Here is a 72,089-nt window from a genome sequence, read left to right as displayed (position 1 = left end):
TTTTTTAGTAATAATTTTGTAAGTTTTGATGGTATATTATTTTTCAACTCAGTATATATATTTTATGGTATGGTATATCATTCAACAACTCATAAAAAACGAAAAAAAATCAAAATAATTTTAAAATAAAAATTAATTAAACAAAACTAATATACATATACCATAATATTTAGAATAAAATAGTAATTTGTTAAAGGGTATATTTGGTAATATGTGATATTAAATAAATGATTATGCTATTTTACTACAAAATTAAAAATATGGACATTTACTTACTTTCACACAACATTAAGGGTCATTTTGCTTCATGCCCCATAAATTTATTTTATACAGAATGCATAATATAGGGAGTACAAATTAGGAGAGAGATTTCTTTTAGCCAACAAAACTCATTGTCTAGCTACAAAATATGCATAGATACTTTTAGAAATTAGACAAAATAATTTTTATATCAAAATGACTAATACCCAAATAATTCAATAGGTTGAACTATTGTTTTAAACCAAAAACAATTGAAGAAAAATTAAAGAAACTGCCGCAAGAAGAATATTAAATCTTGAGCATAGAAAAGTCTTTTTTAGTGTCACCAGAACTTATGCTTGAAAAGTTGATAAGTAAACATGCAACACAAACCAACAAATATAAGTAACTTCTTAAAAGTAAAATAAAAGAAAATATTTTAAAATATAAGAAATCAAGCCAAAGTTCCATCTTTGGTTTTCCCTCGATTGAAATTTTAGAAATAAAATTAATTTTTAAGTTTAGGGGTCTAATCAAAGGCTACTCTTTGGTTAGAACCTATTTAATTTTGTCTAGTGAGATTGAGAGTAATAAAGTAACAAAACAACCACATCCAATAATTAAAAATAATCAATTAAGATAGCTAAAATTTATTTTGACCCAAAGTGAATTGAAGGAAGTCACTAGCAACCTGATTACAGTTTTATAATAGTCAATCTTGTGTGTTGACTACCAATTCATCTAGCATACAATTAGGCACAACAAGCCTACAAGTAGACACAAAAAACAAGCCTACAAACAAACACAAACAAACCTATAAACAAGCACAAACAAACAAGCCTAAAAGACACAAGATATGTGAGAGATAGCATATACTCAATTTAGGACTTAAGGAGATACATATCCTTTGGCTTTAGCAATATCCAAGAGAAAAACTAATATTTTTGTGCATTGTACCTATATAATTGAAATAAAGAAACTACATAAAACATAATTGTAATATAATCACTCTTAATAATAAAAATAATAAAACAATATTTGGTTAATTATAAAATACCATTTACCTTCCAAATATAAAAACAAAATATTGTAATAAAAATATTAATATGTTAAAATAATTTTAATTATATATTACCATTTAATTAATATAAAGGAGCAATTAAAATTTTAATTATAAAATTCATTTAATTTCCATATTATACGTTTTTCAACTAAAATTGGAAAAATCTCTCAATTAATTAACCATATTAATTGTAATAAATGGAAAATGCCAACTATTGAATTAAATTCCTTGATAGAAAAAATGAATTAATATTAAAAAGTAATAAATGTTATAAAATAAATATCATTTACTATTAGAAAAAATTATAAACAATTATGCCAAAACTGATTACAATCAGTTCTATGAAAGATATGATATGTCAAAATTGATTTCATTAAACTCAAGTAGCAAGAAAATAAAATAATATATATAATCAAATGATAAATCGACACAAAATCTTACCAATTTACAGAATTTCACACATCTGCGATCTCCCACAGTTCAAATACCAATGAGAAATAACCATAGATCTAGTCTACCAAAAAATCTAACTTTAACAACACACTAAAGAAAATAAGAGAACAGATCTAATACAGTAGAACTTGTATATTGCACTTGGCTATAGGGGCTCTCTTGTTGAAATTAAAAGATAATATGTTAGTTAGTAAATGAAACATAATAAAATATCATGTAAATGTAGAAAAAATGGGAAATTGCCATATTTGGGGTAAATTCCCTAATAAAAACCTCTAATTTGTAAATTAGGGGAAAAAAACGTTTTACATTTTATTTAAGGGATTCCAAAATAGAGAAGAAAAATCCTCTTAATTATACAGTAAAGATCCTTAATTAGTAAAATAGGAAAAAATGACATTAAGGATATGTTTATTAGGTAATAAAAGTATTCTTTAAAAAATGTCATTAAAAGGCCAATCACTGTCCCTCAACTGACAATTTAATGTCCAAGGCTAATCTAATAGTCTAAATATTATTTATGGTAGAAAAAAATAAAATAAATCCCCATAGACATAATTTAATTATATTGAAATCCAAAAGTTTAAAAACACATAAACAATATTTGGTTGTTTTTTCTAACGTTTTTACTAGAATAGTTAAGTGAAATAAAATTTGACACACATTTTTAATAGAAGAATTAGGTGAAAATATCACACAAAGATGGAGAAATTGAAAAAGTATACCAAAAACCCAAAAGGTGAGTGAGTGAACCTCTTGTGCGATGGGTACATGAAGAAGTCCTTGGTGTGTTTTTTTTTTTTTGTGAGGAACTTTATCACAAGGCATTGTAGCTAGAGTCGATGATTTTCTGTTGAGTTGGAGGTTTTATTTCTTTTGTGTTGGTGGAGGTAAATTGTTTGTTTAATTTTGAGTTACAATTTTGAGAATGTTTCAGAGGTATAGGTTGGAGGGTTTTTGATTCATTGGATTGTATATATTTCTGAGCCCAACAAGTGGATATGTTGCAGAAATGGATGTGGAGGCGGGCAGGTTTGTAACGCTCAGTTCCTTTAGGGTCGTCACGTGTGTTTAATCATGTAAACTTAATAAACCATGATGAAATTCGATATAATTTAAACAAATTTCATTTACCAAAAATATATACACTGGGATCCCAAGTTTTGAAACCTAAAAGTGTTTGGACAAACATTATATTCAAAAGTCGACCTAAACATTATATTCTATAAAAAATAAAAATAAAAATAAAAATCATCCACGTGGCACAACCCCATAAGTCAAGCAGACCGAACATGTACGTTTTCCCACCAAAGCTGTCCACCTCATTGATTATCAGCCTTAGCATTACCTTTACCTGCACCATAGGACACCCGTGAGCCAAGGCCCAGGAAGAAAAGCTATCTCAAACATAATAAATGATTTTATAATTGATAACATACCAAGATCAATTATCAATAATCAATATGAATAATAAATCATGTCAAACACTCAATATAATACACAAATTATACCCTCAAGTAAGTTCAATACGGCATTACCTAGCATAGTGCATACCCTAGCACTATAAACACCCTAGCCAAATATAGTGCATAACCGAGCACTATTGAGGATATCATAACATTGGTCCTCGGGGCATATCTCGCAGACCTAGAGGACTTGGATGGAGAAAATTGAGGTTATCATAACATTGGTCCTCGGGGCATATCTCGCTTGATGACAACCTTCTCCGGGTACAGTGCACGAAGATGGGAAATGGCTTAACTTCCGAGGAACTCTGGCCGAGTTCACTAGGGATTTCTTAGATTCCACGGAGCTTAATTACTCTCTAATGACTACCACGTGTCAGTTGGTGAAAGCACAGACAACATTTGCCCCCCAATACTTCACTTGTCATCAGATAGTGGAGACATAGATTGAGGAGTAATTTCAAGAGACATACTCGGGGGGAGAGGCTTGGGCTTTCGAGGCATCAAACCTACCGAAAGGCGATGCCACGTGTCGACTCCACATTGTTGGGCCCATCAATTGGTGCTAATTAATGAGGGGTCTCATCCACGCCCAAATTGTCTATTCTGTACCCGAAGTGTCCTTTCACGTTGTCCTCGAGTTGTCCTTTTCCCATATTTTGATCATGATCCGCGCCTTAATAAGCATGACCATTGGATCTCCTTTGAGTGCCTACTCCCTAGGTGATCAACGGTCGAGAATTGATAACTTCCTGTCCATGTTCGGGGGTATAAGTTCAAAATTTGGCTCTTTGTATCCATTTATGTCCATTCAAAATTTACACCAGAGCTCAAAACTCCCTTGCCAAAAAACGATTCCCTTGCCAAGATCTTATCTTTCAAATCCAGGAATTCTCTGTTTACGATCCTGAATGGCTAGAGAGAAGCTACGTATTTTTGGGTAAACGACACCAAATACCTTCACATTCAGACCAGACACATCACATGCCAGAGTTACATATCGAGCAAGTCATATTTCTTAACTTTTGTTTATTTTAACATCTGGATTTGTGCTTCGCTTCTTAGGGAATGTCGAAACCAACGAGAATGTCGAAAAGAGGCAAAGTGGGTCCCACTGATCTTGATTCCAAAGGAATAATCGACCCAACATGAGGTGTTCTGTCATAATAGCAACCTTGAGCTCCGTGCTTTCTGAACAAACTCGTAGAAACACCCCACCTGCTAATAATCGCAGGAATGAACAAGCGGCTCACACCCCCAGAAATTAACCTAGTCAGACAGGGTGAGTTGGGACCGCATCGGGAAGGGCGATGGTCCCTGAAAATCCAACAGCACTCAACCAGCAGCTCAGGTGCAAAGAAACGAATCTGTGTTACCACAAACTCGGGAAATCGGAGTAGACAATGGGCGAGCTAATCTAGTGCGTCCTGACGGGAGACGAATTGCCTCACCAATAAGGCACCCTCCATCGTCTATATGTCATCCAATACCTCCTCGCCCATAGAGAAATTCTATACCCGTATGTCCTGCGATCTCATAGGAACAATCAAGCCCCGCGACCTCAATCGCGAGAAGTAAGCTTCGTGGATGGTTAACTCAAGGGGGATCGAGGCAAACCTTGAAAAAACTAGATCGTTGTTATTAATGCCATCGCTCAGGTCATGAAAAGAATTATAGAGCCTAACTGGAAAAGTCGCGGCCTTCAATCGATTCATATCCAAGTCCACGAACAAATGTCTTCCCTTCTATAATCTGCTCAGGGGAAATAGACGATTTGAGTGGATAGAAGAATGTGAATAGGCATTTCATTATCTAAAGAAGCATTTGGCTGAACCCCCTGTTTATCAAAACCAGTTGCTGGGGAATGTCCATACCTGTACTTTGAAATAACGGAGAATGTAGTTAGCATTGTGTTAGTTCAAGAAGAAAATTGGGCACACAAACCAGTGTACTACATATGTAAGAGGCTTTTGGGAGCTAAGTCCCAATATCCTTTGATTGAGAAGCTCGTGTTCTACCTGATTTTGGCCTCGAGGAAGCTCAGGCCGTATTTTCAATCCCACACTATACACGTCTTAACTAATCAACCTTTAAGGTAGGTCTTGCAAAATCCTAAAGTGTCGGGACGTCCGTTGAAGTGGGCTATTGAGCTCAGCTAGTTCGAGATATTTTACAAGCCACAAATAACAATAATTGTGGAAACTCTTCGTTGATGGATCATCCAACAAAAATGGATCCGGACATGGAATAATCCTAATTACACCTGAAAACATCACTTCCATACGACTCTCAAATACGGTTTTCAGACATCCAACAATGAAGTAGAATATGAGTCTCTGTTTGGCTGGAGTTTGGGTAGCAAAGGAGCTGAAAGCAAAAGCAATTCAATGCTTTAATGACTCTCAGCCTGTGGTTAATTAAGTGTTAGGGGAATATCAAGCTCGAGGAATCAAAATGGCAGCTAACCTAGCTAAGATAAAAAGCGAGCTATTAGAATTTGAGTTCTACTCCATCGAAGAAGTAGAATACCTATGTTAATGCTTTAGCCTAACTCGCCACCACCAAAGAAGGGGATTGTAACGCCCTGGATAGCCAAGACCGTTACATTGCGTACTTATAAAAGTGCAGGACTCGCTAATCAAGTCATTAATTTGAAAACGTGTCACTAAACATATAAGATCTATGGTTAAAAAGGTTTTGGTCTTAAAAGACTCATTTCATACATTCAAACTGTAGTAACATGGGATCCCATACAAAACGGAGTTAAAGAAAGTTTACAGACTCCCAAAAGTACATAAGTAACCACTAGCCATACTAAGGCAAAACAGACAGTCGTTAGGTTCCACGTCCTTGCCTAGACCTCAACCGTGGCAGCTGAGCACCTGGCTATGTACATTCTGCTCGCTGAGCTCTCCAGTCAGGGCTGATCTAGCTTGCCCTTGCCTTTACCTGCACCACGTAGCACCTGTGAGCCAAGGCCCAGCAAGAAAACATCATAGATAACTCAAACAATATCAACAGACAAATAGTTCAATAAGCATGTATACTTATCAGATAATCCAGCATATACAATCCAATACAAGATACATTCTATCGCACATAACGTTCATATCACATAGTATTTAGGGTCGACGACTTAGGCCGCACCCTCTGTTTAACCCACTGACTCTGGCCCGCTTAAACCAAGCTCAGTGCATAATAAACTGTCCTCGGCTACCAGTGGTCGAGCCGCGCCCTGTGTGCTAGTGAGACCCTTGGCACCCTTAGGCCGTTGGTTCACTAAATGGCTTGCATGGCATAACACCATCTTTTCAAGCTTCTACAATAGGGAGCCCTTAGTCCCGTCACATATATTCAACCAGGTGCAGTTTTCTTACCTTTAGTCTGTACGGTTATCGAATTACGAGCAACGCCCCTCAAGCACGATCCGTTCCCGAGCCTAAGCTTTTATCACCTAGCCACAACCAAAGTATAGGGTTTCATAAATACTCAAATATAGGTTTCCAGTTACAAAACTAACTCCCGGGACTCCTAATTCCACAAAGCACGGTGATGAAACCAAACCCGAGCACACTAGACCACTTTCCCATGCCTAAAACCCTAAAAATCCCAAGTGTGCAACCAAGGATTGCGGCCCTTCCCCAAAACAGAGCCTACTCCCTCACTGAACCACACACGCGCCGCAACCCTTGCCTTGGGCGCCACGGCGCGCCTCCTTGGCCGAGCCCCCTTGGCTTCTTTGCATGCTAGGGCCGCAGCGCTCTAGAACAGAGCCGCGACCCTCCTCTTCGAACCCAGATTTTTCACCATTTCAAAGCTCAAAACCTTACCTTAAACCATCCCAAAAATTCCCAACTCTTAACCAATTAATTCCCAACTTCTTTAGCATGATCTAAACAACATAATTCCCAAGAAAACACAGCCTAACACACTCTAATCTCCTCCTTTCAATTTCTGAAACCCAAGTGCTATGAACACTCAAACCAGCCACTTAAACCCAGTTTAAAGCCTCTAACCAGGAGTTGAAACTTACCTTGGCTGTAGTATCACCTCTCCAAGCTGTGACCAAGCTAAGCTCCCAAGTTCCCCTCTTAATTCTGCTTTAGAACATCACAACCAAACTTGTTTCAGCACTTAACTAAAACCTAACTAAAACTCATAATTCAACCATAGAAAAGATGTTTAGATGCTTACCTTAATCCTTGTTTAAGTGCTTGATAAATCCCTGAGCTAGACCTTCAATTCCTCACTACAAATCCCAGAATTTCCAGCTAGTTCCCCTTAATTCTCTGTGTTTTTCTTAAGCGTGAGAGAGAGAGAGAGAGAGCCTAAGTGTTTAGTCGGTTTATTTTCTTCTAAAAGCTTCCTAAGGTCTATCTCACATACTAAATCAATCCCGAGGCTCGGGGTGCCGGAACCGTCCCCGAGGCCAAACTGGTAAAATCCCCCAATATTCCCGCCTAGACATTCTAACCTCAAATATATCTCCATATATTTATTTTCATGTCCCGATAGTCCAAATCACTACCCGCTATCTAAAAGTATCCCCGAATTCTCCAAATTCATAACTTAAATCCCATTGTGACTTTTCCCACTATCTGACCCTAGAATCGCCTTGAGTCGTGCTCAACGAACCTGTCCACATAATAATGTGGTTCTCACATATATAACATATCATATCACCACAAAACATAATCAATTATCATATAAACATCATTAGACACATAATTACTCACTAAATCACAATTATTCCATTAATGCCATCCTGGCACACTAATCAAGGCCCTTAAGCCTTATTAGCGAATGTGGGTCGTTACAGGGACACATTGAGTGTGATCCCCGTAGAATTCTTAGAAAAGTCGAGCATAGAAGAGGAGTTTAGAGAGGGTTGGCCTTGAAGGTTCTAAGACAGGGTTACTTTTTGCCCACACTAAGAAAGGTCTCGACCTCATATGTCCTCAAGTGTAACAAGTGCCAATGCTTTGCCTCCATTAACCGAGCTACACCCATGGAGTTAATTATTATTTCCTCGCCCTAGCCATTTGCTATATGGGGGATTGACCTAATTGGTTCATTGCCTACTAGCAAAGGAGGATTTCTCTATGCGGTCATCACAATCAACTACTTTACAAAGTGGGTTGAGGCCAAACCTCTGGCGAGTATAACCTCGAAGAGTAATTACTAGACTTTGTAGTGAAGAACATAATATGTCGTTTTGGACTCCAAAAGAAGATCGTGTTTGGCAACGGAACTCAGTTTAATAGCGATTTGTTCACGAAATTCTGCGAGAAATACGACATACTTAAGAGTTTCTCTTCAATGGCATACTTGTAGGCCAATGGCAGGTCGAAGTATTAAATAAAACTCTTAAGGCAAGTCTAAAGAAATGATTAGAGGATGCTATGGGGCTATGGCTTGAACAACTCCCACAAGTGCTCTGGGCCTACAAGACCTCACATCGCACCTCCACTGGGCATACTCTATTCTTTCTAATTTTTGGAAGCGAAGCTATGCTCCCAGTTGAGGCTATGGTGACGACACACAGGCAGAGAACCTTTGACCAAGAACAGAATCATGATCTGCTTAATGCATCCCTGGATCTAGTTGAAGAACGAAGAGAAGAATCTCAGTTCCAACTCACTCATTATAAACAAAGGGTGACACATTATTTCAACTCGAAGGTCAAGGAGCGGAGACTCGAGCTAGGAGATTTAGTGCTTCGAAAGATATTCCTAGCTAGCAAAGACCCTAAAGACTATGTACTCAAACCGAACTGGGAATGACCCTATCAGATCATGGGAAGGAACCTTCAGACTAGCTCGGTTAAATGGAGAGATGGTTCCACGAACTTGGAACACCTTGCCTCTCAAGAAGTATTACCAGTGATAAAGAAATATGTGTTAGTCTCTATTTATTTAATCTTTTGTCAGGCTTAAGTACAAAAGCCAAGTTTTGTGTTAAATAGTATAAGGTTGTTGTGTAATTTAAAAATGGTGCTAGGATCTTTCAATTTATTCTCATTGTTTAGCACAAATTGATTATGTAAAAGTGATCTAGAATATTTCTAAATTCTGATCGCTTGGGGGGCATATAACCCTCGGTAGTCTTTGAAATATCCTGCAAACTTAAGATAAATTTTTGTGACTTAGAATTTGGAAATTTGGAAAGACTGCGACCTTTTAAAGCTCATGTTTTCAAAGCAATTCTAAATGCAAACTAAGTTAAGAAAATTCAAAGCCAAAACAAAAATCCTAGAATTTACCTAGGTACAAAATTCTTGGAGCTAAACCAGGTCTGAGGCCTGAATTATAATAGGTATGTGAAAATAGGCGATCCATACTCATGGATATAACTAGGTCAACGACTAGAAATTAACTGGTCAAGCCATCAAAGCACATGTCTCAATCTAAAAAGCACTCCCAACAACTATGCAAGTGTGTAAAAGCTTCAAGGTCTATAAACACAATAATAATTAACAGAATGGGGGAGATGAAAGATCGAACATAAAAAAATCAACATTTATAAGGAAAATGTGTATAAATTAGACGAGGATAGTTAACCTCGAGTAGTATCCTAATGCAATTTTCTCGGCCTAAAAAGCCCAATTACAAGGGATGGAAGCATCCCCAAAAATAAAAACAAATAGAGCATAAATGGATGAGGCTTTTAACTCTGAGCTCTGACAATGTGCTCATGAGAAGAAATCTCATCCAACCCTTCATTTCCTCTGGCCGTGAGGTCATGTCCACTGTCTCGGCCGATTCTTTCGCCAACTGATCTTGGAATCTGGCGAGGTATCACCCCCATTGCTTGGCGTCCAAAACGGAGAAGTCACCTTCCTAGTTAAAGCACTAGACTTTGTAAACCATTTGTTCCAAGGACTCTGCCAACTGTACATCAACTCCCGTAATCTTCACCTGGAGTTCCTCAACTTGTGCATCAACTTTCTTGACCTTCAACTAGAGCTCTTTGACTTTCCCTTGAAGCTAGTCGCGGCTTTTGATCACTCCCATGGCCTGCGTCTTGGAAATATTTTCATTGTTCTGGGATGTTTCCAGATCTGCCTCAAGCTATCAAATCATATCACGAGCTTGCTCCAATTCCTTAGAAGTTGCATCCTCGATCCACTTGCACTTGTCCTTGACCTCGTCAAGCCCTTTTGCGGATTTTTCTGCCACGGCGAGGGCAGAACAGATGCGTTCTCCAACCCGGATTTGGGATAAATTCTAAGAAAGAAGCAATGAAAATCATGGTCAAACACATCCCTAGAGTAGAGCTCAAAACCAATGAGGCGAGCTTTCCCTCAATCGCTTGCATCTCTTTAACAGAGAGCTGATTTAAATGTGTGACCACTTGAGTGGTAAGGTCCTTTAATGGAGCTTTGAGGGGCAGGGATGGAAACCAGAGGAACTGCTTGGATAACTTAGGGAACTATAGAATCAGTCACCTAGGGAGCTGGGGGAGGAGCATCCTTAATCATTACTGTTGAAGCTTGTGGTTGCGAGGATGTGGTCTCCTTGACCTGGGTTTGAGTTCCCGTTGAAGCTCCAGCCCCAGAGGTGGCCTACTTCAAGACTTGCTGATGCTTAATGATGGAATCGAAACTGGTCTTAAAGGCGCTTTTGAGGTCCATGTCGTCTTTTGCAAAATGATCAAAAAAGGGTTAGTAATCAATTTAACCAACTTCTAAGTTTTCGGAACCTGGTCATGTCTAGGATTATACGCCCTAAATATCCGCGCACTATTGGCGAGCTAGAAAAAGGCCTAATTCGATCTGCCACGTATAAATCGTCCACCCGGAGCTGTTTGTTATGGGCCTCCATCTATCCAGTCCGAGCTGATTAGAGAGTTAACTGCTACTCGGAGGCATCGTGTCAGCAGTATGAGTGTCACGAGCGGGCGCCACATTAAGCTCGGAATGCGGCAGAGATCTGACACCCGAATCCTTGTAAAGTCAACCACGCAATATAAACGTGCATATATCAGACATCACATGTCTGTTTTAATCCTGATTTCTCGGATGCGCAGTATAAACGTGCGCATTCGGACATCCTGTATCTAATTTAGGCCAGGAGGCCCATTACCCATCCTTACCTGTTAATTAGACCTCACTTCCCTGTAAGGTTTAGGAATTAATCATCAGTATCAAAGAGATGACGTGAAGGATAAAGAGATCACTGGATTGTTGGATTAGCTTATATAGGATCTTTATTTATTTTCATGTATATCTAATATTAAACAAATTAATACGAGATAACCTAAAACATGTTTCTAAAATTGAATTCAAAGAGAAACAAAGAATAGAATACTTACAGTATACGCAGGGAAATTAAAGAGTCATTCCTTCAGTTTCTCTAACTCTTGTATCCTCTCTGTCGCAGAGTATTATCAAGAAACTGAACCGATCTTCTATTTTCTTCACAATCTTCCAATACATCCTTAGAACCACCTAGACTAGTGTGGGCAATTCTAAACACATGAGATAGATATAGAGAGAATAAGAGAAAATAACAAAGAGGCTTAGAAAAAGACTTGTGTTTAGAGAGAATCTAAAACTATCAGAAAATCTGACTTGTGACTTATCTGTCGTCGTTGAAATCTTCTCTCTAAGTACTCCTTTTATAGACTCAATTAGGCCATTTAATTTAATTAAAAAATCAATAAAATAATAGCCATTTTGAAGCCCTAGGTCGAAATTATCATGGGCTATTGGCCCGTGAAATTTCCCATTTGATTATAAGCCCATTGGACTTAAAATCAAGGCTTGTATTATTTTATATTGATTTAATTAATTAAATCATTTATCAAATTAATTATTTATAATTTGAACCTTGATTTAAACTTATTTATTAATTTAGATACCAATTTCTCTTAATTAATAAATCTGCCATAATTTCTCTTTTCTTCTCAAAATTACACAACTCTGTGAAACTATCCAAAATTGACCTGGTCAACTTTGATAATTCTATTTGATGATTAAATCAATTAATTGAGACTGTCTAGATGATTTTATCCAAGGTACAATGGAGACCATGGGCCTATGAAGTCAAGCTCCAATAAGTTATCATAAATCTAACAAATAAATTTACTAACTTATTAATTCCTCGTGACTCCACTATAGACTAGGAATTGCACTCTTGAATTCATAGAACGCTCTATAAAAAATATAGATACGCTATTAATTATCCATTGTTACAACCATAATTGTCACTCAATCCTCTATAGGCGGTCTACAATGAGATATGACTAAAATACCGTTTTACCCCTCATTGTATTTTATCCTTAAAACACTTAGTTCCTTGTAAATGATATTTCAGTAAACTAATTTAATTACTGAAATGAGATCTCTATCATTTAACACCTTGAACCAAACTAAAAGGAAACCATCGTTTCACTTCTTCATCAGAAGCTATAGAAGTTCATATCTATGATTAACTCTCCCACTCAATTATACTACCGAGTTCCCAAGACGTAAGTATGGGCTAGTCCGTAGGGTAAGCTGGTAACGAACAAGTCAAAGAACTCAAATAATACAATCAGTTAGAATACTAACCACTCAGAATTGAGATTGAATTGACCTATGGTCAACTATATGATATGACAAGAATAGATAATAACGGTATGTTTACTTATCTTATCAACTGTCAATATCGGTCCAGTCCGATGTAACAAATACATCCGATCTTATCTACTTTGCTAATGTTCTGGAAAGAACATAACACTGTAATGTGTAAGTAGATCATATCGTAGATTGGCAAGTCAGTGTAAATCCTACGCACTGACTAATCTTAGGACTAACTTATTTTGAACATATAATCATATTTATATTCCACTTTGATTACGTCACTATAAATAAGATTAGCTATATGCTCGGGATTTAATAGAAGTTTATATTAAACAAATAATCATGAAAATAAAACATGTGAGCAAAGTGATTGACCAAGTCAAAAAATGATTTCTATTCTTTTATTGATAATAAAATGAGATTACAAAGAATTTGGGTTTTAATTAGGGCATAAATCCCCAACAGGGATGACCCCATTGCCAACCCAGATATCTTCTTCCTATAAATACCAAGACTCTGGGTAGTGCAAGGGGTTGGCATATTTTTGTAAAGAAACACTCTGTAATAAATGGCCAAGAGATATCAATAATATCGACTGGTAGACTAGAGGGATTTTTACCTTCGAACCACCTAAAAAGAAAGGAGTGACCATCTTCCCATGCTATTAGTTTCTCAAATCTAGAATATAATTATTTTCATATTACAATTCACGAATTTGCACTAATCCATCCTATTTATTCTTATAATTACCTGTTGGCGAAGAACTGTGTCGACAGTTTGGTGCTTTCGTTGAGAGGATTTAGATTGGTACTATCAAAAAAACGTGATCATGGTGGTTACTCGTTCGAGGCATGGTAACGAGGTGGATCAACATGATGGGCAGGAGGCCCACCATGCTGCCATATCCGACGAACCAAACCCCGAGGTCCGGCAGTGATTGGGAAAGCAGCTGATGGGCCAGGACGACACCGAGAGTTCGGCGCCTCGACCACCAAATTCGAACTCGGGTTTCGTGTCGGCGATAGAGATGGAGAACATACAGTTGATGGGTCAGCTATCCAGAGCAAGTAAGCAAATCGAAGAAGTCTTGGCCCGGCTACCCCCTCTTGTAACCGACGTTAACGTTGGAAAGAGGCAAAGTGGGACTCACTAGTCCCGCAGGGATAATCGGCTCAGACCTAGTCGATCGGTCAGAACCTCAACCCCAAGTTCTGCACCCATGTCACACCATAACCAGGAAGCTATGTTTGAGGAGTTTCCCAGGACCAATCAGCAATTCAGCCGATCAGTCAAAACCTCGACTCCTAGCTCGATTCCACCGTCGAACACGCCCAGAAGGGCTCGTGGCAGCTCGCGGAGGAGATCCGGGGAAGGCTCGCGTAGAAAATCTACTCCGGCTAGCCCTCCCATGCTGCGGTCAGACCGCCTGGCACAGGATGCTTGAGATGGTAAAGTAGAACGGTCACGAGCTAATTTGATCCGCCCGGATGGGACTAGGATCGAGTCGCCAGTTAGGCATCCCCCATCCCTGATAAGATACCCATCTCCTCCTTGTCTAGTTCGAGACATTCTGACACACGGGAGCAGCAGAAGAAATCCTCCTCCCACCGAGCCTTCCCATCGCAGCCGAGCACGCGGGGAGGTCCCGAATCCTCACCCCCAGCAGCGGGCTCCGAGCTTTTCCAATGGGAGCTACTAGACCGAGAGCCACCAAAGTGGCAGATCTAGTGGAGACCTGCGTGATCGCTTAAGTTCGGTGCAAAGCCCTCGGGCCACCTCGAGGGCCGACCTTCGAGATCGCCTCAACTCGCAGAGGGGGAATCCGGCCAGAAATGAAAGTCATGCTCGCCAAGAGGGTGATCATTCCGAAGTACATGACCATGGAAATGTCCCACCTAACCAAGCTCAAGCTTGGAGGGACAATAACCCGCCTAACGCATACAATGGAACCGGAGCTGTTGAACTGCCCCAGAACAACCAAGGGATTAAGGACCAGACCCTAGAACATTTAGCTTAGATGGAGGAGCTAATGAAGAAGCTCTTGTCAGAAAAGGAGAAGGACGAGTATGACTCGAGGGATGAACTTGAGCTTTTTGCCTCCAACATAGTAGCCACAGCATACCCGCCAGGTTTTCGGATGCCCCACCTGTCTAAATTCGATGGAGACGGAGACCCGTCGAATCATTTGGGTATGTTCAATACCCTGATGATGGCCCATATTATCGGCCCCGAGCTGAGGTGTTTGATATTCCCTTCCACCTTGGTCGACCAGCTAGGCAGTGGTTCAAGCAGTGTAAAAAGCATTCCATCAGCTTGTGGAAGAATTTTTCTGCCGACTTCAAGATGGCATTCCGAGCTTTTCAAGCTGCCCGGGTCAAAGCTGACACCCTGGCGAACGTTAAGCAACAGCCTGGGGAACCTTTGAAAGCTTACCTGAGCAGGTTCGCAAACGTCGCCGCTCGAGCCAGGGACGCGGACGATAGTTCCAAGCTTATGGCCTTGAGGACAGGAATCCTTGTTGGAGGCGGGCTATGGAAAGAGATACAGAGAAGAGGTGTTAGCACCGTGGATGAGTTCCTGAACAAGGCCCAAGAATGGATAAACCTGGAAGAGGCACGAGCATCGGTCGCAGGAACCATCCAAACCCTTGATCAGCCAGTAGGAGCGGAAACGGATGTCGTGAAAACGACTCAAACTGTTACCCAGAATAACCAAGGGGGTGGAGGCAGGAGAAAAGGGAGTAGCGAGGGCGGCCAGCATGGTCCAAAGAAGAACAAGCCCATGGAAAAGTTTAATCCAGTCTACGCGGCTTATACTGAGCTCACAAACACTAGGGAGCACACTTTCCTAGCAAATTCTGCCCGCCTCCCCTGGAAAAAGCCGGAGCCTTTGAAGCACCAGAAGGTTAAGAGGGACCTTTCCAAGTTTTGTCAATTCCACAATGACATCGGCCACAACAGTGACGATTGTAGGCATTTGAAGGATGAGATCGAGACACTCATTAGAGCCGGACCTTTGGCTCAATATGCGCGGAACCGGGTTCCTACTAGTCAGCCAGCCCCGGAAGCTTCGGTAAATCAGCCCGGGCCTCGGATAAGTCAGGATACCCCTCCTCCTGTAATAGGAGGAGAGATATCCACAATCTTCAGAGGCCCCCATTTGGCCGGCACGAGCAGAGGTGCCCAGAAGAGATATGTCAATGAGTTGAAGGCTCATAACGGAGTGGAATTCGTCCCGGAGTAGCATCTACCCAAACAACAACGATTGGAGAGGCAACCAATCATTTTTACCGAGGAGGATGCTGGTCACGTCCAGTTCCCCCACAACGATTCTCTAGTCATAACCGCCTAGCTCGCCAACCAGAGAGTTAGGAGGATGCTAGTCAATAATGGGAGTTCGGTGAACCTGCTGTTCCGGTCTACACTGGAGAAAATGGGATTGTCTGTCACCGAGCTGAAGGCCCCCTCCATGATGCTATATGGATTTTTCAGAGAAGGGTCGGCAGCGATAGGAACAATCGTGCTAGTAATAACCTTGGGAGAGGGGCCCCGAACTGTCTCCAAGCTCCTCGAGTTCGTGGTTATTGATTGTCCCACCGCCTACAACGCTATTCTGGGCCGACCTACGTTGATGGCATTTGAGGCCATAACTTCTATATGCCATCTTGGAGTCAAATTGCCCTCCTCTACAAGGATATGTACGGTCCGAGGTGATCATCTCGCTGCCAGGGAATGCTATATCATTTCCATGAAGGGAAAATCACGACCCGGGCAGCAGACGATGACCATTCAGAGCGGACATGAGCAATCTCAGGAAGTAGGACCTATTCCTGAGATAGAAAAACCTTAGGAAGCCAATGGGGAAGGTATCACCTTGAATGATGATATCGACCCCAGGATAGGCGAAGATAGATCCGAGCTCCGGGCCATCGAAGAGCTCGAAGAGGTGAACATCGATCCGAAAGACCCCTCGAAGGTGGTGAAGCTCGGGAAAAACCTGTGTAATGAGAGGAAGGCGGAGTTGCTGAGATTTCTACAAGAGAATCTAGATGTGTTTGCCTGGTCTCATGAAGACATGATAGGGATCAGCCTAAGCGTTATCATGCACACCCTCAACTTGGACAAAAATGTGCCTGCGAAGTCCCAGAAACAAAGGCGCCTGGGCACGACCCGAGCTGAGGCCTTAGAAGAGGAGGTAGCTCGACTCTTAAGGTGCGGCTTTATTCGCGAGGAAAAATACCCGGTCTGGGTCGACAATCTTGTTTTGGTCCCGAAGCCCAACGGGAAGTGGCGACCTGCATCGACTTTTCTGATTTGAATAAAGCCTGCCCCAAAGATTGCTTCCCTTTGCCGAGAATTGACCAATTGGTAGATGCCACTGCGGGGCATGAGCTTATGTCCTTCATTGATGCATACTCGGGCTATAACTAGATCGCCATGAATCCTGCGGACCAGGAACACACTAGCTTCATGACCCCAACTAACGTTTATTGTTACAAGGTCATGCCCTTCGGGCTGAAGAATGTAGGAGCTACATATCAGAGATTGTTCAACAGGATGTTTGCTAATCAGATCGGGAAAAACATGGAAGTATATGTTGATGACATGTTGGTTAAGTAAAAAACTGTCGATAACCATGTCCCCGATTTGAAGGAATGTATTAAGATTTTAAGATAGTACGGTATGAGGCTGAATCCCCAAAAGTGTACCTTCGGGGTTGCGTCAGGAAAATTTCTGGGTTTCATAGTCAACACCAGAGGAATAGAGGCGAACCCCAATAAAATCAGGTCGCTTCTTGAGATGCCATCACCCCGATCGCGAAAAGACGTCCAAAGTCTAACAGGAAGGGTGGCAGCCCTTAATCGGTTCATTTCCAAATCAACCGACAAGTGTTTGCCATTTTATAACTTGCTACGGGGAAATAAAAAATTTGAATGGACCGATGAGTGTGAGCATGCTTTCCTTGACCTAAAAGCACATTTAGCTGAGCCGCCCGTGTTATCTAAGCCAACAATAGGAGAGCCTCTTTTTCTTTACCTAGATGTAACGGAAGATGCAGCCAGCGCCATGCTGGTTCGTGAGGAGGACCGGTCTCAGAAGCCGGTCTACTACATTAGCAAGAGGCTTATCGGAGCCGAGTCTAGACATCCGATGATGGAAAAGATGGCGTTCTACCTTATCATGGCCTCCAGAAAGCTCAGGCCGTACTTCTAGTCCCATTCAATCCACGACATAACCGATCAACCTTTAAGGCAGGTTTTGCAGAAACCTGAGGCATTGGGGCGTCTTTTGAAGTGGGCTATCGAGCTCAGCCAATTCGAGATACTATACGTGCCATGAACTGCAATCAAAAGCCAAGCTCTGGCTGATTTTGTAGCAGAGTGCACGGGATTCCAAGAGGAACCAGTGGAAGAACCGGTACGAGCCTCGTGGAAAGTCTTTGTGGACGGTTCATCTAACGAGAACGGATCTGGAGCTAGAGTCATTTTGATATCCCCAGAGGGACATTGTTTCCACTCCGCGTTGCGGTTCAGATTCAAAGTATCCAACAATGAGGCTGAGTACGAAGCTTTATTGGCTGGGCTAAGGGTGGCCCAGGAGCTGAAGGCCAGCTCCATCCAGTGCTATAGCAATTCTCAGCTCGTGGTAAATTAGGTATCAGGAGAATACGAAGCGCGGGGAACCAAGATGGTGGCCTACCTGGCCAAGGCAAAAAAAGGGGCTGTCCGCATTTGAGCATAACCTAGTTGAACAGATACCTCGGGAGCAGAATACCAATGCTGACACCTTATCAAAGCTCGCCACGTCCGGGGAGGCTGAAATCTTGGGCCTGGTACCGGTGGAATTCTTGGAAAGGCCAAGCATAGAGGAAACCGACAGGGATGTCAAGATGATCGATGCCAGGCCGACCTGGATGACTCCCATAGTCGAGTACCTCACAACAGGAAAGTTACCTGAAGAGCGAAATGACGCGAGGAGGATACTTTACCGAGCTTCGAGGTATACAATGGTAGATGGGACGTTGTACCGGCGTGGTCTTTCTTTACCTCTTCTGCGGTGTGTCTTGCCAGGCGAAGCAAAAACTATTCTGCAGGAGATGCATGAGGGATTTTATGGAGATCACGTTGGGGGGCAAAACCTGGCCTTGAAGATATTAAGGCAAGGATATTATTGGCCCACTCTATCGAAGGACTCGATTTCTTATGTCCAAAAGTGCGACAAGTGCCAGTGATTCACCACGGTTGCCCGAGCCCCTCCAGTCGAGCTGAAGATGTTCTCGTCCCCATGGCCGTTCGTGGTCTGAGGAATTGATTTAGTTGGTGCCCTGCCCACGGGAAAAGGAGGAGTTCGCTATGCGGTGGTGGCTATTGACTACTTCACGAAATGGGCAGAAGCGGAGCCCCTGGCGATGATTACATCAAAGAGGGTCCTCGACTTTGTGGTTAAGAATATTGTCTGCCGATTCGGGCTGCCAAAGAAGATCGTGTCGGATAATGGAACCCAGTTCGATAGCGACCTCTTCACCGAATTCTGCGAGAGGCACGTCATAATTAAAAGTTTTTCCTCCGTGGCCTACCCCTAGGCTAATGGACAGGTCGAGGCTGTGAACAAGACACTAAAAGCGAGCCTTAAGAAGAGGTTGGATGAAGCCAAGGGAGTTTGGCCTGAACAGCTCCCTCAGGTGCTGTGGGCGTACCGAACCTCGCACCGAACTTCGACGAGTCAAACTCCTTTCTCCCTGACTTTCGGGAGCGAGGCCGTCCTTCTTGTCAAAACAAAGATAGCCTCGCATAGAGTCTGGGCGTTTGACCAAGACCACAACGACAATTTGCTCAGCGCGTCCCTCGACCTAATTGACAAAAAACAAGAAGCTTCGCAGCTGCAGCTCGCGCATTATCAACAAAAGATCACTCGTTATTTGAACTCAAAGGTCAAGAGACACATCTTTAACTTAGGTGACCTGATCCTCCGAAGAGTCTTCTTAGCCGGTAAGGATCCCAAGGACAGAGTTTTGGGACCAAATTGGGAAGGACCCTATCAGATAATAGAGGTTGTGAAGGAAGGGACCTTTAAACTAGCTCGACCTAATGAAGAAGCAGTCCCACAGACATGGAACGCTATACACCTAAAGAAATATTATCAATAGTCATACTTTTGTAAGGCTTAATTATGAAAGCCACCTTGTTTTATTAAAAAATGAGAAGTATTTTTGTATATCGTTGTATGTTTCTCCATGAAGGTAGTGTTAGAAGAACGTGTTCCAAGTAACCAAGAAAGATCCCTTTCTGTTTACTTGGGGGGGCATATGTCCTGGATACGACCAGGTCCTAAAACTTAGAAGTTAGTTAAATTGACTAACCAGTGTTTTTCCTAAAGAGCATGAGGTGTCGATAAAACTAATGCGAACTAAGTTGTTAAATCAATGTCCTGGATACGACCAGGTCCTAAAACTTAGAAGTTAGTTAAATTGACTAACCAGTGTTTTTCCTAAAAGAACACGAGGTGTCAATAAAACTAACGCGAACTAAGTTTTTAAAAATTAATGTCCTAGATACGACCAGGTCCCGAAACTTAGAAGTTAGTTAAATTGATGAACCAATGTTTTTCCTAAAGAGCACGGGGTGTCGATAAAACTAGCGCGAACTAAGTTTTTAAATAAATGTCATGGATGCAACCAGGTCCCGAAACTTAGAAGTTAGTTAAATTGATTCAGTGTTTTTCCTAAAGAACATGGGGTGTCGATAAAACTATCGTGAACTAAGTTTTCAAATAAATTTCCTGGAAACAACTAGGTCTTGAAACTTAGAAGTTAGTTAAATTGATTAATTCAATGTTTTTCCTAAAGAACACGGGGTGTCGATAAAACTAGCGCGAACTAAGTTTTTAAATAAATGTCCTGGAAACAACCAGGTCTAGAAGCTTAGAAGTTAGTTAAATTGATTAATTCAGTGTTTTTCCTAAAGAACACGGGATGTCAATAAAACTAACGCGAACTAAGCGTTTTAAAAATTAATGTCCTGGACTTAACCAGGTCCTAAAACTTAGAAGTTGGTTGAAATTGACTGGCAATGCTTTGTAGTTTCGAAGAAAAAGTCAATAAACTAACGCGAACTAGGTTTTTATCAATCACATCATATTAAAAAGAAAAATAAATGATGAAATTCAGGGTAAGTAAAATCAATTGTCTCGAGGAGGAAAAACCTCGTGATAAATTATTATAGGAAAATAAAAGAAAAATACAAAAATACTAGGCCCCCAGGCCGCTCCGACGAGGTCACCCCCTCGGTCTCTTGCTCGCCAGCAGTGGAAGTCTTCCCAATCTCAGAAGGCGGCTCCTATTGAAGACGGGCTTTGAACTTCTCAAGGAATGGCTCCCACACCTCGGGCGCTAAAAAAGAGAAGTCGCCATCCTGGTTGAAGGCCCAGCAATGGTAGAGCATGGCCTCCATGGAGGAGCTGGAAGACGCCCTCTCTGCCACGGTGGCGGCCTCGGCCTCCAAATGCTTAGCCTTGGCCTCCTCAAGCTCAGTCTTCGTAGTGGCCAAGGCGACCTGTGCAGCCTTTTCGCTATCTTTGGCAGCCGTCAGGGCAGCCTTGGCACTTTGCTCTTGCTGTTGGGCAGACGCGAGAGCGGCCTGAGAAGTCTGGAACTCGCCCCTGATCTCGTCAATCCTGGCTCTGGACCGAGCTATGCTGCGGTGTAGAGCCAAAGCCACCTGCAAAGACATAGATAGTAAGGCACGTGCTGAGAAGAAAGCAAAGAAGTTTAACTAAGTAAACTTACCGTGAGGGTCATCCCCAACAAAGACTCCATGACATTCTTGGGGCTCCTCGTCTCGATCTCCCTCAAGTCCCTTAGGGTGGCATTGTAATAATGCTCCACCGTATAGCTCGTAGTCTCATAGACCGTCCCTCGGAAGGCCTTGGGGATTTTCTCCAGGGCCTGGGCGTTAATTGGAATGTGCACGGTGGGAGTGGGAACTGGCGGGGTTCCAGTTGGTGCCTCCTATTCCTGAGTAGGGACTGGAGGTCGCGGGGGAGGTGGGGGCATGTTCTCTGTGGCTGCAGGGACCTGGCCCCTCCCCTTGGTGGGAGACTTGGAGGTGGTCCCGAAAGGAGGAGTCTTCTTGGTCATCTGGGGTTTCTTGACCAGTGGCCCGGACGATCAGGAGGGAGTATTCCCCCCTGGAAGATGGATCGCAGAATGTTGTCTCCAGGCTATGCCATCTCTTCGCCTGAAACAAAAAGAAGGGAACGTTAGTATACATGTAAGGTTACTTTATTATAAGAAAAATCTAAAGGTGTATTGAAAAGGTCCTATCCTTCGAGCTAGAGGAGGAATCTATTGCCACGACCTCCGGCCTTGGAGCTTCTATGGGGGAGTCTAAGTTTATTACTTCATGGATGAGAGGGGGCTCTGGGTCCAGATCCGCCTCAGGACTAGACTCCTCTACATATTACCTAAGCCCTGGAGCGACTACACCCTCCAGAAGGGAGGGCCACGACTTAAGGTTGGTCCCGTACTCCTTAAAGAAGGTCGACCTAAAGGACAGGGTGTTGTCTACTACTACGGTGCCCCTAGGACGGCCCATATCATGGGGCAACACTAGTTGATCTACACACTGGAGTAGGGTTATGTTAAGGTCTGGGTCATCTCGATGATGATGTACGAGCTGGCTTGGGTTAAACCTTGCAAGCCTTAGGTCTGCGGCAGCCCTGTCTAAGTCCCTAAACAGGTATGGGTTACCTTGGCCGGAGGGGCCGGCTGCTGCCCCGGACTGAACCCGATCCACGTCGAGGCCCTGAGCAGCCTCGGGAGCCCGCCTTCGTTGCACGAGCGGCACATTGTCTTCTTCATCCTGCTCATCACCGTCACTGTCCGCGGCATCCCCCTCGGGGATAGGCACCAACTCCTGAGCTACTGGGATAGCCTGCGACCTCCTCAAGGCCAGAGTCTGGCCCGTAGAAATTAACTTACACGCCAGCATCGTCTCATCAGATATGAGCTGGCGGTAGTCTTTTTCACTTGGTGGGAGCCCCGCCAAGGTATCGTATTGACCCCCAAGGGTCACCGATTTGGCCGTCCTTGCAAAAATGGCTGCACGATGATGTTCAAGTCAATACACGTGAAAAGAAATAAAGCAATATGGTGATTTCGTGAGCTGAGAATAGAAAGAACTTACGAGGACAGTTGAAGTAGTGGTATTCGCAGTTGCGAAACCCCGTCGACATGAAGAACTGGTCCTTGAAGTTGTTGGGGTGGCTAGGCAGATCGATGACTGCAGGAGAGTTGGGAAAACGAGTCAAATAGTAGAACCCGTCGCCTCGCCCCCGTTGATCCGGGCTATCTTTGAGGCAGAAGAAGAAAAGGATGTCCGCTAGTGTAGGGACCTCTCACTCGTGCCTCAGGAAGAGGTACCTCAGCCCCGCCAGCAGACAGTAGGAGTTAGGGGGCAGTTGGAAGGGAGCTAGCTTCACGTAATTCAGGAAATCTGCGAAGTACTGGTCCAGAGGTAGGAAGGCCCCGGCCTTGAGGTGTTCGTCGCTCCAAGCCACAAACTCCTCGTCGAGAGGCATGCAGCTCCTCTCTCCCTCGAGGGGAGGTTGGGCAACAAGAGCGCCTGTCCCAATTTCGATGTTATGGGACAGCAAGATCTTATTGACCCTCCTTTGGGTCATAATCTTTGAGACTGTCCTCTCTTCCTCGAAGAAAGCGTCAGGTCCCACCTCAACCTCTTTCTCCACCGTGGGACTGAAGTGGGGGATGGGAGAATCCACCGCAATCCCTTTCCCCTTGCTGGCCTTCTGGGATGACGAGCCAGCCGCGCTCTTCTTGGGTATGTTCTTCCTAGGTCCCATCTGGTCGCCTAACAAACAAGAATGAAGAAAATTTTAAATAGGCGACCTAAAAATAGAAAAGGGAATACAGCGCGAGAAGTGATTTTTGTACACGGGCTGAGGTAATCTCAGCCCGTGGTGTGTGAAGCCACGCGTTGCCATGGTCACGCACCCACGTTTGCAATGGATCCCCGATTGCTCGGGATCTGTGTGACAGGAGGGTCAGGATAATGCTTGCCTTGGAGGGAAAGTTTTAGAAAGCAAAACCGCCTAGGAAGCGTGACCCCTAAGCTACCCGGTTTTGCACCCTAGAAACCTCTCACCTTCCATTTTTCTTAACAGGCATTCCCTAAAGCTATCCAGAAAAATTACCCAGAATTTATCTTGTCCTAGACATCACATTCCTAGACATGTTCTCAAATAGTCGATATGCCTAGGATCAAAACCTATGCACCAAAAACCAGCCAAAAACAACCTACAGTGTGTGACTAAGAAAGAGGTTTACCTAACAGAGAAACGAAAAGATCAAAACATGCAACAGGCAGGGGACTTACAGTGTATTTTTCGTGTGAAAGTTGCAAAAAGCGTAGGAATCGGAGTCCTGGTTGAGTCTTTAAAGCTGGACTGGTGAAGAAACTCTTGTGGCGAGAGCGTAGGGATCTCTTGGATGATAACCAAAAGAAGAAAAACTTCTGAGACTAAAAAGGAGAGAAAATGAGGAAATTTTTTCAAATAAGGGTGGCTAATACGGCAGATGGCCAACCTTATATATGCGCAAGAGACATAAAGGAACGAGGACTGTTCGATCAAATTAATGCGAGATACGAGGGTCATAACTTGAGAGGCGAAACGACAGCCGAAAGCAGGCTAGGCCATTTAATGCAATTCTCAGAAACCGAATAGTCGCTAACCACGGCGCTCCACGTGTCCGATACCCACGCAGTGGGCGGGACATGAAGAGTCGAAAGGGAAACTTAAAAGCCCCCATTGTGAAGATCACAGATGACGTCATGGGTCACAAGCAGGGGCTTGGGGCGCAAATGTATGCCCTAAATATCCGCGCACTATTGGCGAGCTAGAAAAGGGCCTAATTCAATTTGCCACGTATAAATCGTCCACTCGGAGCTGTTTATTACGGGCCTCCATCTATCCAGCCCGAGCTGATTAGAGAGTTAACTGCTACTCGGAGGCATCATGTCAGCAGTATGAGTGTCACGAATTGGCGCCATATTAAGCTCGGAATGCGGCAGAGATCTGACACCCGAATCCTTGTAAAGTCAACCATGCAATATAAGCGTGCATATATCAGACATCACATGTCTGTTTTATTCCTGGTTTCTCGAATGCGCAGTATAAACGTGCGCATTCGGACATCCCGTATCTGATTTGGGCCAGGCGGCCCATTATCCATCCTTACCTGTTGATTAGACCTCTCTTCCCTGTAAGGTTTAGGAATTAATCATCAGTGTCACAGAGATTACGTGAAGGATAAAGAGATCACGGGATGACCCCATTGCCAACCCAGATATCTTCTTCCTATAAATACCAAGACTCTGGGTAGTGCAAGGGGTTGGCATATTTTTGTAAAGAAACACTCTGTAAGAAATAGCCAAGAGATATCAATAATATCGACTAGTGGACTAGAGAGATTTTAACCTTCAAATCACCTAAAAAGAAAGGAGTGACCATCTTCCCATGCTATTAGTTTCTCAAATCTATAATATAATTATTTTCATATTACGGTTCACCAATTTGTACTAATCCATCCTATTTATTCGTATAATTACCTGTTGGCGAAGAACCGCGTTGACAAGGGTATTTAATTAAAAACTTAGTTCGCGTTAGTTTTATTGACACCTTGCGTTTTTTTAGAAAAACACTGGTTAATCAACTTAACCAACTTCTAAGTTTCGGAACCTGGTCGTGTCCAGGATATTTAATTAAAAACTTAGTTCGCATTAGTTTTATTGACACCTCTCATTTTTTAGAAAAACACTAGTTAATCAATTTAACCAACTTCTAAGTTTCGGAACCTGGTCATGTCCAGGATATTTAATTAAAAACTTAGTTCGCATTAGTTTTATTGACACCTCGCGTTTTTTAGAAAAACACTGGAGCCTATGTGTGGCTACCTTTGTTTTGACAGGGAGGATGGCTTCACTTCTGAAAGTTAAGGAGAAAGGGGTATGCCCCGTGGAAGTTCGGTGGGAGGTTCGGTAAGCCCACAACACCTGCGGGAGCTGCTCGGGCCATACTCCCTTGGCCTCGTCCAACCAATTCTTAAGGCTTGCTTTGAGGGTTTTATTCACAGCCTCGACCTGCCCGTTGGCATGCGGGTAGGCCACCAAGGAGAAGCTTTTGATTATGCCGTGTATTTCACCAAATTTGGTGAAGAGATCACTATCAAACTGCGTCCCATTGTCTGATACAATCTTTCTTGGCAATCCGAATCAGCAAAAAATATTCTTGACCACGAAGTTAAGGACTCTTTTTGCGGTGATTGTAGCCAGGGGCTCCACCTCCGTCCATTTTGTAAAATAATCGATGGCCATTACTGCATAGCGAACTCCTCCCTTCCTCGTGGGCAGGGCTCCAATTAAATCGATTCCTCATACCGCGAATGGTCAGGGGATGATATCATTTTTAGCTCGACTGGAGGAGGTCGGGCAATGGTGGCAAACCGCTAGCACTTATCACACTTTTGGACATAGGAGATGGATTCCTTTGATAACGTGGGCCAAAAATACCCCTGTCGTAATATTTTCAAGGCCAGGTTTTGCCCCAAGTGTGATCCCCACAGGAGCCTTCATGCACCTCCTGCAAAATAGTTTTGGCTTCCTCTGGTAGAACAAAATGTAGTAGAGGTAAGGAGTGGCCACGTCGGTACAACGTCCTATCTATGATTATGTACCTTGGAGCTTGATAGAGTACTCTTCTCGCGTCTTTCCGCTCACCAGGCAATTTTCCTGCCGTAAGATACTCTATTAAGGGAGTCATCCAAGTCGGTCTGATATCGGGATTCTGCCCTGAGAAGTCTCTTACTGATGTAGTAGACTGGCTTCTAAATTTGATCCTCTTCTCGTACCAGCACGACACTAGCTGCATCTTCAGTGACAGCCAGGTAGAGAAAAAGAGGCTCTCCTGCCTTGGGTTTGGATAGCACGGGCGGCTCAGCCAGATGTGCCTTCAAGTCGAGGAATGTGGTTTCGCATTCTACTATCCATTCAAATTTCTTGTTTCCTTGGAGCAGGTTGTAGAAGGGCAAACACTTATCGGTGGACTTGGAAATAAACCGGTTGAGGGCTGCCACTCTTCCTGTCAGGCCTTGGACATCTTTCCGCGACCTGGGCGAAGGAAGCTCGAGCAATGACCTGATCTTGTCGGGGTTTGCTTCGATTCCTCGTGTATTGACTATGAACCCCAGGAATTTCCCTGACGCAACTCCAAAAGTGCATTTCTGTGGATTGAGCCTCATGCCATATTCCCGTAGTATCTTAAAACATTCTTCCAGGTCGGAAACATGGTTATCGGCAGTCTTTGACTTGACTAGCATGTCATCAACGTACACTTCCATGTTTTTTCCGATCTGGTCCGAGAACATTCTATTTACTAGCCTTTGGTAGGTAGCTCCGGCGTTCTTCAGACCGAACGGCATGACCTTGTAGCAGTAGACATTAGTCGGGGTCATGAAGCTGGTGTGTTCCTGGTCCGCCGGATTCATCGCGATCTGATTGTAGCCTGAGTACGCGTCCATAAAGGACATGAGCTCGTGCCCCGCTGTGGCATCCACCAACTGGTCAATCCTTGGCAATGGAAAACAATCCTTGGGGCAGGCTTTATTCAGGTTGGAGAAATCGATGCAGGTCCGCCATTTCCCGTTAGGCTTCGGAACTAGCACGGGGTTTGTGACCCAGACTGGAAACTTGGCTTCACGGATAAAGCCACATTTTTTGAGCCGGGCTACTTCTTCTTCTAGGGATTCAGCCCGGGTTATTCCTAAACGTCTTTGCTTCTGAGACTTGGCAGGAATGCTTTTATCCAGATGAAGTGTGTGCATGATAATACTCGGGCTAATCCCCACCATGTCCTCGTGCGACCATGCGAATACGTCTAAGTTATCCCGCAGAAACGTAGTCCGCTCCGCCTTCCTCTTGCCGCAGAGGTTTTTCCCGAGCTTGACCATCCGCGATGGATTCTGCGGATCAATGTTCACCTCCTCGATCTCCTCAATAGCCTGGAGCTCGGATCTGTCCTTGCCTATTCGGGGGTCAATATCCTCACTTAAGACGACATTTTCCCCCTCGGCGCTTTGACGTTTTTCAATCTTAGGATCCGTTAAGGGTTCCTGATATTCCTCTTCGCCTTGAATGGCCATTGCCAGCTGCCCGGGTTTAGATTTTCCCTTCATGGAAATGCTGTAGCATTCCCTGGAAGCGAGCTGATCGCCCTAGATAATGCAGATTCCTGTTGAAGTAGGGAACTTCATTGCGAGGTGTCGAATGGACGTGACGGCCTCGAAGGCTATGAGCGTAGGTCAGCCCAAAATGGCGTTATAGGCAGTGGAGCAGTCAATAACCACGAACTCAAGTAGTTTGGAGACTGTCGGAGGTCTTTCACCTAGGGTGATCACCAGCTCGATCGTCCCTATCACTGCTGATTCTTCTCCCGAAAAACTATACAACATCATGGAGGTTGCCTTAAGCTCGGCGACAGTCAAGCCCATCTTCTCTAAGGTGGATCGGAATAGCAGGTTCACCGAACTTTTGTTGTCTATCAGTACCCTCCTCACTCTCCGGTTGGCGAGCTGGACTGCCACAACCAAGGGATCATTGTGAGGGAACAGGACATGGCCTGCATCTTCCTCCATAAAAATGATTGGTTGCCTCTCCAATCGCTGCTGCTTTGACTGACGCTGTTCCGGGACGAACTCCACTCCGTTATGAGCCTTTAGTTCATTCACGTATCTCTTTTGGGCACCTCTGCTCGTGCCAGCCATGTGCGGACCTCCAGAGATGGTGGATATCTCTCCTCCAACCACGGGAGGAGGGACATCCTGATCTACCCGAGACCCGGGCTGACTGGCTGAGGCTTCTGGAGCAAGTCGACTCGCCGTAACCCTGTTCCGTGAGTATTGAGCCAAGGGGCTGGCTCGGATGAGAGTCTCGATCTCATCTTTTAAATGCCTACAATCGTCGATATTGTGGCCCACATCGTTATGAAAATGACAAAACTTGGAAGTATCTCTCTTTCCCTTGTGGTGCTTCAATGGCTCCGGCCTCTTCCAGGGGACTCGAGTAGAGTTGGCCAGGAAGATACTCTCCCTGGACTGGGTGAGCTCGGTATACGTCGTGAAAACGGGCTTAAATTTGTCTACGGACTTATTCTTCTTTTGGCCGTGCTGACTGTTTTCGCCATTTCCCTTTCTTTTGCCTCCACCGGGCTGGTTGTTCTGTGTGACGTTTTGGGTCGCTGCCACGACCTCCGTCCCTACTCCAGCGGGCTGATCGGGGAACCTAGCTGGTTCCCGCAGCTAAGGCTTTGGCTTCCTCCAAGTTTATCCATTCTTTGGCCCTGTTAAGGAATTCATTAACCGAGCTGACTCCCTTCCTTTGTATATCCTTCCAGAGGTCTCCTCCGACAAGGATTCCGGTTCTCATGGCCATGAGCTTGGAGCTATCATCCGCGTCTCTAGCCCACGCAGCAACGTTCGCGAATCTGCTCAGGTAGGCCTTCAGAGTCTCACCGGGCTGCTGTCTAACATTTGCCAGGGAGTCGGCTTGGACACGGGCGGCCTGGGAGGCTCAAAATGCCCTTTTGAAGTCAGCTGAGAAGGTCTTCCAGGAACTGATTGACTGTCTTTTACTTTGCTTGAACCACTGCTTGGCTGGTCCGGTCAGCGTGGAAGGGAAGATTAAGCATCGCATCTCGGGGCCAATGTTATGGGCCATCATCAGGGTGTTGAATATCCCTAAATGGTCCGATGGGTCTCCGTCCCCATTGAATTTTGACAAGTGAGGCATACGGAAACCAGATGGGTATGCTATCGCTGCTATATTGGGTGCGAAGAGTTCCTTCTCGTCCCCTGAATCATATTCGTCTTTTTCTTTTTCTGACAGGAGCTTCCTCATCAGCTCCTCCATCTGAGTCAGGCGCTCGAGGGTTTGGTCCTGATGTCCTTGGTTATTCCGGAGCTGTTGAACAGCTCCGGATCCATTGTACATATTTGGTGGGTTATTGCCCCTCCTATCTTGAGATAGGTTATTTGGGACATTCCCTCCGTTACGTACTTTGGACAGAGCCCCCCCTAAGCGAGCCTGGCCATCTCCTCCTGCTCGGCCCCCTCTATGAGAGTTGAGGCGATCTCGCAGGTCGCCTCCCTGGGTGGTCTGGTGACTTTGTGCCGAACTTAACGCTGACCCAGATCTCCCCCAAAGAGATCACTCCGGTGACTGCCGGTCCAGTGGCTCCTGCTTGATAGGCTTGGAGTCCGCCTTTGGTGGTGAGGATCTGAGCTTTCCCCTGGCGCCCTGCTACGCCGGGAAGGTCCAGCTGATTGCGGGTTTCTCCTACTACTCCCATAGGCTGGGATGTCTCGGACGGGCCGAGGAGGAGATGGATATCTGATTGGAGAATGAGGATGCCTGACTGGGGAGGCGATCCTAGTTCTGTCTGCGTTGGTCCTGCCACTTCGACGATCCTCCGTCCAACAATTTCCATTAGAGAAGCTCAGAGCTTGCGGTCGAGGGTGAGGATCTGGAGCATTCCCGCGTGCTCGCGGGACATGAGCAGGGGCAGCAGCAGGAGGATTCCTCCTGCAGTTTCCGTAGGCAGGGACGTCTCGAGCGAAATGAGGTGGGGACGGATGCCTGATCGGTGACGGAGGGTGTCTGATTGGTGAAACAATTCTCGTTCCATCAGGTCAGATCTAACTAGCCCGCGGTTGCTCTACTCCACCATTTATGGTTCCCTGTGTATGGCGATCTAATCGCGGTATAGGGAAGTCAGTCGGGACATGCCGTCTTTGCGAGTTTGTCCTTGACCGTCTGCGTGGATTAACATGGACATTCGACGGTGGCGTTGAACTCGGAGTCAAGGTTCTGACCGACCGGCTGACTCATTGATGATCCTTGGGAAAGCCACCAAACGGGTTTTCTTGGTGATTGGGCGACACGAGAGTAGAACTTGGAGTTGAGGTTCTAACCGATCGACTTGGCCTGGGTCAACTATCCCGGCTAGATTTACGAGTCCCGCCTTGCCTCTTTCCGACGTTAACGTCTGTTGCAAGAGGGGGTAGCCGAGCCAAGACTTCCTCGATTTTCTTATTTGCCTTGGCTAGATGGCTCCTCAACTGCATGTTCTCCATCTCTACCGCAGTCAAGTAATCCAGGTTCGGATTCGGTGGTAGAGGTGCTGAACTTCCGATGTCATCGTGGCCCATCGGTTGTTTTCTCGATCGCTACTGGATCTCCGGGCCTTGTTCGTCAGAAACAGTGGTATGTTGAGCCTCCTGCCCACCATGCTGATCCATTTCGTTACCGTGCCTTGAACGAGTGACCACCATGATGAACTTTTTCATGAATCTTTTTCAATGGCACTAATTCGCAGCTCTCAATGAAAGCACCAAACTGTTGACGCGGTTTTTCGCCAACAGTGTATTAAGGGTAAATCGTAAGGAGAATAATCACTCTTCAAGCTACTTAGAATGATGTAGAAAGAACACTCGTTCCTTTTTACATGGTTCAGAGGTTAAAATCCTCCTAGTCCACGAGTCAATATTATTACTGTATGTCTCTCTCTATTTTGGCAGAATATTTGGATTACACCGAGAAAAACCCAACCCCTTTTCTATCCAAGGTCTTGGTATTTATAGGAGAATGATCCTTGGGTAGGTGTTGGGGTCATCCCGTGATCCCTTGATCCCTCACATCATCTCTGTGACACTAATGATTAACATTTACATTTTATATTGAAGTGTGGTCTAATCATTAGGTAAAATGGATCATGGATCGCATGGTCTAAATCAGGTGTGTGATGTCTGATCATGCACGTTTATATTACGTATTCGGGAGTAAATAGACACGTGATGTCTGTTTACGCACGTTTATATTACGTGGTCAACTTTATAAAGATCATGGGGCATGTCAGACCTCTGGCGAACCACGAGCTAGCGTAACGTCAGCTCATGCTTTTTGATGCTATACTCCACAAATGGTTCTAGGTAGTATGTTGCTTTGGACTCACCAGCTCGAGCTATTTGTCTAGGGAATCGTGCTAAATTCCCCCAGATGGAAAGTGAACACGTGGAACATCGATTATAGCCTTTTGCTAGCCAGCTGTACCCGAGCTGCCTAAAAAGGTACGTGCTGATCATCAGGGCATACAACAAGTATTTCTCAACACATGAGAACTTGGATTAAGGTCTGAGAATGTCTAGAATAAAGAAGAAGAAATAGAGAGAGTTTTTGTCTGACAAAAGCAGTGAGAACTATAATGAATTTTCTCTGTATTATTATGTGTTTCTATTGTGTGTCTCTTTTGTGTGTTTCATATCATTTCTTCTTCCCTATCATATATATAGAGATTTATGTTACCTTATTATTCCTAATAATAATAGTAAGATAAAATATTATAATAATAATAATGATATGATTAGATTTTAGGTAAAAGTCTAACTTACCATATTTTAAAAACTATTTTTAAATTTTTAAATAATTAAATAAATAAAATAAATACTACATAGATATAATATTTGTATAGTGATACACGCATGGCACTGTCCTTGGACTGTGTCAGGCGTGTACAACTATTCCATTTCAGAGATTCTGCATTTTTCTTATATTTAATTATTTAACTAAATAAATCTCCCACAAAATAAGGTGTTAATCTTTTTAAGGAAAAGATGACAACCATATTTCAAAATTTAAATTAATGATCGTCATTATCATCATCTTTTAAAATTCAATAAATCAAAAACTATTTTTGACTTACCAATTTTATTTTCTCCCACTCAAATAAAATAATAAATTTTAAAAATTAATTAATTTATTTATATATATATGAAATTCGAAATTTCATATATTTAAATTAATAAATATATTTTTCGACATTAATAATTAATTTTAAATTAATTATTTAACCTCAATTATCATATAATTGCATATTAGACCTATAGAACAAAATTCTTCTCTAATTCACAAATTACAGTTATATCCCTGTATCAACTCTTACCTTGATATGGTGTTGATAGAGCCACCCAGAGGACCTATGGATCTATAATATCAAGCTCCAATAATTTGATGAAATAATCAAATTTATTAATCTCACGATTACTCCACTAAAAATATGAGTTTGAACTTTTGATTATTGTAGACATATAATTACTGAGTATTTTATTAAGAATAAAGTGTCCATTGATATAATCATTACATACAGTATTAATCCTCTATTAATGGGTCATAATTAAAAGGGAATAGAATTATCATTTTACCCTTTTAGCTATATCTTGTTCCTAGAGTACCATTGAATTTACTAGTGAAGGTTGTGTCACAACAAGTTTGCGACATGAGCGCTCATAACCTTTTCAGTTCCAAAAGTTAACCCAATAGAGAACAATTATTCAATTTATAAGAAGGTATAAATTCCATATCTGTTAAACTACGTCCCCAGCCATATACATCATTGAGTCCCCAAAATAATTATTCTTAGTCTGGTCATTCTGGAAAACCTTAACGCATGAATCAAAGGATTAGATGACATATATAGGAGTTCATAGCAACCTCAGGATTATGATCATCGTTTATATGATCATCATTTGATGTGTTTCATTAATACTATGAAACACTGTTTAAACAAGTATTAACAAATCACATCTGCTCTAGTTCTACATACTCTCAGCATGCAAAGTACCTCCACTAAAGTGTCCTACTACACTAGTAACTCGAATCTCGGTCACATGTATTCATAATACTAGCGGATTGTACTTGCATTAATTAATCAAAAGATTCCATAACTTTATTTTATTGCGAACTATTTAAGTTTATTATCTTAATCTCGATCCTCCCATACCAATATGAGATTAGGATCACATAGATAAACTTTTGATTTTTCTGATATTCACTTAACATTATCATATAATATCGGACATAGTCTATATATAATAATTCAATTCAATTATTTATTTCATTTAAAACATTTGTCAACAACAATTGCTTTAAGGAAACCATTCCCAACAATCTCCCACTTACCCTAAAGCAAATTGAGGCATCTCTTTTAATATGTCAATCATATTCTCTTGACCGATTTTGTCCAACAAAGTCTTTGTAACAGTTTTATAAAAAACTATTTTGAATTTATCTTCAAGATTATTACATCAATTATGTAAATTGATCTTATATTCAATGATACTTCATTTCATGTGCTTTACCCTCTCATGATTTATAGTTCTTCTTAGAATAGTTGTATCTCCATTGCTTTCTCAACGAGATGCTAACTGTTTATTCTATTCTGAAAACTTTTTTCCAGAATGTCAAAGAACTCAACTAAATCAAACAGCCTATTTAACTGCTCGTATAACACATTTCTAGATTAATAAGTTTTGTAACACCGTGGATAACCAAGACTGTTACACTGTGTGTTTGAAATAGTGCAAGACTTGCTAATCAAGTCATTTAAATCAAAATGTGTATCTAACGACATAAACAAATTAGGTTAAAAAGAATTTTGGTTATAAACGATTAAATTTTATGAAAATACATGTTTGATACATGGGATCCCAAAACAAGTGTAACGCCCTGGATAGCCAAGACCGTTACACTGTGTACTTATAAAGGTGCAGAACTCGCTAATCAAGTCATTAATTTGAAAACGTGTCACTAAACATGTAAGATTTATGGTTAAAAAAAGTTTTGGTCTCAAAAGACTCATTAATATATTTAAACTGTAGTAAACAAGGGATCCCATACAAAACAAAGTTAAAATAAGTTTACAGACTCCCAAAAGTACATAAGTATCCACTAGCCATACTAAGGCAAAACAGACAGTCTTTAGGTTCCATGTCCTTGCCTAGACCTCAACCGTGGCGGCCGAGCACCTGGCTATGTACATTCCGCTCGCCGAGCTCTCCAGTCAGGGCTGATCTAACTTGCCCTTGCCTTTACCTGCACCACGTAGCACCCGTGAGCCAAGGCCCAGCAAGAAAACATCATAGATAACTCAAACAATATCAACAGACAAATAGTTCAATAAGCATGTATACTTATCAGATAATCCAGCATATACAATCCAATACAAGATACATTCTATCGCACATAACGATCATATCACATAGTATTTAGGGTCGAAGACTTAGGCCGCACCCTCTGTTTAACCCACTGACTCTGGCCCGCTTAAACCAAGCTCAGTGCATAATAAGCTGTCCTCGGCTACCAGTGGTCGAGCCGCGCCCTGTGTGCTAGTGAGACCCTTGGCACCCTTAGGCCGTTGGTTCACTAAATGGCTTGCATGGCATAACACCATCTTTTCAAGCTTCTACAATAGGGAGCCCTTAGTCCCGTCACATATATTCAACCAGGTGCAGTTTTCTTACCTTTAGTCTGTACGGTTATCGAATTACGAGCAACGCCCCTCAAGCACGATCTGTTCCCGAGCCTAAGCTTTTATCACCTAGCCACAACCAAAGTATAGGGTTTCATAAATACTCAAATATAGGTTTCCAGTTACAAAACTAACTCCCGGGACTCCTAATTCCACAAAGCACGGTGATGAAACCAAACCCGAGCACACTAGACCACTTTCCCATGCCTAAAACCCTCAAAATCCCAAGTGTGCAACCAAGGATTGCGGCCCTTCCCCAAAACAGAGCCTACTCCCTCACTAAACCACACACGCGCCGCGACCCTTGCCTTGGGTGCCACGGCGCGCCTCCTTGGCCGAGCCCCCTTGGCTTCTTTGCATGCTAGGGCCGCAGCGCTCTAGAACAGAGCCGCGACCCTCCTCTTCGAACCCAGATTTTTCACCATTTCAAAGCTCAAAACCTTACCTTAAACCATCCCAAAAATTCCCAACTCTTAACCAATTAATTCCCAACTTCTTTAGCATGATCTAAACAACATAATTCCCAAGAAAACACAGCCTAACACACTCTAATCTCCTCCTTTCAATTTCTGAAACCCAAGTGCTATGAACACTCAAACCAGCCACTTAAACCCAGTTTAAAGCCTCTAACCAGGAGTTGAAACTTACCTTGGCTGTAGTATCACCTCTCCAAGCTGTGACCAAGCTAAGCTCCCAAGTTCCCCTCTTAATTCTGCTTTAGAACATCACAACCAAACTTGTTTCAGCACTTAACTAAAACCTAACTAAAACTCATAATTCAACCACAGAAAAGATGTTTAGATGCTTACCTTAATCCTTGTTTAAGTGCTTGATAAATCCCTGAGCTAGACCTTCAATTCCTCACTACAAATCCCAGAATTTCCAGCTAGTTCCCCTTAATTCTCTGTGTTTTTCTTAAGCGTGAGAGAGAGAGAGAGAGAGCCTAAGTGTTTAGTCGGTTTATTTTCTTCTAAAAGCTTCCTAAGGTCTATCTCACATACTAAATCAATCCCGAGGCTCGGGGTGCCGGAACCGTCCCCGAGGCCAAACTGGTAAAATCCCCCAATATTCCCGCCTAGACATTCTAACCTCAAATATATCTCCATATATTTATTTTCATGTCCCGATAGTCCAAATCACTACCCGCTATCTAAAAGTATCCCTGACTTCTCCAAATTCATAACTTAAATCCCATTGTGACTTTTCCCACTATCTGACCCTAGAATCGCCTTGAGTCGTGCTCAACGAACCTGTCCACATAATAATGTGGTTCTCACATATATACCATATCATATCACCACAAAACATAATCAATTATCATATAAACATCATTAGACACATAATTACTCACTAAATCACAATTATTCCATTAATGCCATCCTGGCACACTAATCAAGGCCCTTAAGCCTTATTAGCGAATGTGGGTCGTTACAGGGACACATTGAGTGTGATCCCGGTAGAATTCTTAGAAAAGTCGAGCATAGAAGAGGAGTTTAAAGAGGGTTGGCCTTGAAGGTTCTAAGACAGGGTTACTTTTTGCCCACACTAAGAAAGGTCTCGACCTCATATGTCCTCAAGTGTAACAAGTGCCAATGCTTTGCCTCCATTAACCGAGCTACACCCATGGAGTTAATTATTATTTCCTCGCCCTAGCCATTTGCTATATGGGGGATTGACCTAATTGGTTCATTGCCTACTAGCAAAGGAGGATTTCTCTATGCGGTCATCACAATCAACTACTTTACAAAGTGGGTTGAGGCCAAACCTCTGGCGAGTATAACCTCGAAGAGTAATTACTAGACTTTGTAGTGAAGAACATAATATGTCGCTTTGGACTCCAAAAGAAGATCGTGTTTGGCAACGGAACTCAGTTTAATAGCGATTTGTTCACGAAATTCTGCGAGAAATACGACATACTTAAGAGTTTCTCTTCAATGGCATACTTGTAGGCCAATGGCAGGTCGAAGTATTAAATAAAACTCTTAAGGCAAGTCTAAAGAAATGATTAGAGGATGCTATGGGGCTATGGCTTGAACAACTCCCACAAGTGCTCTGGGCCTACAAGACCTCACATCGCACCTCCACTGGGCATACTCTATTCTTTCTAATTTTTGGAAGCGAAGCTATGCTCCCAGTTGAGGCTATGGTGACGACACACAGGCAGAGAACCTTTGACCAAGAACAGAATCATGATCTGCTTAATGCATCCCTGGATCTAGTTGAAGAACGAAGAGAAGAATCTCAGTTCCAACTCACTCATTATAAACAAAGGGTGACACATTATTTCAACTCGAAGGTCAAGGAGCGGAGACTCGAGCTAGGAGATTTAGTGCTTCGAAAGATATTCCTAGCTAGCAAAGACCCTAAAGACTATGTACTCAAACCGAACTGGGAATGACCCTATCAGATCATGGGAAGGAACCTTCAGACTAGCTCGGTTAAATGGAGAGATGGTTCCACGAACTTGGAACACCTTGCCTCTCAAGAAGTATTACCAGTGATATAGAAATATGTGTTAGTCTCTATTTATTTAATCTTTTGTCAGGCTTAAGTACAAAAGCCAAGTTTTGTGTTAAATAGTATAAGGTTGTTGTGTAATTTAAAAATGGTGCTAGGATCTTTCAATTTATTCTCATTGTTTAGCACAAATTGATTATGTAAAAGTGATCTAGAATATTTCTAAATTCTGATCGCTTGGGGGGCATATAACCCTCGGTAGTCTTTGAAATATCCTGCAAACTTAAGATAAATTTTTGTGACTTAGAATTTGGAAATTTGGAAAGACTGCGACCTTTTAAAGCTCATGTTTTCAAAGCAATTCTAAATGCAAACTAAGTTAAGAAAATTCAAAGCCAAAACAAAAATCCTAGAATTTACCTAGGTACAAAATTCTTGGAGCTAAACCAGGTCTGAGGCCTGAATTATAATAGGTATGTGAAAATAGGCGATCCATACTCATGGATATAACTAGGTCAACGACTAGAAATTAACTGGTCAAGCCATCAAAGCACATGTCTCAATCTAAAAAGCACTCCCAACAACTATGCAAGTGTGTAAAAGCTTCAAGGTTTATAAACACAATAATAATTAACAGAATGGGGGAGATGAAAGATCGAACATAAAAAAATCAACATTTATAAGGAAAATGTGTATAAATTAGACGAGGATAGTTAACCTCGAGTAGTATCCTAATGCAATTTTCTCGGCCTAAAAATCCCAATTACAAGGGATGGAAGCATCCCCAAAAATAAAAACAAATAGAGCATAAATGGATGAGGCTTTTAACTCTGAGCTCTGACAATGTGCTCATGAGAAGAAATCTCATCCAATCCTTCATTTCCTCTGGCTGTGAGGTCATGTCCACTGTCTCGGCCGATTCTTTCGCCAACTGATCTTGGAATCTGGCGAGGTATCACCCCCATAGCTTGGCGTCCAAAACGGAGAAGTCACCTTCCTAGTTAAAGCACTAGACTTTGTAAACCATTTTTTCCAAGGACTCTGCCAACTGTACATCAACTCTCGTAATCTTCACCTGGAGTTCCTCAACTTGTGCATCAACTTTCTTGACCTTCAACTAGAGCTCTTTGACTTTCCCTTGAAGCTAGTCGCGGCTTTTGATCACTCCCATGGCCTGCGTCTTGGAAATATTTTCATTGTTCTGGGATGTTTCCAGATCTGCCTCAAGCTATCAAATCATATCACGAGCTTGCTCCAATTCCTTAGAAGTTGCATCCTCGATCCACTTGCACTTGTCCTTGACCTCGTCAAGCCCTTTTGCGGATTTTTCTGCCACGGCGAGGGCAGAACAGATGCGTTCTCCAACCCGGATTTGGGATAAATTCTAAGAAAGAAGCAATGAAAATCATGGTCAAACACATCCCTAGAGTAGAGCTCAAAACCAATGAGGCGAGCTTTCCCTCAATCGCTTGCATCTCTTTAACAGAGAGCTGATTTAAATGTGTGACCACTTGAGTGGTAAGGTCCTTTAATGGAGCTTTGAGGGGCAGAGATGGAAACCAGAGGAACTGCTTGGATAACTTAGGGAACTATAGAATCAGTCACCCAAGGAGCTGGGGGAGGAGCATCCTTAATCATTACTGTTGAAGCTTGTGGTTGCGAGGATGTGGTCTCCTTGACCTGGGTTTGAGTTCCCGTTGAAGCTCCAGCCCCAGAGGTGGCCTACTTCGAGACTTGATGATGCTTAATGATGGAATCGAAACTGGTCTTAAAGGCGCTTTTGAGGTCCATGTCGTCTTTTGCAAAATGATCAAAAAAGGGTTAGTAATCAATTTAACCAACTTCTAAGTTTTCGGAACCTGGTCATGTCTAGGATTATACGCCCTAAATATCCGCGCACTATTGGCGAGCTAGAAAAAGGCCTAATTCGATCTGCCACGTATAAATCGTCCACCCGGAGCTGTTTGTTATGGGCCTCCATCTATCCAGTCCGAGCTGAATAAAGAGTTAACTGCTACTCGGAGGCATCGTGTCAGCAGTATGAGTGTCACGAGCGGGCGCCACATTAAGCTCGGAATGCGGCAGAGATCTGACACCCGAATCCTTGTAAAGTCAACCACGCAATATAAACGTGCATATATCAGACATCACATGTCTGTTTTAATCCTGATTTCTCGGATGCGCAGTATAAACGTGCGCATTCGGACATCCTGTATCTAATTTAGGCCAGGAGGCCCATTACCCATCCTTACCTGTTAATTAGACCTCACTTCCCTGTAAGGTTTAGGAATTAATCATCAGTATCAAAGAGATGACGTGAAGGATAAAGAGATCACTGGATTGTTGGATTAGCTTATATAGGATCTTTATTTATTTTCATGTATATCTAATATTAAACAAATTAATACGAGATAACCTAAAACATGTTTCTAAAATTGAATTCAAAGAGAAACAAAGAATAGAATACTTACAGTATACGCAGGGAAATTAAAGAGTCATTCCTTCAGTTTCTCTAACTCTTGTATCCTCTCTGTCGCAGAGTATTATCAAGAAACTGAACCGATCTTCTATTTTCTTCACAATCTTCCAATACATCCTTAGAACCACCTAGACTAGTGTGGGCAATTCTAAACACATGAGATAGATATAGAGAGAATAAGAGAAAATAACAAAGAGGCTTAGAAAAAGACTTGTGTTTAGAGAGAATCTAAAACTATCAGAAAATCTGACTTGTGACTTATCTGTCGTCGTTGAAATCTTCTCTCTAAGTACTCCTTTTATAGACTCAATTAGGCCATTTAATTTAATTAAAAAATCAATAAAATAATAGCCATTTTGAAGCCCTAGGTCGAAATTATCATGGGCTATTGGCCCGTGAAATTTCCCATTTGATTATAAGCCCATTGGACTTAAAATCAAGGCTTGTATTATTTTATATTGATTTAATTAATTAAATCATTTATCAAATTAATTATTTATAATTTGAACCTTGATTTAAACTTATTTATTAATTTAGATACCAATTTCTCTTAATTAATAAATCTGCCATAATTTCTCTTTTCTTCTCAAAATTACACAACTCTGTGAAACTATCCAAAATTGACCTGGTCAACTTTGATAATTCTATTTGATGATTAAATCAATTAATTGAGACTGTCTAGATGATTTTATCCAAGGTACAATGGAGACCATGGGCCTATGAAGTCAAGCTCCAATAAGTTATCATAAATCTAACAAATAAATTTACTAACTTATTAATTCCTCGTGACTCCACTATAGACTAGGAATTGCACTCTTGAATTCATAGAACGCTCTATAAAAAATATAGATACGCTATTAATTATCCATTGTTACAACCATAATTGTCACTCAATCCTCTATAGGCGGTCTACAATGAGATATGACTAAAATACCGTTTTACCCCTCATTGTATTTTATCCTTAAAACACTTAGTTCCTTGTAAATGATATTTCAGTAAACTAATTTAATTACTGAAATGAGATCTCTATCATTTAACACCTTGAACCAAACTAAAAGGAAACCATCGTTTCACTTCTTCATCAGAAGCTATAGAAGTTCATATCTATGATTAACACTCCCACTCAATTATACTACCGAGTTCCCAAGACGTAAGTATGGGCTAGTCCGTAGGGTAAGCTGGTAACGTACAAGTCAAAGAACTCAAATAATACAATCAGTTAGAATACTAACCACTCAGAATTGAGATTGAATTGACCTATGGTCAACTATATGATATGACAAGAATAGATAATAACGGTATGTTTACTTATCTTATCAACTGTCAATATCGGTCCAGTCCGATGTAACAAATACATCCGATCTTATCTACTTTGCTAATGTTCTGGAAAGAACATAACACTGTAATGTGTAAGTAGATCATATCGTAGATTGGCAAGTCAGTGTAAATCCTACGCACTGACTAATCTTAGGACTAACTTATTTTGAACATATAATCATATTTATATTCCACTTTGATTACGTCACTATAAATAAGATTAGCTATATGCTCGGGATTTAATAGAAGTTTATATTAAACAAATAATCATGAAAATAAAACATGTGAGCAAAGTGATTGACCAAGTCAAAAAATGATTTCTATTCTTTTATTGATAATAAAATGAGATTACAAAGAATTTGGGTTTTAATTAGGGCATAAAACCCCAACAAACTCCCACTTTCACTAATTGAAACTAATGTCTTAATTCTACTAATCCCATTTCCTTGATATGCTTATCAAATGTAGCTTCTGGTAGTGTCTTTGTAAATGGATCCGCAAGATTGTCTTCAGTTGCAATCTTCATAACCTTCACATCTCCCCTGGCCACATATTCTCGAATATGTGATACTTCCTTTCTATATGCTTACTTCTCTTATGACTTCGAGGTTCTTTTGAGTTGGCTATCGCTCCTGTATTGTCACAAAACAACACAAGCGGTTTATCCATTTCCGGAATAACACCAAGATCCAAATAGAACTTCTCTAGCCAGACTATTTCCTTAGCTGCTTCTGACGCGGCTATGTACTCAGCCTCCATGATGGAATCTGAGATTGCAGACTGCTTTACGCTTCTCCAAATCACAACTCCACCCCCAAGAGTAAACATCATTCCAGAAGTAGACTTCCTGTCATCGACTTCAGTCTGAAAATCTGAATCGGTGTAGCCTACAGAGTTCAGAACACCACCCTTGTAGACTAACATATAATCCCTAGTCCGTCTCAAATACTTCAGGATATGCTTAACTGCTATCCAATGTTTCGGTCCTGGGTTTGACTGATACCTGCTCACTACTCCCACTGCATAGCAGATATCTGGTCTAGTACACAACATGGCATACATCAGACTTCCAACTGCAGATGCGTAAGGAACTTTCTCATTGCATCTTCCTCTTCAGGAGTCTAGGGAGACTGCTTCTTTGAAAGATGAATTCCATGGCGGGACGGTAGACGCCCTTTCTTGGAATTTGTCATTGAGAAACGTTCAAGCACTTTATCAATGTAAGCTGCTTGAGATAGAGCTAAAAGTTTGTTCTTTCTATCCCTGATGATCTGGATACCTAGAACATAACTTACTTCACCCAAATCCTTCATCTAGAATTGAGTGCTCAGCCAATTCTTCACATAGGATAATTTCTTAACATTGTTTCCAATGAGTAAGATATCATCTACATACAGAACCAGGAATACCACTATTTGATTTGCCTTCAGTTGGTAAACACAGGGCTCATCAAGATTTTGTTCAAAGCCATAGGTTTTGATTATTTCATCAAACCTAAGATTCCAGGAACGAGAAGCTTGCTTAAGTCCATAGATGGACCTATTCAACTTGCAAACTTTTCCTTCTTGTCCAGATACTTTAAATCCTTCTGGTTGATCCATATAAATGACTTCGTCAAGCTTTCCATTAAGAAAAGTTGTCTTAACGTCCATTTGCCAGATCTCATAGTCGAGAGCGGCTGCTATGGATAGGAGGATGCGAATGGATTTGAGCATGGCTACCAGACTAAAAGTTTCCTCATAGTCCACGCCTTCTCTTTGGGTATAACCCTTTGCCACTAATCGAGCTTTATAAGTCTCGATATTTCCATCAACACCTCGTTTCTTCTTGTTGATCCACTTGCACCAAATGGCCCTAAAGTCACTAGGTGCTTCCACAAGATCCCAGACGGAATTTGAGTACATGGACTCCATTTCCTGTTTCATGGCTTCGAGCCATAGTTCCTTTTCAGGGCTAGCCATTGCCTGTTTGAAAAACAACGGATCATCATCACTAGTGTCACCAACAACCTTATTGGTTTCACCATCCAAACCATAGCGAACTGGGTTCCTAGAAACCCTCCCACTACGACGAGGCTCTGTGACTGTTTGATCAGGAACAGTGGTACTTTCTTCATTTAAATCGACTTGCGTTGATGATGATGGAACATTGGTTGGAGTCAATTCTTTAACCAATACAAGATATATTCTATCACACATGCTGTTCATGTCACATAATATTCAGGGTCGACGACTTAGGCCGCACCCTCTGTTTAACCCGCTGACTCTGGCCCGCTTAAACCAAGCTCAGTGCATAATAAGCTGTCCTCGGCTACCAGTGGCCGAGCCACGCCCTGTGCGCTAGTGAGACCCTTGGCACCCTTAGGCCGTTGGTTCACTAAATGGATTGCATGGCATAATACCATCTTTTCAAGCTTTTACAATAGGGAGCCCTTAGTCCCGTCACATATACTCAACCAGGTGCAGTTTTCTTACCTTTAACTTCCAGATGAATTAGTTACGGGCGATACTCCTTGAGCGCGATCCGATCCTCGAGCCCTAGCTAACACCTAGTCACAACCATGAAGAAAGACACCATTAACAACCTTAAATGAGTTTCCAAGCCAGGTTCTAGTACTCGGAACATTGAACTTCACCAAATATGGTAAAAGACTCAACCCTGAGCACCCTAGGTTAAATTCCCAAGCCTAAAATCTTAAAATCCCAAAATCCCTTAAGCGCCGTGGCATAGGCCACCCATGCCACGGCATGGCCCCCAAACAGAGCCATCCAAGGCACAAAAATAGGTAAGGGCCACGGCATTGCTTGGACCATGCCGCGGCCCGCCCTCCTTCCTCAGCATGCAACAACCTCGAAGGGCCGCGGCTCACCAAGAACCATGCCGCGACCCGACCCTTCGAACCCAGAAAAAACCACCATTTTCAATCTCTAAACCTTACCTTATGCCATCCCAAAGCCCCCAACTCAAAACCAATTAATAATAACAACATTATAATGATTAAAACAACACAATCCAACCAGAAATCCAGCCTAAGACGCACTAATATCCCAATTCTAATTTCTGAAATTTCAAACCTACAGAACTCAAAACCAGCCATGAAAACTCTCAAATTCAACCATCAAACTTTAAATTAAACCTTACCTCAGCTGTAGAATCGTTTCTCCAAGGATCCCCTGGCCTATCTTCAGAGTTTTAGGCCTCAACTCCACCTTGAATGTCCAAACCACAACTATTAAAAACTCAGCCATTTCTTTAAGTTCCTAACCTGAAAAACAAAAATTCAAAACTTACCTTAACACTAGCTCAGACCTTGATCAGTTCCTGAGCTAATCCTCCATATTATTCCCTTCAATTCCCAAAGACACAGCTTAATTCCAGTAGTTCCCTCTCAAATTTCAGTAGTTTTCCTTTGCTAAGAGAGAGAAGAGAGAGAGAAGAAGAGATAGGGTCGGTTTATACTTTTCTGTCTAGTATTTTCTAAGTCTTCCAAGTATATCCTTAGATTATTAGACTAATCCCAAAGCTCGGGGTGCCGGAAACGTCCCCGAGGCCAAAACAGTAAAATCCCCCAATAATCCTGCCTAGACATCCTAACCTCAAATATATCACCAATTATTTATTTCCATCACCCGATAGTCTAAATCACTACCTGATACCTAAAATACCCCTGACTTGTCCAAAGTTAATTATAATACCCCGTTGTGACTTTTCCCGCTATCTAGCCCTAGGATCGTCTCGAGTCGCCGGCTGCAGAATTATCCACATCATAATGTGGTTCTCGCATATATCTCAAACATATATATCACATCATCATATAATATCATCAATTATCATAAACACACAATTAATCATATATTTACGCATTTAAATCAATAGCATTCATTCAAATCCCAGTTATGCCCTCCTGACACACTAATCAAGGCCCTTAAGCCTTAATAACAAATTTGGGTCGTTACAACAAGGTTTAAATATTGCAAATACAAAATTCTCAATAACAAATAAATAACCAAGCCACTCTATTGGCAAAATATACGATTTAGGTTCCCGTCCCTGTACAAATCCTCAATCGTGGTGGCCAGGCAGCTGAAAATGTACACCTTGCCCCCAGAGCTCTCCAACCCATGGTCAACTTGCCTTACCTGCACCATGTAGCACCCGTGAGCCGAGGCCCAGCAAGAAAACATAATATCGTAACGTAACAGTATTAGCAGCTAAACAGTTTGTAGAGCATAATCCAATAATTACAAGGCATTAATCAGTTACCAGCAAACCATAAAATACATTCAAGGCAGCACACTGGTCAATAACCAATAATTCAACTCCAGATACTCATCAAGTCATACACAATAATCAACAATAGGACATATGTCAAGCAATAACTAGGGTTAATGCCCGCAGGCCGCACCCTATATTTAATTCACTGTCTTTGGCTCGCTTAGGCCAAGCCCAGTGACATACCCACTGACTCCGGCCAGCTTAACCGAGCTCAGTGATTAATAAGCTATCCTCGAATACCAGTGTTCGAGCCACGCCATGTGCGCAAGTATTGATTTCGGCACCCTTAGGCCGTTTATCACATGTCCCAGTGGCATAATACCACCTCATGACATTCATACAGTTATAGGGAACTCTTAGTCCCAACATATTCACATGGTCTATCATAATCACATAACAACACATACAAATATAGGGAACACTTAGTCCCATCCTATCCACCTACATAGGTGCAGTTTTCTTACCTTAGTTCCAAGTGCTTTAATTAGAAAGGACGACCCCCGAGCACGATTCGTCCCCGAGCCCTAGCTTATCACCTAGTCACAACCAAGATAATGGATTCCATTAATATTCAAATATAGGTTTTCGAGTACAAAACTAGCTTCCGGGAAATTGAGTTCCACCAAACACGGTGGTGAAATCGATCCCGAGCACTTAGGTTAGATTCCCGTGCTTTAAAACCCCAAATGTTCAAGTATACACCTAAGGGCTCCCTATTTCAATATCAATCATTCCCAACACTTTTAAAATAACTTTAACAGCATAATTCAACATAAAACCCAACCTAAAACTCATTAAAATCCATGTTTCAATCTCTGAAACTCAAGAACTTCAAACACTAAAACCAACCAAACAAAACTCAAATTTACGCTTCTAATCATGAATTAAATTCTACCTCTTCAGCTGAACCCCTTCTCTAAGCAGAATCCCAGTTAATTCCTAAGTTTGTCAGCTCCAATTTAACCTTAAACATCAACAACACAATCATCTTACTACTCAGTCAAAAGCTCAAATTTTCTAACTTCAAAACATAGTTTAATTCTCACCTTGGCTTTGGTAAAATATTTCTTGGATAATCCTTGAACTGAGCTTCTAAATCCCCACTGAATTCTCAGCAATTTCCCAGCTCAATCCACTTGGTTTTTTTTTTTTTTCTTTCCTTGTGGTTTTGCCTAATTTCCTTGAGGGAGAGAGAAAAGAGCTGAGAAGAAAGAAAAAGGTCGGTTTATTTGTGTTCTACTGTTTTCTTAAGTCTAACCTTATCCTTTAGGTCAAACCTGAGGCTCGGGGTGCCGGAACCGTCCCCAAGGGCAAAACGGTAAAATTCCCCAATATTCCCGCTTAGACTTCCTAACCTCAAATATATCTCCATATATTTATTTTCATAACGTGATAGTCTAAATGACTACCCGATACCTAAAATACCCCTGACTTATCCAAAGTCAACTGTTAAGCCCCGTTGTGACTTTTCCCGCTATCTAGCCCTAGGATCACCTCGTGCCGAAAGCTACAAGCACACATGCATACATATATATATCTACATATCCACATAATAATGTGGTCTCAACAATTTATCACACGCACACAATCACGTTTATGCCATAACGGGCCAAAATTACAATTATGCCCTTACCAGCCAAACAGGGCCCGCATTGCTTATCCAATACCCATATTCATACTTTCTTTCCATTAATTCTCTTAACCTCCAATTATGCCCTCCCGGCACACTAATCAAGGCCCTTAAGCTTCATTAGTAATTTTGGGTCGTTACAAGTTTCCTCCTTAGTTACGAAATCTCATTCTAATGTCAATCTATGAAGATTTAATATCAGATCATCCATTGAGATTTTAGGTCTCTTCCTAAATGCACATACATATAATCTCTATTATATTTAAGATACTCAAAACTAAGTACTTATAATTTTTCAATGACTCAATCCATAATGGATTGATAACTGCTGACTATTCCCACCGTTTAGCAAATTTCAATTCCAAAATTTAACATTCGATACATTAAATAGTCTATCACTGAGTGTAGGAATAACTGTCTCATGTCCTCTTTTCTAGTAAAAGAATAAATGGACATTTATCAGTTAGATAATACATCCTCCTTAATCGGAAGGCAAAAAGCCTTTCTTGGATTTTGTAAACTAAAGTGTTTAAGCTTCTTATCTATATAAGTTGCTTGAGATAGAGCCTAAGGATTGTTCTTTCAATCTCTACAGAATTGTACAGAACATTCTTGGCTTTAGTAAATCCAATATTTAGAAATTTTTAGCTAACCATTTCTTTTTTATTGAAGATTTCTCAACATCATTCTCAATGATTAGAACATTGTCAATATTAAGAATAAGAATCACAACAGAATCTTTATGGTCGAGATCTTCAAATGATTTTGTCATGTCAGCAATTCTAGTAAAGACTACTTAGACTTTCATTTAAATCAATCTCATAATTTATGCATAAAGCTGTGGACAAGAGTATGTAAACATATTAAAGTTTGGTTGTAGCAGAAGCATCTATTCAAGTAATAAATTCTTCTTTCTGTTCATAGCCTTAGGCTATTAACCTAAGTTTGAAATGTCTGTACTTTCCTTTGTTCTCCTCTTCATCTTGAATATCCCATTTCAAACCAAAGTTCATTGAACTTTAGTTTGATGTTCAAGAATCCAGATGATATAGAATTTCAAATTCTATTTCTAGATCCATTGTTTTTCAACCATTGCTTTCTGTAATCCTTTTTCAGTTGTTATACTAGTATGTAAATGAAGTATAGTTAGATTGTGTTACACACAATTTAACTATCTTTACATTTGTGATGGAGTAGTTACTAACTAACTCCCCCACTACGAAAATGCTTTACAAAATTTGTGAAATTCTTTGGTTTCGTCATTGCTAATTATCAGTAACTCGCTTACTTGACTTGTAGTCATTATTTCTAGTACAAATTAACTAGAAAATATAGTGATTATAATAGTCATGCTTCATTAAAGTAGCATTTAAATTGATACAAACTTTTTTGTAATTTTTTATGATTATTAAATGATTTCACTAAATGACTTCATGGAAAATTTTCAATTTTTCATTCACACAACCACTTGTGAATCCCAACTTCTAAAGCTTCGATGTTGTACAATCAAACATGTACAGAGTATAACAAGTGTTAAAACTATAGAAATAATAAAGACGATAATGAGTACTCATTATCTATTTAATCTTATCCAATATGATTATATTCCATTTCCAAAATAGTAATTTGATTAGCATTCTAGTTGTATGTGAGTTGGGTTTGAATTCCAAGTTAACATGCAAACTACTTGAATTCTAAATTCAAGTTTAGACCTCCTTTTGATTAGACCAAGCGAGTCTCTAAGTGACTTTACTTTGAATGTTGCATAAAAATTTCTAAAAAATTTCTTTTCATTTGATCAAAGTTAAACATATATACAATAAATGTCAATCAATATTGTCTTACTATTTATTATCTCCTTTAGCTTTGAACATTAAAAGGTTAAACATATATCTCTATGTATTAGCCAAACGATTATGTGATTTTTGAGCCTTTATTAGAGAAAGGTCTTTTGGTTTAAGTTTAATTAACAGACTATACAAACAAGGAGAGAACCATTGAATGGTTGAAATAAAAGACTGTCTTTTATTTGTTTTATGAGTCTAATTAATTACAAGCCAATCTAAAAAATAATTCACATATATGTTTCACTTAAATGTGGTTGGAATAAAATGTCTTATTAAATCTATGATTTACACAATAATGAATAATTCATAATTATCATTTATACTCATTGATGAAATAGGTGGAACAAGTATATTTCAAAAAATAGCAACTTAATTTATTATTCAAGAGAAATACTAAACTTCTTCATTCATCAAATAAGGAATCTAAAAACATAGTTTCTAGAATAAGAACTTTATTACAAAGTTGAAATTGAAAAACTAATTTCCATGTCAGTTATCTCTATGGTCTACCAATCTGCAATCATTTTCTTGTTTTTCTTTCGCATTCTTTTTCTATCTTGAATAATGTGTTCCTGAAAACAAGACAAAAATATGGTGGCATAAAAATTTGAATAAACTATTCAAATATATTAAAAAGAGATGAGCAAATCATATTTACCCTTTCTTCTTGCAAACTTCTTAAGTGATCAAAAGAATCTCTTTTGATCCTCTCCCATATCTCTTATGTAGATCTGAGGTTCACATATCTCAATTAAAGATCATCTGGCATAGTCTTTAGTATGCAATGACGAGCCAAATAATCAGATCTCATCAATTTTGCATATTTTTTATGACTATTATAATAAATTTTATGGCTCATCTGGAGGCACATCAATGATTTCATCATACACCTTTAGTTCATCTAGAATTATGTGTATGTTTCTGTACCAAACATCTAGATTGTTGAAGTCTAAATGAAAAGTGCTTAGGAAGCCATCACGAGGATTAACTGGTTCTTTCTCATTTTGAGGTTCTTGATTAGGAATAAGAGGATTAATCATTATTGCTGGAAATAAATATATAAAATATAATGACTTAAAACATATAATAAATATCAAATTTTTATTTGGAAAAGTAAATATGATTCATGAAAGCAACATATAAAAACACATAAAAAAAATATACTAATGCACGATAAACTAATTTGAAAAGTTAATGGACCGCCTTAGGGTAGGTCAGACTAACCCAAATTAATTTTGAGACAAATCTCAAATTCATAAGTGAAAACTTAGAAACACATTTTTCTCTTTTGACTTATGAACTACCGCTAGATTGGTCAAGATGCACTAGTCATGCTCGAAAGCCTAGATACACCTTTGGAGTGTAACCCATTAATTTCTATCAATGACTTAACTCGGCAGTGTGCCTTAGGGTTAGTCAAAATTGAAATACATCATTAATTATATTCTCATAAGAGAAGTCAACCTTGAGATAAAATAAATATTTTCGGAAGCCTTTCCTTAGGGAGGCTGCAAATGGAGGCAACACGAGGCCCTTCCTATGCCTCTCGATGTTCAACTAATAATGGAGACCATGAGACTTATTGTCATAACTCTCTCTCCCACTCACTATTTTTGGAAAAGTGTGTTTTTCACAAAATCAATATTTTTTTAATTTAGTTGTAAAAAGAAATTTAATTGTTTTTACCAAATTATATTTTATAAATTACAAATCCAATTAAGCAAAAAATTAAAATTGTTCCCTCAATTCTAATTCTAATTTTTCTTTAATTAAGAGAATACCATTTATGTTTTCATAAAACATTTTCATTAAAACAACAAATTAAACAACTTTAATTTTGATTTACCATCTTAACTAATGAAGACTAAATTTATTATGATATAAATTATCAAATATAGTCATATAACAGCAAAAAAAAAATATAGGACGTTCCTAATAGCATGTTTCTACACGAATGTAATGCATGCTAGTTGCATACTGTGTGGGTATACGAATGACATGTAATAATGCATGACAAAATATTAAATATTTTAATCACATTCAAACATTTATAATAAATAAATAAAATAAAAGTGGGTATGGTAACTTTTGAGTATTTCTAGATAAAATTACAACACTTGCAAAAATATTCATGAAAAAATAAACTTAGACTAATTAAGGCTTGATGAAGAGCACTTTGATCTTCAACCTTGAGATGTAGTCTTTTGAGCCAATGCCACCCTTTTTCCATATCCATTTTGAATTATACAACTTTTTAATTATTTCAAACAAACTTTTAAAATAATTAAACTTTGAGTTTTAACACCCAAAAGTTTCTATGGCCCAATTTGAATTTGGGTGATTTAATTCAAAAGATAAAATTAAACAATTTAATTTTTATAAATTAAAATTCAAGATAATTTTAATTTTGGATATCTTAATTAAAATAATTCTAATTATGAAAGATAATGATTAAAACATTTTTAATTAGAGTAAATAATCACCATTATTTCAATTATAGAAATTACCAAATTAAAACTATTTTAATTCAATTTCTGATTTTTTTAATTAAATGAATAATTACAATTATATTTAAAGTAACAACACATAAAATGGTGTACCAAGGGGCGGTGGTAGGTGGGAGGCTTGACTGGGAGCTGGCGTGGGCATGGCTGTAGGCTGGAGGGTGTAGGGGCGCAGTTGGGCGTGGAGCTGGCAACCAGTAGGTGCGCGCAGGGGCGTGAGTGTTGGGGTTTTATGCCCTAATTAAAACCCAAATTCTTTGTAATCTTATTTTATTATCAATAAAAGAATAGAAATCATTTTTTGACTTGGTTAATCACTTTGCTCACATGTTTTATTTTTATGATTATTTGTTTAATATAAACTTCTATTAAATCCCGAGAATATAGCTAATCTTATTTATAGTGACATAATCACAGTGGAATATAAATATGATTATATGTTCAAAATAAGTTTGTCCTAAGATTAGTCAGTGCATAGGATTTACACTGACTTGCCAATCTACGATATGATCTACTTACACATTATAGTGTTATGTTCTTTCCAGAACATTAGCAAAGTAGATAAGATCGGATGTATTTGTTACATCGGACTGGACTGATATTGACAATTGATAAGATAAGTAAACATACCGTTATTATCTATTCTAGTCATATCATATAGTTGACCATATGTCAATTCAATCTCAATTTTGAGTGGTTAGTATTCTAACTGATTGTATTATTTGAGTTCTTTGACTTGTTCGTTACCAGCTTACCCTACGGACTAGCCCATACTTACATCTTGGGAACTCGGTAGTATAATTGAGTGGGAGTGTTAATAATAGATATGAACATCTATAGCTTCTGATGAAGAAGTGAAACGATGGTTTCCTTTTTGTTTGGTTCAAGGTGTTAAGTGATAGAGATCTCATTTCAGTAATTAAATTAGTTTACTGAAATATCATTTACAAGAAACTAAGTGTTTTAAGGATAAAATACAATGAGGGGTGAAACGGTATTTTAGTCCTATCTCATTGTAGACCGTCTATAGAGGATTGAGTGACAATTATGGTTGTAACAATAGATAATTAATAGCGTATCTATATTTGTTATAGAGCGTTCTATGAATTCAAGAGTGCAATTCCAAGTCTATAGTGGAGTCACGAGGAATTAATAAGTTAGTAAATTTATTTGTTAGATTTATGATAACTTATTGGAGCTTGATTTCATAGGCCCATGGTCCTCATTGTACCTTGGATAAAATCATCTAGATAGTCTCAATTAATTGATTTAATTATCAATTAGAATTATCAAAGTTGACCAAGTCAATTTTAGATAGTTTCACAGAGTTGTGTAATTTTGAGAAGATAAGAGAATTTATGGCATATTTATTAATTAAGATAAATTGGTATCTAAATTAATAAATAAATTTAAATCAAGGTTCAAATCATAAATAATTAATTTGATAAAGGATTTAAATAATTATTTAATTAATTAAATCAATAGAAAATAATATAAGCCTTGATTTTAAGTCCAATGGGCTTATAATCAAATGGGAAATTTCACGGGCCTATAGGCCATGATAATTTTGACCTAGGGCTTCAAAATGGCTATTATTTTATTGATTTTTTAATTAAATTAAATGGCCTAATTGAGTCTATAAAAGGAGTGCTTAGAGAGAAGTCAAAACAGAAGTTTGATAAGTCACAAGTCAGATTTTCTGATAGTTTTAGATTCTCTCTAAACACAAGTCCTTTTCTAAGCATCTTTGTTATTTTCTCTTCTTCTCTCTATATCTATCTCATGTGTTTAGAATTGCCCACACTAGTCTAGGTGGTTCTAAGGATACATTGGAAAATTGTGAAGAAAATAGAAGATCGGTTCAGTTTCTTGATAATACTCTGCGACAGAGAGGATACAAGAGTTAGAGAAACTGAAGGAAGGACTCTTTAATTCCTCTGCGTATACTGTAAGTATTATATTCTTTGTTTCTCTTTGATTTCAATTTTAGAAACATGTTTTAGGCTATCTCGTATTAATTTGTTTAATATTAGATATACATGAAAGTAAATAAAGATCCTGTATAAACCTAATCCAACAGTGAGTGGGGTACGTAGGGGCGCGACCTGGGTAGCAGGTAGGTGTGTGCATGGGCCCGACTAGGGTGCGTAGGGGCAGGCCTGGGCAGCAGCTCGGGCTTGGGCTCGAGGTCATAACATAATTTTATACCTAGAATTTTTATAAAAAAAATTAAAAAAAATAAAAATCCCATGCCCTAAATTGGCTTACATATTTCATCTAGAAATTTTAGAACAATTCCTAAACCCAAAAGCACCATAATAAACAACCCTTAAGAATCTATCATCTTGAAAACTAAACATCCATCCATTCAAACATATATCACATATAATATAAAAATGCAAATGATCCCACACAACAGTTAATAATATGTATAGAATAATGACCTGCTCTGATACCAATTGTTTGAAAACCAATCAGAGCACGCAGCGAAAAACTTTGCATGTTTGGCCTGTTGTTTATTTTTATGAAACAACATACAAAATTTTTCAAAAATCATATAAACATTTTATATGACCAAGAAAACAATCCAGAAATATTATCATACAATACTATTAATCAAGCAAAAAAAAAATATATATATATATATAAATATACAATACATTTATTTATACAACATATAAACACAAAATATTAAGAACATTAACTTTTTCTTCTTGAAGCCTATCAAGTGTCCTTGAGTCTTTTTGTATTTTTATCGATCTTCCTATCTAAAGCTTTGAGTACTCAAACCACAATCTTTTAGAGTGTTCTCCACACCTCAAGATGTGTGCGGGCACATAGAGAACATGAGTCTGTATTTTAAGAATCACACGTTTTTCTCAACACATGAGAATTTGGATTAATGTCTAAGAATGGCTAGAATAAAGAAGAAGAAATAGAGAGCGATTTTGTCTGACTAAAGCTTTGAGAACTATTCTAAATTTTCTCTGTATTGTTATGTGTTTCTATTGTGTGTCTTTTTTTTTCTCATATCATTTCTTCTTCTTCTCTATCATATATATAGAGATTTATGTTACATTATTATTCCTAATAATAATAGTAATATAAAATATTATAATAATGATGATAGGATTAGATTTTATGTAAAAGTCTAACTTACCAAATTTGAAAACCCATTTCCAAATTATTAAATAATTAAATAAATAAAATAAAAACTACATAGATATAATATCTGTGTAGTGGTACACGCATGGCACAGTCCTTGACAGTGTCAGGCATGTACTGCTACTCCCTTTTCAGGGATTTTGCATTTTTCTTTTATTTAATTATTTAACGAAATCAATCTCCCACAAAATAAGGTTGTTAATCTTTTTAAGGAAAAGATGACAACCATATTTCAAAATTTAAATTCAAAATTCAAATTGATGATCATCATTATCATTTTCTTTTAAAATTCAATAAATCAAAAATTATTTTTGACTTTACAATTTTATTTTCTCCCACTCAAATAAAATAATTAATTTGAAAAAATTATTTATTTATATATATATATAAATTCGAAATTTTATATATTTAAATTAATAAATATATTTTCAAAATTAATAATTAATTCTAAATTAATTATTCAACATCAATTATCATATAATTTCATACTAGACCTGTAGAACAAAATTCTTCTCCAATTCTCAAATTACAATTATACCCTTGTATCAACTCTTACCTTGATATGGTATTGATAGAGCAACCCAAGGGGCCTATGGACCTATAATATCAAGCTCCAATAAATATTACATTATTAATAAAAGTTATTTGATTAAATAATCATATTTATTAATCTCATGATTGCTCCACTAAAAATATGAGATTGAACTCTTGATAATTATAGACATATAATTACTGAGTACTTTATTAAGAATAAATTTTCCATTGATATAATTATTACATACAATGTTAATCCTCTATTAATGATTCATAATTAAAAGGGAATAAAATTATTATTTTACCATTTTAGCTATATCTTGTTCCTAGAGTACCATTGACTTTACTAGTGTAGGTTATGTCACAACAAGTGTGTGACGTGAGCGCTCATAACCTTTTCAGTTACAAAAGTCAACCCCATATGGAACCATTATTTAATCTATAAGAATGTATATATTCCATATCTGTTAAACTACGTCCCCAGCCATATACATCATTGAGTCCCCACTACTACAAAAAAGACTTTTAAGGGCTCGCTTTTTGAGTCCTCTATTTGAGAGCCTTAAAAACTGAGGTTTTTTAGGACTCGCATTGGGAGTCCTGAAAGAATGATTTTAGGACTCGCATCATGAGTCCTGAAAATTTTAATTATTTATTTTTTAAAAATTAGATGGTAGCCAAAGCTCCTGCCGGAGCTCCGACGATGACGGCGTCGTCACCACCCCACGGTGGTGGTTTGTTTCGATCCTTTAGTGGGTTTTGAAGCCCAAAGCACAAGGAATGCAGTGGTGGTGGTCATTTGGCTTGGGGTGGCTCGAGGTAGTTGAAAAATGCTCAAATCGTTTTGGAAACCCACATGGTCACCAAACTTTGGGGGCTCCGTCGACTAGGCTAGGGGGCGCGTGCGGCTAGGGGTTTGCGGAGCTGGGGGTTTTGAGGGTCGGGGAACACCTTGGGATGGTGCGTGTAGGTGGTGGGTGGTCGGAGAGCTGCCATACGTGGGTGGGCAGTGGGATTTCATGAGAGAAACCAACAAAAAATTTCAAACTTGGGAGGCTCCATCAACTAAGCTAGGTGGCATGTGAGGCCATGGGCTCGCGGGGCTGGGGGTTTTGGGGGCCGAGGAACGCCATGGGTCGGTGTGTGTAGGCGGGGGGTGGCCGGAGTGCCACCGTTCGTGGCTGGCAGTGGGGTTTTGTGAGTGAGAGAGAGAGAGAGAGAGAGAGAGAGAGAGAGAGAGAGAGAGAGAGAGAGAGAGAGAAAGAGAGAGAGAGAATGGGCTGTTGTTTTTTTTTTCTCTTTGAGATTTAATATATAATAAAACTTTAAAAAAAAAATCAAACTTTTAGGACACACATAGGTTTTTAGGGCTCGCATTGCGAGTCCTAAAAGAAATTCTTTAAGGACTCTCAATGAGTGTCCTAAAAAGTCTAGGAACATTTGTTAAAAAAAAAATCAAACTTTTAGGACACACATCAGTTTTTAGGGCTCGCGTTGCGAGTCCTAAAAGAAATTCTTTAAGGACTCACAATGAGTGTTCTAAAAAGTCTAGGAGGTGTTTGTTAAAAAAAAAAATCAAATTTTAGGACACACATAGCGAGTCCTAAAATAAATTCTTTTGTGAGTCCTAAAAAGTCCAGGAGCAGTTTTTAGGACTCGTATCTAGGTGAGTGTCCTAAAAAAGTGTCCTAAAAGGGTGTTTTTGTAGTAGTTCCCCAAGACAATTGTTCTTAGCCTGATCATTCTGACAAACCTCAATGCATGAATCAAAGGATCAAATGTCATATATAGGAGTTCATAGCAACCTCAGGATTAAGATCATCGTGTATATGATCATCGTTTGATGTGTCTGATTAATACTATGAAACAGTGTTTAAACAAGTATTAACAAATCACATATGCTCCAGTTCTACATACTCTCAGCATGCAAAGTACCTCCACTAAAGTGTCCTACTACACTAGTAAAATGGATCTAGGTCACAATTATTCATAATACTAGCGGACCGTACTTGTAGTAATTAATCTAAAGATTCTATAACTTTATTTTACAGCAAACTATTTAAGTTTATTATCTTAATCTCGATCCTCCCATACCAATATGAGATTAAGACCAAATAGATAAACTTTGGAATTTTATGATATTTACTGAACATTATCATATTGTAACGCCCTACTCCCTTAGAGCCGTCACTAAGTGTGTTTAAAATTGTGCCTCAACTCGCTAATCGAGGTTTAAAATAAAAAACGTGTAACTAAGCCATAATTAAAAGAAAACATTAGAGAAAGTAGATTTCATTGCTAATCATAAAAGTTTACACCTGGGATCCCAAAACAAGGTTTAGAAAATATTTACAACACAAAACTGATTAGAGTCGACTAGACGACAAAACCTAATTTCCCTTACAGACATCTCCCAAAATCCCCTAGCTGTGGCAGCGAGGTTGGCCGGACATGTACACGCTGCCTCACGCCAGCTGTGCTCATGGTTGGTTGATCTTCTCTTTACCCTTACCTGCACCACAGAGCATCTGTGAGCCGAAGCCCAGCAAGAAAACCCAAAACAGATAACATATGCAAAATACAAGTCAAACATATAAACAGGTCACCAATGGCTAACCACATACGGCCTAGCCGCCCAGGCGTTTACCAAGCCCTAGGTTCGCGGACCACGCCGTGAGGATATCCCAGGTATCCTTTTAGGGACTCTCCCTGGCAACTCGCACCCCTCGTGCTCAACGCTGCTCCCGGCCCTTTGCCGTTCTCGGCCTAGCACTCAACGTGTCTGACGCCGTTCCCGGCCCCACGCCGTTCCCGGTCTGCACCGTTCCCGGCTCTTGCCGATCACACATATAATATAAAATACCATATAGCAACAAGCACAGAATTCAAACATAAACAAATAAGGAGCCATGCTCCGCAATACCAACATATTTATATAGGGCTCGACCCTGCATATCACTTCCGTTCAATCCAATGGGCTCAGCCCTGCACACGAGCTCTATGGAAACAGGGGTTTCCTTATCTGAGTTCCGAGCTTCCTGAGCACTGATGCCCCGAGCACAGTCCGCTAACGTGAGCCTTGCCGAAACCCTAGTCACAACACATAACAATATCCGATCATCAAATTCGAACCCAACAAATAACCTCGAACCGTAACCCTAACCTCCGGGATCTTGAATTCTATCACTCCGAGTGATAAAATCCATCCCGAGCCTTCCCCTAAAAGTTCCCAAGTCTAAAATATCATTAAATTCCTCACTGACACTAAGGGTCGCGACCCCACCCCCTAGAGCCGCGGCTAGCCTCAAAACAGAGGCTAGCTCTCCACTGACCAACACGCGGGCCGCGGCGCGCCTGAATTCCTTCGGCCTCCCACGGTTGTGCGCGCATGCGGGCCGCGGCACTAACAGCAAACCCAGAATTTCCATCAACTTTTCATCCCTTCTTCAAGCCAATTATCACCAAAACCAAACTAAGACTCCTAAATATTCAACACAGTTACTCCAGCACAGAAACAACATCAAAACCTCATCAAGGCATGCTCCAAAACTTAGCTAAAACACCCAAAGATTAAGCAAGCTTAACTACATGCAAACCTCTAAACCAGCAGAAAATTAAAGACTAGACCTTAGTGTTTAAAGCTTACCTTGCTGAGCTTAATCCCAGAATTTTGATCCTCAATCCCAAAGCTTCAAGCCCCTAGAGTTTCCCAGCAGAACTCCTTCAATTTTCCAAGCAATTCCTTTAAGTTTCTTCAAGTTTAGCCTTAGAGAGAGTGAAAGAGAGACAAAAAGCTATTCCTCAGTTCCAAGGGAGATATGAGTCGGTTTCCCCCAGTTTCTGTAAAGTTCCATTTCATTTATTTGTTTTATATGACTTAAGTCTAAAGGTTACCTCAAGGCTCGGGGTACCAAAACGTCCCCGAGGGCAAAAATGGTAAATTCCCCAAATATTCCCGCCTAGACACTCTATCCTCAAATATATCTCCAAATACTTATTTCTATGTCCCGATAATCCCATAACTCAGCTAATACCAGAATTACCCCTCGACTCGCCCCGAGGCCGAATCTCAACCCCGTTGTGACTCCCTGGCTAACTGCTCCCCAGGACTGTCTCGGATCGTGATGTACAGACATATCACACATATACAACATATATTTCATTTATCACATTTAACTCAATTAACACGCATCATAATCATATATACACATAGGTTCACATATAAGCATATCTAAGCCACTTATTGCCCTCCAGGCACACTAATCAAGGCCCTAAGCCTGATTAGCAAATTCGGGTCGTTACACATATAATATCAGATGTAGTCTATATATATAATAATTCCATTAAATTATTTATTACATTTAAAACATTTGTCAACTACAATTGCTTTAAGGGCACTATTCCCAACAAAGGGTTCCCAAAGGACTTAAACAATATACAGTTTTAACAAAGTTTACACAAATAGCCGACCTAAGCGGCAAAATCGAGCTAACACTCTAAATTCTCCAAAGGTATCTCGATCGTGGTAAAAGAGAAGACTGAGTATGTACGTGCAGCCCCTAGATCTCTCAAACTCATGGTCGATCCAGTTTTCCTTAGCCCTGACCTACCCCCCAAAGAACTTGTGAGCTAAGGCCTAGCAAGAAAACTCAATCATGTAAGACAGACATTTAGATAGGAGTTTATATCAAATACATGCTTTCCAAATCTTTACCAAATTCACGTTGATTTTCCAACAAGTATAATGAATAATGTCGAGTAGATTCATATTGCATCCCTATAATGGCCCCGGCACTACGAACCACATTACACATGTAGTACCGATAACGATCTCCCAGCCGATCAATCACAAAAAAGACCAATCATTAAAAATAGTTATAAAAACAAATGCTTACATAGATCAAACATTTAACTTTAAACAGATTCATAACACGATTATACTTGTGTTGGATAATCAGGGTTCAAGGCCTACACTCGGGCATGGGTAAGTTTTCTTACAGCGAGACTTGCGCATATAGTGCAGTGCGATCTCTGTCCCGAGCCTTGCAGAAACCCTAGTCACAATGTAAATGAAGCACTTATTAGGGATTAAACTCAGATCCAGAGTTCCAATCTAAACTCTAACCCTTGTAATTATTAACTACAATCAACGGGGTGATAGAAATGTCCCTCGAGCCCCCAAATGGACCTCTAAAACCAAATCCCCTAAGCCCCGAGCCTAATTCAGAAAAAAATCATAAAATTGTGTTTTTTGGGAACCAGTAGCGGTCGCGCCAGCCTTTGGGCTCGACCGCACCAACAAAAAATTTTGGGATTCCGGGGCACTGGCGTTGTTGCGTCCTATCTCAAAGTAGTCGCGCCAATCGCTCCAAAACCATAAATTGGATTCATTTCATTCGTTTATGGGAAATTAGCACCGTTGCGCCACACCTTAGTGCGGCCACCCTAGGTCGCCAGAAACACAAAACGAGCCTAGAACTTAAGTGTTCTTCCCCAAATAATGCCCCTACAATTTCTGTGATTTTCCAGTTCAAAAATCAAACTCAAAATCGATCTAACCATGATTTCCAACAGTTTTTCACCATAATAAACCTTAGTATAGCTAATACAACCCAAATACAACAACAATAAAACACAGAAACCCCAAATACCCAACAAAATTCTGAGTTGACAACTTTGAGTTCTAACTCAAACTTTTTACTTCAAAATCTGAAAATCACATACTTAAATCCATGATTCCAGCTTAACTTTCTGCTCAACTCAATTCGTAAGATAATTCTACACCTAACAAACCCCATTTATACAATCAAAACAGACCAATTCAAAATAAGCATAAATTCCCCCCAAGTTCAAGAACACAAGATAATCATGAAGAAAAAGTGAAGAGAGCAAGCCTATGCATGATTGAATTCGAAAATATAAAGTTTGTTGAGGATTTGGCAGCTACTAATCCCCCTCCCTTGAATCTTGATTCTTTCCAAGATCACCAACAAAATTCACCAAACTTACCTTCTTATTTCTTAAGCTTTTAGCTTGTACTTAGTGCTTCAAGATAACTTCAAAAACAAAGAAGCCAAATTCCAAAACTTGAAAGAGAATAGGCTGCCAACACTTAGCCATATTTTCCTAATCCCATGGCCGAAAGGCCTATTTTCCCCTCCCTTTACTAACCTTCTTCAAAAATTCCAAGACCAATTTAGTCAATTGCCTAAATTCCCGATAAACTTCAAATTATACCTAAAACATCCCAATTTAATCCAATAATCTTATAAAAAACTTATTTTTCCCCCAATAATATTTTATTTCCCATAATTTTCCAAGCATACCCAAAATTAACAAAATACCCCTTGGCTCACCCAGAGTCGGGTATAAATCCCTGTAATGACTATTCTGGTAAATTGCTCAAAAGGATCAACTCATATTGAATATCACAAATCTATCAACATAATAATGTGGTCTCAAGCACATATCATATAAAATTAAAGTTATACCATTGACGACTTAAAATTACTGAAATGCCCCTTTCTAATAGAAGCAGGTCTTTAAGCACATTTAATATACATAAACATGGATAAACAATCATATCATAATATAACTCATCTAATTCACATAATCACATATATATATTTAATTATAATCACATAATTTAACGATAATTCTAGTTATACCCTCATGGCACACTAATCAACATACTAATCCTTTTAGGAGTTTTGGGACGCTATAGTGGCCATCATGGCATTCACCACCTCTAGCAAGGCGACAATATTGGTTTTTTGTGCCTGCATTTCTCGTTGCTGGGAAATGATTTGATCCTTCAAAGCCTCCACTTCTTGTGGCTCTTCAGACCGAGACGACAGTGAGAAATCACTATCCACGTCATCTCCATCGTATCCTTCATTGTTTCCCACCCCCAAAATGGCTGCAAGAGGCAGGCGAACTTGTTCTCTTCCCACGGTTGAGAGGAGGTCTTCATCAGGGAGTGTTCTATGAGTGTTCACCATTTTTGAGACTCTTGCTTTCTTCAAGCTCTCAATGAAAGCACCAAAATGTTGACAAGCTTTTTTGCTAACAACTAATTAATAGAAAAAATTAAAAGAAAATAAAAGAAGAACACATATTTTTGTGTGGTTCAGGTTATAGATTAACCCTAGTCCACGAGTCACTTGTACTAGGATAAAGAAATTACAAAGTTCAAGCTCTCTTGGTGTTTTAAGGCAGCGTTTGTGCTCACACTAAAAACTAGGAATCGTGATCCTTTACAATGTGTGCTCTAACCCTATTTATATGCAGTTGGGGCAATCAAGCTCTTTAATTTGAGTTGATTACAAATATCCTCCCATAATTGAGGTTAGTTACAAAATAAATATACATTATGATATTAAATAAGCTGGTGGGCCCCAACGTATCTCAGTGGGCCTGATACGAGGAATTCCAACCCACTACTTTATTGGGGAAAATGCCTTTGACAATGTCAGGGTGGTAGCTCCACATTTTCCCATGTCAGGCGGCATCTTGGGACATCCTTTTTGCTGCTTGTACGAAGTCGACACCATGGTCCATGTGACAGTGGGTATCAGAAGGGTATCTGTGGTCCAGGGTCGCTGTGCTGGACACTTGGCAACTGTCATCCTGGTCCAAAGAATGGTTTTTGCATGCCCCGAGGAGGAAATTATGGATTAATACAATGTCCTTAAGAGGTAATGCTTTCCGGAGGACTTACTCTTCCGGTGGTGGTGAGCCGTGATGAGGGTTGGTCTTAACTCTCATGGTGCTTTAAACAGATTCTGGAGAAAATTCACCAGCTTCCGTGGAGCCCTAATATCTCTTAATTTGTTCCATGTGTCACCCAGTGATAATGCGAACAACACTATTCATTCCTCCTTTATTTATATTGAGAAATGAATAGGTTTAGGTAATACACAAATTTGGGCAACTTCCAATATTTACAAGATATATCATCTTAAATGTTAATTGATTACATTTAATACATAAATCAATTACTTCCTTATTTGAACATAAATCCCAAATCTTGAGCAATTCCTATGTGAGTCTCCTTTATCACTAATCATACGCAAGCGTTAACTATACCATGATCACTTGAACAAATTCATCACATTAAGTGAGCTAACATCATGCCCTGACAATGTGAGCTATCATGGTATATCAAGGAAACATGGATCATAATTCGATACCTCAAACTCGGCCTAAATTTTGGCGACACGGGAATCACAACCTTGAACAACCACTTTGTTTGTTTCTGACATTGAACTCAACTTTGATTGCCCTTCTCATATATTAAATAGGTTTTATCATTTTATTTGCTATAATTTTCTATCACGAACTACACACGTTAGCTCGTATTTTTTGGGTACAACATTTTCCCTCTACTTCTTAAATAAGAAAAGTAGAGGATTTTCCACTTCTATTTAGAAAGACGTGCCCACTTACCCTCTTGAGTACCTAGAGATGTGTCACACACCCATGGGAATCTGTTAGGTTCCCAAGCTGGTGGCAGTTATCTTTTTACTTTTTGCTGCAATTTCATCCTTTTAAATCTAACCATTCGATCTTAAAATTATCTTAATGAAACGGTTCCCCTTCATCCAAAGACCAGTCCTATATATACCTCATCTCCTTCATTCTAACTTTTTACTTTCTTCTTCCAAACTCATGAAGAACTCCAAATACCAGACCCTCTATCTCTTTTATTCTCTCAAACTTTAGACTATTCACAAACCAATTTCTCGATTTATGGGTTACGTAATCTAAGAGGTTTTTTTGCATTAAAACTGCCATCAAATCCTGATTTTTTCAACACGATATTTGAGATGATCTCCAAAATTCCATAGGTCAAAGCACGTGCTTTAAGAGCGCGCATGAAATAAAATGCACAACTTAAGCTCTTCCTTAGATGTCTTAGCCCACGAACAAGAACCTAGATGGATATCCCCATCTATGAGCTGAGCAATACCTCCCTCAAACTCCTAGATCGAATCGGCTTTTACCTGTAGTTCACATATGTTCCGTTATCAAGACCAATATTCTGAAAAACGGAGAGAAATTGCATATGCACCTCTAGGAGGTTATTTACGATCATCTAAACCTATTTAGTTTACTAAACGTATATGCAATATCTGTTGGGAGTAGTTCCCTTAAAGCAATTGTAGTTGACAAATGTTTTAAATGAAATAAATAATTGAATTGAATTATTATACATATAGACTATGTCAGATATTATATGATAATATTAAGTCAATATCATAAAATTCTAAAGTTTATCTGTAACGACCCAAAATTACTAATATGGCTTAAGGACCTTGATTAGTGTGTCGGGAGGACATAATTGGAAGTTATGAGAATTAATGGTAAGAAAGTATGTTTATGGGTACTGGATAAGCATGTGGGCCCTGTTTGGATGGTAAGGGCATAATTGTAATATTGGCCCGTTAGGGCATAAACGTGATTGTGTGTGATAAATTGTTGAGACCACATTATTATGTGGATATATATATATGTGCTTATGTGTGTGTGCGGCTTTCGGCACGAGGCGATCCTAGGGAACAGGTAGCAGGAAAGTCACAACAGGACCCGATACTCGACTCGGGGTGAGTCAAGGGGTATTTGGGATATTAGATGGTTATCTGGGTTATCGGGTTATGAAAATAAATAATTTGAGATATATTTGAGGTTAGGAAGCTTAGGTGGAAATACTGGGGAATTTTACCATTTTGCCATCGGAGACGTTTCGGTACCCCGAGCCTTGGGATTGATTTAACTAGTTAATGATAGATTAAGTAAAGTGTAGAACTCGGTGGAACAAAGGTTAGAACCGACCTTCTTCTTCTCTCTCTCTTTCTCTCTCAAAGGGACCACAGAAGCAAGAGGAGATTGGCTGGAAATTCAGAGAAATTGAGCTGAGACTTTGGGGATTAGCTAAAGGATCTAATCAAGAGTTAAGGTATGTTCTGAGTTTTGTTTCTGGTGGTCAAATTCTGTGTATATAGCCGAGTTTTAAGTGTTTATGGGTTTTTGCATTAAAGGTTGAATTTGGGCAGAAAGCTTGGGAGATAGCTCAGTGAGTGTTTGGAGGATGGATTCTTCAATGAAGGTAAGCTCTAATTAGTGATATAGTATTTGAATTCTGAGTTTTTCTGATTGGTTTTGGAGTTCTTGAGTTGTTGGGTTTCAAAGATGGAGTTGTGGTTTTGATGAGTTCTAGACTAGGTTTCTGTTGGATTATGTGGTTGAAATCATGTTAGAATGTTGGGGTAATTGGATTGTGTTATTGGGATGATTATGAGAGGTTTTGAGTGAGGTTCGAGAGTTGAAAATGGTGGTTTTTCTGGGTTCGAAGGGGTCGGGCCTCAACATAGTTCTTGGTGAGCCGCGACCCTTCGAAGCAGATGGTGCTGGAGAAGGAGGGCGAGCCGCGGCATGGGGCATGTAGGGTTATGGCCCATGTCTATTTCTAGGCAAGGTTAGGCTCTGTTTGGGGCCATGCCGCGGCATGAGGAGGCTTGAGCCGCGACCCTTAAGGAAATTTGTGTCCTTGGGATTTTAAACATGAGAATTTAACCTAGGGTGCCCGGGATTGATTCCACTATCGTGTTTGGTGGAATTCGATGTTCTGGAGATTAGAACCTTATTCGGAAGCCTTTTACAACTATTGATGGAATCCTTTATTACGGTTGTGACTAGGCTTATGCTTAAGCTCGGGGCAGGATCATGCTCGGGGGTCGTCTTTACTAGTTAAAGCGCTTGGAGATTAAAGGTAAGAAAACTACACCCGGTTGTTGATTTATATTGGGACTAAGGGTTCCCTGTCTTGTATGCTCTTTAAGAGGATGGTATTATGCCATGTGAGTTGTGAATGGATGGTATCACGCCATGTAAATAGTAAATGAGCGACCTAAGAGCGTCAGAGTTTACACTTGCGCACAGGGCGCGGCTTGGCCACTGGTAGCCGAGGACAGCTTAATATGCACTGAGCTCGGTTTAAGCGGGCCGGAGTCAGTGGGATAAACAGGGGGGTGCGGCGACCCTAATTATCATGTGATTTGATTGTTATTATTCTGATGAAAATAATATGCCGGTTATTTGAATGACAGATTGTTGGTTTGTTAACTGTTATCGTTGAATAGATGAATATTGTGTACTGTTGAGTACCTGGTTATGTCTTGTGAAATAGTTGGTTATTAATATTGATTGTGTTTTAAATGTTATGTTTTCTTGCTGGGCCTTGGCTCACGGGTGCTACGTGGTGCAGGTAAAGGCTAGGGTAAGACGAGTTGGCCATGGGTTGGAGAGCTCTGGGGGCGAGGTGTACATTGTCAGCTGCTCGGCCGCCACGGTTGTGGGATTGTTCAGGAAAGAGAACCTAAAACATGTATTTTACCATTAGAGTGGCTTGATTGTTAATAAAGTTCGGAAATTCTGTAGTTATGTTATTTAAACCTTGATTTGGGATCCCATGTACCAAACACTTATTTTAATGAAAATTATTTCGTTTACAACCAAAATCTTTTAAACCTAACCTGTTTATAACATTAGATTCACATTTTTATCTAAACGGCTTGGTTAGCAAGTCTCACACTATTTCAAACACACATGGTAACGGTCTTGGTTATCCAGGGCGTTACATTATCTATGTGGTCTTAATCTCATATTGGTATGGGAAGATCGAGATTAAGATAATAAACTTAATTAGTTTGTCGTAAAATAAAGTTATGTAATCTTTAGATTAATTACTCCTAGTACGGTCCACTAGTATTATGAATACATGTGACCTTGATCAAGGTTGCTAGTGTAGTTGGACACTTTAGTGGAGATACTTTGCATGCTGAGAGTATGTAGAACTGGACCAGATGTGATTTATTAATAGTAGTTTAAACACTATTTCATAGTATTAATCAAACACATCAAATGATGAACATATACACAATGATCTTAATCTTGAGGTTACTATGAATTTCTATATATGTCATTCGATCCTTTGATTAATGTGTTAAGGTTTGTCAGAATGATCAGGCTAAGAACAATTGTTTTGGGGACTCAATGATGTATATGGCTGGGGACATAGTTTAATAAATATGGAATCTACACCTTCTTATAGATTGAATAATGGTTCCCTATTGGGTTGACTTTTGGAATTGAAAAGGTTATGAGTGCTCACGTCGCAAACTTGTTGTGACACAACCTACACTAGTAAAGTCAATGGTACTCTAGGAACAAGATATAGATAAAAGGGTAAAATGATATTTTATACCTTTTTAATTACGAACCATTAATAGAGGATTAACGCCGTATGTAATGATTATATCAATGGACACTTTATTCTTAATAAAGTACTCATGAGATTAATAAATATGATTATTTAATCATAGAGCCTTGATTAATAATGTAATATTTATTGGAGCTTGATATTATAGTTCCATAGGTCCCCTGGGTGGCTGATGCATCCTTTTTCATATATATATAAATAAATAAGAGTTGATACAAGGGTATAACTGTAATTTGGGAATTTGAGAAGAATTTTATTCTTCGGGTCAAATATATAATTATATGATAATTGAGGTGGAATTATTAATTTAGAATAAATTATTAAAATTTAAAAATATATTTATTAATTTAAATATATAAAATTTTGAATTTCATATATATATAAATAAATAAATAAAATTTTGAAATTAAATATTTTATTTGAGTGAGAGAAAATAAAATTGGTAAGTCAAAAAATAGTTTTTCGTTTATTGAATTTTAAAAAGATGATGATAATGATGATCATCAATTTGAATTTAGAATTTAGAATTTAAATTTTGAAATATGGTTATCATCTTCTCCTTAAAAAGATAAATACATTTTTTTTGTGGGTGAATGATTTAGTTAAATAATTAAACAAAAGAAAAATGCAAAATCCCTGAAAAGGAAATAACAGTACACGCCTGACACAATCCAAGGAATGTGCCATGCGTGTACCACTATATAGATATTGTATCTATCTAGTTTTTTATTTTTTTTTATTTAATTATTTAATAATTTGAAAATCGTTTTATGAAATATGGTAAGTTAGACATTTACCTAAAATCAAATCCTATCATCATGATTATATTACCTTATTATTATTTGGAATAATAAGGTAATATAAATCTCTTTGTATACGATATAGAAGAAGAAGAAGAAGAAGAAGAAGAAGAAGAAGAAGAGAACAATACATCAGATACAACAATACACAATTCAGAATAGTTCTCAAATGTTTTTTTTAGACAAAAACTCTCTCTATTTCTTCTTCTCTATTCTAGCCACTCTCAGAACATAATCCAACTTCTCATGTGTTGAGAAATACTGTGATTCCTAAAATACAAACCCATGTTCTCTATGTGCCTACACACATCTTGAGGTGTAGAGAACTTTCCAGAAAATCGTGGTTTGAGTGCTCAAAGCTTTGGATAGGAAGATTGATAAAAATACGAAAAGACTCAAGGACACTCGATAGGCTTCAAGAGGTAGAAGTTTATGTTCTTGCTTTTTTTTTTTGTTTATATATTATATATAGAGAGCGACTACAACGCATCCCCTTTTTTTGTGACACTGATGCATCCTTTTTCTATTTCGGCACCTGAATAGTTATAATCCCAAAAAACTTTATATGATGGTGTACATTATAGCTATCTAAAACATCCTACAAATTTTCAAGAAATTCTGAATAAATTATGGTATTGAAACAAGGTCTGAACTGTCTGTTGCATGCATGCCTGTTTTTTTGTGTACGCGTGTAAAATTTAACAGTTTGAACTCTGTTTTCAGCTTCGTAAACTATTCAGAATTTCTTGAAAATTTGCAGGATATTCTAAATACCTATAATGTACACCATCATATAAAAAAATTTGGGATTATATTTGTCCAGGTGCCGAAAATAGAAAAAGGATGCACCGGTGTTGCAAAATAAGGTGATGCGTTGTAGTCGTTCCCATTATATATATTGTATATTTATAAATATATATATATATATATATTTGTTGCATGATTAATAGTATTGTATGATAATGTTTCTGGATTATTTTCTTGGTCATATAAATTGTTTATATGATTATTGAAAATTTTTGTATGTTGTTGTTCTGTAGTTTCATAAAAAGAATAAAACAACAACGAGCCCACCACGCACCAGTTTTCGTTGCGTGCTCTGATTGGTTTTCCAACAATTGGTACCATAGTAGGTCATTAATCTATACATGTTATTAATTATTGTGTGGGATCATATGCTTTTTTATATTATATGTGATATACGTTTGAATTGATGGATGTTTGTTTTCATGAAGTTAGATTCGTAAGGGTTGTTTGTTATGGTGCTTTTGGCTTTCGGAATTGTTCTTAAAATTTCTAAATGAAATGTGTAAGCCATTTTGGGGCATAGGATTTGGTGTAAAAATTCTGGGTTATAAAATTTTGTCCCGAGCCTGAGTCCGAGCTTGAGCCTAAGCCCAAGCTGATGCCTGCGCTCCAGCCACACGCCCAGCCAGACACACCCCTGTGCCCCTGCAGTCATGCCCATGCACCTAGGCAGTCACGCCCGTGCGCTCAGCAGTTGCGCCCGTGTGCTCTGTCCCCTCCCTACGCCCCTACTGCGGCTCCTGCACGTGCCTCCCTGCTGCCCAGCCACCGCGCCTCCTACACACCTCAGCCACGGGCCGTCCCACTCCCACGCCAGACAACCCCTGACCATCGCCCCTTGGTACAACACCTAATGTGTTGTTACCATAAACATATTTTTAATTATTCATTTAATTAAAAATCAGAAATTGAATTAAAATGGTTTTATTTTGGCAATTTCTTTAATAGAAATAATGGTGATTATTCCCCCAAATTAAAAATGTTTTAATTGGTATCGTCCATAATTAGAATTGTTTTAATTAAAATATCAAAAATTAAAATTATTATGAATTTTAATTTATTAAAATTAAATTCTTCAATTTTATCTTTTGAATTAAATCACCCAAATTCAAATTGGGCCTTAGAAACTTTTGGGTATTAAAATTCAAAGTTTAATTATTTTAAAAGTTTGTTTAAAATAATTAAAAAGTTGTATAATTCAAAATGGATATGAAAAAGGGGTGGCATTGGCTCAAAGGACTACATCTCAAGGTTGAAGATCAAAGTGCTCTTCATCAAGCCTTAGTTAGTCTAGGTTATATTTTTTCATGTATATTTTTGCTAGTGTTGTAATTTTTTCTAGAAATACCCAAAAGTTATCATACTCGCTTTTATTTTATTTATTTATTATAAATGTTTGAATGTGATTAAAATGTTTAATATTTTGTCATGCATTATAACATGTCATACAATATGCAACTAGCATGTATTACATTCGTGTAGAATCATGCTATTAGGAACATCCTATATTATTTGTTATATGTTTATATGTGATAATTCATATAATAATAAATTTATGTCTTAATTAGTTAAGATGGTAAATAAAAATTAAAGATGTTTAATTTATTATTTTAATGAAAATGTTTTATTAAAATAAAAATGGTATTCTCTTAATTAAAGCAAAATAAGAATTAGAATTAAGGACGCAATTTTAATTTTTCCTTAATTTTATTAGCAATTAATAGAATATCATTTGGTAAAAATAATAAAATTTATTTTTACAACTAAATTAAAAAATATTGATTTTGTAAAAAACACATTTTTTCCAAAATAGTGAGTGGGAGAGGGGGTTATGATAATAAGTCCCATGGTCTCCATTATTGATTGAACACTGAGAGGAATATGAAGGGCCTCGTGTCGCCTCCGTTTGCGGCCTCCCTAAGGAAAGGCTTCCGAATGTGTTTATTTTATCTCAAGTTGACTTCTCTTATGAGAAATGTATTAGTGATGTATTTCATGTTTGACTGACCCTAAGGCACACTCTTGAGTTAAGTCATTAATTGAAAATAATGGGTTACACTCCAAAGGTGTATCTAGGCTTTCGAGACGACTAGTACTTCTTGACCAAACTAGCGGTAGTTCATAAGTCAAAAGAGAAAAAGACGTTTATAATTTTTCACTTATGAAATTGAGATTTGTCTCAAAATTAATTCGGGGTTAGTATGATCTACCCTAAGGCGGTCCATAAATTTTTCAAATCAATTTATTGTGGATTAGTATATTTTTTATGTGTTTTTATATGTTGCATTCATGCATCATATTTACTTTTCCAAATAAAATATGATATTTATTATATGTTTTAATTCATTATATTTTATTTGTTTATTTCCAGCAATAATGGTTAATCCTCTTAATCTTGATCTCGTACTTGAAAACTTGGGAAATCAAACCTACCTCATTGACAAACTTTTGGAAATGATTCCATTTAATCTTAACCACATGAGAAGTTGGTACGATGGAATTCACATTGTCTTCATAACACAAAACTTGTATGGAGCGATCTATGATCTACCACCAGAGTAACCAAGTTTTTCGTCTAGCTTTGATGAACAAGAAAAATATGGTGAATGGATGAGATCGAATCACCTGGGACGTCAATGCATATTATCGACCATGCATGGCGACATTAAAAAAAGATATATGGTTATTGAAACTGCATATGAGACGTGGACCATGAAAAAGGATGATGCTATAGCACATGCTAAATTTTAGAAATACGGGGTACATTCGATTTACTC

The sequence above is a fragment of the Humulus lupulus genome, chromosome X (assembly GCF_963169125.1).
Source record: "Humulus lupulus chromosome X, drHumLupu1.1, whole genome shotgun sequence".
Lineage (NCBI taxonomy): Eukaryota > Viridiplantae > Streptophyta > Magnoliopsida > Rosales > Cannabaceae > Humulus > Humulus lupulus.
This window is presented reverse-complemented; position numbering follows the sequence as displayed.